The sequence below is a fragment of the Cucumis melo genome, chromosome 1, assembly GCF_025177605.1.
Source record: "Cucumis melo cultivar AY chromosome 1, USDA_Cmelo_AY_1.0, whole genome shotgun sequence".
Taxonomy (NCBI): domain Eukaryota; kingdom Viridiplantae; phylum Streptophyta; class Magnoliopsida; order Cucurbitales; family Cucurbitaceae; genus Cucumis; species Cucumis melo.
This window is the reverse complement of record NC_066857.1, coordinates 13,331,444-13,403,532: the sequence shown is the minus strand read 5'-3', so window position 1 is coordinate 13,403,532 and position 72,089 is coordinate 13,331,444. Positions and strand designations below refer to the sequence as shown.

The window sequence follows — 72,089 nt, the reverse complement described above, 5'->3', positions numbered from 1 at the left end:
TCTAAACATGAAGCTAGTAGTAGAATCTCTTACCTGGAGATCTACTTGTCGAGTCCTAACCGCGAGGCAGTACGCTTTCCAAGCGACGAAGTCCTAACTGTTTAATAAGTCAAAATTCGTAAATAGGTCGCCAACGACCAACGGTTCAAGACTCAATTGAAATAACTTACCCTAGAAGGAGGTTGCAGTGCTCGAGCCCCTATTGAAGAAATTCCGCGCTGCAGCAATTTCTTGGTCCAAGACGTCCCTTGAGGAAAATAATTTAATTTAGACCCAAATTAATTTAACTAACGTCCGAGCATGGAGTCTTACCGGAAAAACCACAATAATTAATTAGATTACCAAAATTTAGGTGGATGGAGCCAAATTAGTCCTGGCGACTCGGCTGGAAGAAGACAGGACCGGCTCGGCTTGGGCAGACGCGGCTCGGCTCGGTACAGGAAGCTACGCGGGCGGCTCGGCTTGCAACAGGGAGGAGATGCGGCTCGGCTACGCGGAACGCGCGGCGCGGCTTCCCACGCGGACGCGGCTCACACGCGGGGAGGGCTGGACGCGGCGCGGCTTCAGTTTCGGCTTCGGGCGCGCGGACGGTGGAGCGGCTCCGGGTTCGTTCGTCGGCTGGAGTGAAGCGCGGCGGATCGGCTTCGAGCGGCGGCTGCGGGAGACGGCTGGGCGCGGAGCGAAGCGGCTCCCTTCGGCTCGATCGGGTGGCGCGGCTGACGGAACTCCTCGGATCGACGCGGCGCTGCGAGCTTCGGCGGATCGGCTTGATCGAAGCGACGCGGCGCGGCTCAGCTACTCTCTTGATCGGAGCGGCGCGGCGTCGGCGGTCCCCCTTAGGTCGAAGCGGCGCGGCGGGTTCCGGCTCGGCTGGCGGCTGCGGATTCGGCTGCAGACGCGCGGAGGATGGCTCGGCTTCCTCTCGGCTTGCAGACGCGCGGTGGATCGGCTCGGCGCTTGTCGAAGCTGGCGGCGTGCGGCGTGCGGCGGCGACGTGCGGCGGCGCGGAGGGTGGCGGCGGCTAGGGTTTCCCTTTTTTTTTTTCTTTTCTTCTTTGGGGAGATGAGGAGTCTCACGTCTCCCAATGCCTCTTTTTAAAAGAAATCCCAAAATAAAAAAAAGGAATTTATTAGCCCCCTTTTCCTCTCTCTCCACCCTTGACCCTTTCCAAGGCAATTAAATTATTTGTTAAGCCATTAATTTATTTCACCCCCTAACTTCAAAATTAATATATAAAAACTTTAGTTTAATAATAATAATAAACACACTTAGTATTAATATTAATGGTCAAAACAAAAAGGAAACCGAAATTGTTGGGCGTTACACTTTTGTATTTTCTTTCCCTTGTTTTTCTAATTTTTTTCCTTCAACGATTACAATATTTTCCAATTGAATCTAGCTTTGTTTTGTTTTGTCTTCCTGGCTCCTATTTTCAACTTCTTCTTTTTTTTTGTCCATCTTTAAATTAAATTATCTGAATGTAAAAAAAGAATGTGATGTCAAAATGATTGTGCAAGAAAATGTAGACAGTCGTGCAATATAAAGATCGTTTAAATATGTATATACGATTGTGTAAAATACATAAACGATTGTATAATATGTATACACAATCATGAAACCAGTTGAGTAGCAAAGAATTAAAATGTGTGTAAACTAAACGAACATTCGATCGTTTAATATAAATAAACAATTGTGAAACCAGTTGTATATTAAACAAATTAAAACTTGTGTCAATACATGTTGGTGATCCTAAATGAATAAACCAGTTGTTCTTTTCATCTTCTTTATCTATCTGCAAGCACATAAAGTAAGAATGTCCAGAGACATTATGAATAAAACACATCCAGACAGATAAATTATATTTATCTATACGATATAAATTATATTTATTGTTTGGAAAAGAAATAAACCTGTGGCAATATTTGTGTTTTAGGTGTTTCTAAATCTGTAGTTGCTATTGTTTCCAAACTACTTTATGTTTCCAAAACGACAATTTCCTGTAAAGAAAAAGAAACAATATAATCGTGTTTTATTTGGAAATTAAGGAACATTAAACAAAACAAAGGAGTACATAATGAATAAGGCACTAACCGTAGGGCAATTTGTTGTTGCATACTTCACCATTGTATTAACATTTTCATCTTCATCAAGAAGATCAAGGCTACAAGTAGGTGGTCTATTTTTCTCCACGACTTTTGTATATGCAATTTCTTTCTCATTCTGTTGTTGTTGAAGTTTATCTGACGGTGGTGGAACATTCAAGCTTGTCATAACCATTGCCAACATGCTTTTTATTTCTTTTATCCCCTGTCTTAATAATATTTGTTATGTTTCTATTTTTCTTGATTTTTTTTTTCTTATTTCATTTAAGATTTTATTTGTTTCATTGTTTTTTTCCATTCCTTTCTCTCTTTTTTTTTTTCTGTTGCTGTGCTTTTTTTTTCCTGCTTCTCAATATTTTTAAAATATCTCAAAATTGTTTGAGACTCTTCTTCTGATGAGTCTAGAGGTGTCATGGAGAACTACAAATAAAATGATATTAGATTATAAGTGAAAAAGTAGCAAAGATATTGATAAATAGTGATAGATTTATATCATCATGTATTCAAGATAGACATGGATAGAAAATCTTTCATTGTCTATCTAGATAGACATATATAAAGCATGCTCTAAATTTACTTACATTCTCAGATTAAAAAATGTCGATGTTTAGAGTTCTCCAGTCACTTGTTTCTAAACATTCCCATGTTACAATTGGTGGCCCTTCAATTGCAAGCTTTATTCCAAATTCAACATATAAATTGGAAAGTCTTGGTATTTTCTCAAAAGCCCAATAGATTAAAGCTAGGGAAAACCCTTGAAGGTATACAACATCCTTGTCACTGTAGGATGCTTTTTTCAAGACTGATATGTTAGGATGTATGATAACCTTCCCCATGGATAGTCTTTGAAGATTTCTTCATTATCCAATATGTCTAGATGTAGGAGATTTATGTGGTTATGTTGCTGCTTGGGAATTAAAAGTGCTTCTAAGATATAGAGGTTAACTAGTTTTTCTTTCAATTAGTCTTCCTCGTTGCACAATCCTTTGAAAATTCTTTCTATATTTCTTCTTGTTATAAAGTCATCATGACGGAAAAGGGTATTTTTCAGCCTATTTTCTTTTCTTTCTCTTAGATTTAACTCGGAAAATTTGTGACTTTTAGTTTAGTCACAAAAAAAAATTCTTTTAGCCCAAATTCTGCTATATGTCCATTGAAGTTGAAAGCAAGGATATTAGTTTTTTTTTTATGGTATTGTTTTCTTAACAGAAAATTCAGGAATTATGTTGGTAGTTTAGTCATTTTAATGTTAAGGAACTGGCCAAAAGGACTGTTTGTCAAAACTTGAGAAAGAATTCTTTGGTCTATTTTTGACTTGATTTGATTCAATGTTTCTAAACTGTAGTATACAGTAATTTTAAGGTTTTTTTTGTTCATCTTCCATGATAATGTCATTTGGATAGTGTTTCACCTGTTGAATGACATAATAAACAGTATGTTTCAAACAAGGGTAAGTTTTAACAAATTTACAAATACAGAGCCTTATAAAGAAAAAGATACACTAGTATACAACGGTATACAGATAGATATTCACATTCTAGTTTGTTACCTTTATTCCTTTTTCTTTCTTTCTTCTTTCTTTCTTTTGTCTTTGCTTTACACTTTATTGATTTGTTACATGATGCTTGTTGATTCTTGTCTCACCATCTATTTATAAAAAAGAAGACTAATATAAATTATTCAATGAAATATATACAATCAGTATAGAAACAAACATCTTTGTATACAGGATAGACATAGATTGATCGAAATGAATATAGATTCAGACCTCTTTGTATACAATATAGATCGTGGTAGATATATATAGATGATGAAGATAGATCGAAATGAATATAGATCGAAATGAATATAGATTCATACCTCTTTGTATGCAAGTTATCGTCGATCGCGACAGTTCTGTTGAAGTAGTTACTAGGATATAAACGATTGACGAGGAAGACGATGAATGAAAAAGTCTGAGTAAGTTCCTTCACCTTTTTATAGCCCCTTCATTTTGATGGCATTTTTGTAATTTCGAGTTATTGAAGTTTCTGAATATGTTCGTTTATACTTATATAAACAATCGTTGAAACTTCTCTACAGATCGTGTATACTTAAACTTTTTCGTCATCTTTTACTATTTATAACCTTATCATTTATATATATGATTATCGTAATGTACAGAAATGTGTATGATTATAGTTTATATTTTCAAACATGATTAGACACACGTATGAGATAATCGTTAAAGATAATTTACACGATCGTTAAAGATAATCGTTAAAGTATTTTGTTATCGTTTAGCATTTATTTTTTTTACCATTTATGTATTTGGTAATTTACAAGATCGTGTATCAATTGTATATTATTTTATATGATGCCGTCTAATAATCGTTTATTAACATTAGTTGAGCGTGCGCAGATGATTAATCACGCGTTTATTGGGGTATTTTTGGTATTTCATATTGTGGGCCTATGGGCTTTTTTCGTTTCTCAAATTGTTTTATAGAGTGTAAATAATTTGCCGCTTTGTTATATTTTTTAAAAGATTTTTGAAAAGACCCCTAAATTTAGAAATTAATTAATTAGAGAATTAATTAATAGTTTAATTTAATCTGATTTAATTAAATTAAAACTATAGGTTATGTGAGATGTATTCATTTAAATATGATTTAAATGAAATATTAATTAAATATGATTTAATTAATTATTAATTCAATTATTTAATTAATTAACTATTTTAATTTTAATTTAATTAGTTAATTAATAGGGAACGTGGGTGGTTTTCCGACGTTCCCCATTTTTCTCTCCAACTTTCCTCTTCTTGGGAGATACCGGTACGGTATGTCAGAATAGATGAGTTTTGTGATTTACGTATTCTAAATTCTCTCGAAAAAATCTCTCCAAACAAAATTTCCCTTTCTCCAATTTTAGTTCCCACAAACCAAATCTCAACCCAAAGAATAGGAAGGTTTCCGAGTGGTAGTGCCCCAAGTTGGAGTTTTAGTAGATGGCCCAAGTTGGAGTTTTAGTAGATCTAGAGTCGTCCACAATCGTAATTTTTTTACATGCTTAGGCATAAATAAATTAGTTTTTGTCAATGTACTGATATTTTTAGGTTTCTAAATTAATTTAAGTTATGGTCTCTATTATTTATTCTGTTGTGCAAGGGCTCTCATCCCTTCATGAGGTTCTTTTAATCTATTCACTATGAATCAAGAAGTGGAAAACGGCAGGGATATTAGGGAAGCTAGGAGGAAAGAAGCACAAGGAGGAGCAATTTTTGTGTTTGACTCAAGTAATTAATAGCTTGACAAATCGATTAGATAGGATAGAGGTAGCTTTAAGGAATCATCACCAAGGGGAAGTCTTGAATGAAGGAGTTGAAAATGAAGAAGATGAGGATGACGAGAACAAAATTGAAGGAGAAAGAGAGTGTTAGGCCAAGGTAGAAGAAGAGGAAGAAGAGAGGAAAGGGGCATGTTACCACAAAGAAGGGTTGAAAGAGAGTACCAAAACGAAAGAGAAGAAGAAAGAGGGATAGGAGTGAAGCTCATAATTCCTACATCCCATGGGACAATGAATTTAGAGGAATATTTGCAATATGAGAGTAAAATACAACATGTTTTTCATTGGCATGATTTTAGTGAAGAAAGGAAAATGAAGTTTGTTGTAGCTGAATTTGTGGATTTATAGGGCGCGTTTGGTAACATTTATGTTCCCTGTTTCCTGTTTCTTGTTCTCTGTTTCCTGTTTTTTGTTTTTCTTTTTTCAGAACAAGAAACAGGAACGTGTTTGATAATTGTTTCTGTTTCTTGTTTCTTTAAAAAAAAAATAAAAATAGAAAATATGTTTGGTAACTGTTTCTTGTTTCCTATTTTTATTATTTCTTGTATGTGCTATCGACTCACATCTAATTTTTATTTTATTTTATTTGGTAACTCTGTTTGGTAACTGCTCCTCTTAAAAATTTATTTTTATTTTATTAATTTTATATTATGCACATGTAATTCAATTAAACATTAAATAAAAATTTATGTCCTACATTAAACATAAAAATGAAAATTATCAAAAGTACTTTATATCATTTAATACAAAGAAGTCCCACTGTACAAATAAAAAGAATAACATAAACATAAAATTGTATCTATCCTTCAAATGTTGCCCAAATTTGATTCGCAACATCATCTCTCACTCAGACCATTTCTCGTAGATGTTGTCGACTCACATCTAATTCAATTATATCATTCTGCAAATTGGCCGACAAATTATGTGTATCTTCAACGATCATTAATTCATTGCTAAAGTCATTGAAAAGATCATCTTGACGATCATTCAATCTAATATAATTGTGAACTGTGCAACATGCTATCGGTATATATTTTTGTGTCTTGATCGGGTATGGAGGCATTTGCTTAAGAATAGAAAATCGAGCCTTTAGCACACCAAAACAACATTCAATGACATTTCGCAGTAAAGAATGTCGATAATTAAACACTTCTTCTCTATCTTGAAGGCGATGTCTCCTTTCTCTAAAATCTCGTAAATGATATCTTTGACCTCGAAATGGTGTTAAAAATCCTAGCATATTTGAATATCCTGAATCGACAAGATAGTATTGATCTGCATATAATAAAGCAAATAAAAAATTATCATAAAGTCAAATATGGAATTGAAGTTCTGAAAAACACATAATTATTTACCTCTCTTAGGCATAAGAAATTTATTCTCGGGATTCTTGATACATTCTAGAAGTATGCGAGAATCATTGGCTGATCCTTTCCAACCAGACATGACATACGTGAATAACATATCAAATGAACAAACACACATTATATTCCATGTCGTGTTAGTTTTTCTTCCACGAAACAATATTTGTTCATTTTGGGGAATACTTGCAACAACATGAGTGTCATCAATAACACCAATACAATTCTAAAGGATAATAAAAAACACAAGTATATTTCAAGACATTATATTTCTGAAAATAAATCTAAACATTAACGCATTATCTTAAAGAAAGGGTAATACTTTGAATTTGATACGATCTCCATTGGTACAGTGTCCATATTGGATGGGCGAATAATTTCTCTACCAAGCTTGCAAATTTTCCTCAAAACAAGGTTAAAAACTAGAGAAATAGTATGACCCGAATGTTGAAATCTTTCAGCTACTATACAATTATGTGATATGATTAATAAGAATATAGCAACTTTTTCTTGAACGGTAAGATATGTAGATAATTTTAGATTCTTCTTTGATTTTAAATCTTCACAAAACCTTATGAATGTAATTCTTTTCATTCTAAAACAATCAAAACATCTACTATCGTTTCCATTTAACAACTCAATCACATAATCATGTCCTCTCAGTGCAGAGGTTCTACATGGTTGTTTTGAAGATTGTATCCTGTGCAAGCTCATGTAGAATAAAGTAAAAAGGATGAAGATACCATCGTCATCGTCATCAAAATCAAAATCGTCATCAGAATGATTATCTTGAATCAAGTCCATATCAATTCACTAGTATATCCCTAAATCAAACACAAAAAATGTACAAATTCATCTCAATACATAAAACGTAGTCATGTTAAATATATTTGGTACACGATCATTTAGATTTGGTTATTTTTTCAATTCTATTGTTTACTTTTGTTACACGATTATTTAATTTGGTTACATTTAAATTTGGTTACACGATCGTTTAGATTTGGACACAAATCTAAACGATTCTTTTTCAAAATATGGTATACGATCATTTAGATTTGGCTCAAAATTGGTACACGATCATTTAGATTTGGTCAAATAATTTTTTTCAAAATTTAGTACACGATCGTTTAGATTTGGCTCAAAATTTGGTACACGATTGTTTAGATTTGTCTATATGATAATTTAGTTTTTTACACAATCGTTTACTTTTTTTACACGATTGTTTACATTTTGCTACTCTAGTCTAAATAATACACGATGAACCAAATAACAGTTTGAAAAAAATAATAAACGAAGATGGAAGAAAAGAAAATTTATGTAACTTTCCCAAACCATAATGTCAAACATACAAAATCCATGTTCGAGTCTAATATTAAAAAGTAGATGACATAATCCTAAAACAATCCCTAAGTGACATCTAAAGACTATTTATGAAATCTCTCTTCCTTGAATTAGGCATGCGCAAAAATAGCTTTCTCCAAGTAAGATCTTCGTACAAGAGTTTCTGTACTTTGGAATAAGCCTCTCCATCAACATCCTCCATTGTATTTAAAATGTCTAAACATTCCATTAACTTCTTATGGAGATCATCTTTTTTGCTTGATGTTTGGCTCTCATCAACTTCACTAGATGTACAACCAAAAGATCTTTTCTCAAGGATGTCATTCTTTCTCTTTGCATTCTCTGCATATACATCTAAGAATGATGAGAAGAAACTGCCAAATTCGTCTCTATTTCTTCGAACTCGTTTTTTTGCTTTTTCCTTTATCATTCTCTTCAACACCAAAGTTTGTGTTGCTTACAACATCATTTTCGTTTTCATCTTCAGAATCTGAAATAAGTCTTGTTGATGGGCAAGCATTTACACCTGTTGCAGTAGTATCTCCAAAAGTCCTTACGAGCTTTTCGTAACGTGGGCAACCACTTTTTCTAAACTTTTTAGCTCTCTTATTCACCTATAGAAAATGAAAACTTTTTAGCTCTCTTATTCGCCTATAGATGATTAGAAATGGAAAAAAAATGCAACTACTATACCTTAAAAAGCTCATTCCATTGCTCTTCTTCAAGATTGATGGTACCTAATAATGGATCCCAACTATTTCCTGTGATATCACTCAATATCTTTTTGAAGTCTTTGTAAATTTGTCTTAATTTGTTGAACTTATTTTTCAATTGATCATGAGAATAATTATATCATGTACTAGCATTTAGTTGGTTTCTCATATAATTCCCAACTAGTCTTTGCAAATGTCGTAGTTGGTTGATTGCCTTTTGCAACCTCTTCATCCATTAAGTCTACAAACAAAGCTTTTCTCTTATTTGACCATGGTCCCTCACCTTTTAATCCATCAATCTCAACAATGTCATCGACACAAAGTTGTTCAGTTGATTTTTGTGACATCTAGAATGTAATAGTAATTATGGATTGAGAGCCATAAAAAAAACATAGAATCACAACACCAGCAAAAAAAAAAAAAAAAAAAAAAAGAACAGGTCTGAAAAAAAAAACCATCAGGAGAAAGAGGGTTGAGAGCCTTTTAAAACCATGGATTTCTATCATTCCCTTTTAAAACCATGAATTTCTCAATTTTCCTTAACATAGAACACAAAAAGGGGAAACAATCTTGCAGGAGAAAGAGGGATATGAGAGCCATAAAAAAAATACATAGAAACAGAACAAATGCCTCTAGTCATTCTCAGCCAAAAAAGAATAGATCTGAAAGAAAAATCCATCAGTAAAATCGGCAAGAGAAAGAGGGATTGAGAGCGATACCTTTAGTCAGAGAACAAAGAAGAAACAAAGCATGAAGAGAGCTGGAGAATAAACGGAGAATAAAGAGAGAAGAAGAATCACCGGAGAAGAAAGCCCGAGAATGAAGAGGAGAAACAAAAGGAGAGAATAGGAACGGAATGAGAAGAAACTCTTTTTTATCGTTCCCACAAATTTTCTATTAAACCAGAAACATTTCCTAATTATTTTGGGAACAAGAAACAATAACGTTACCAAACACTACTGTTTCTTAAAAAATTAGAAACAAAAACGGGAAACGAGAACGTTATCAAATGGGCCCATAAGTGCATAAGGGGCATCCTTGAAACTTGAATGGAGAAAGAATTATGAAGAGTCAATTGTAACTTGGGAGGAATTAAAAGCCCTAATGTGGAGGAGGTACATTCCTAAGCACTACATTCGAGAACTCAAGCAAAAACTTTACTCTTAACAAGCATCCAAAAGTGTGGATGATTATTATTATAAGGAAATGCGAACCCTTATGAATAGAGTCAATATTGAAGAAGTTGAGGAGGATACAATGGCAGGATTCCTTGGAGGAAGGAACTGAGTATTGGACAATCAAGTGGATAGGCAAACTTACTTTGATATGAAAGAGTTGTTACAGCTTGCTATCAAAATTGAAGAGCAATTAGCTTGGGAGAAGATGCACTTCAAGAGGTATGCTTCTTCTAAATCTACTTTTTTCCTACTTGGCAAAAGAAGTCAAATAGTGGAAAGGTAAATTTCAAACCTAAAGGAAAGGTCGAGTTTGACAAGAAGGATAAGGTCTAGAACCCTTTTTTGGGATTGGAACAAAATGAAGGATTATTTTAAACTAAAATAATATATTTCTATTTCATTAAAAAAATAATTAGATTGGGGTTTTTCAAAAATAGAAAAAATTTACAAACTATTTACATTTATAGAACAAAATCAATAAAAAAAAAATAAATTTCATTATACTTTATTTTTCTACGAAGTGTAAATATTTTGTCAAATGTTCTATTTTTTAAAATTTTCCTTTATCTAATAACAATTAATAAGTTTCATAAATATGTGACATAAAAAAATTGTTATGAAAAACGTAATATTCGGAAACAACATTTTTTTCTCATTAAAGATAGTTTTGTTTTCTCCCCTCCCAATTCGGCCTTCATCCCTGTGTCGTGAAAATCCATTTTTGTGATAGTGTGAATTTCTTGTAGTGACATCTTTTAAACCTTAAATCACAGTATAAACAATGATAAAAGTTTATCATTGTGCCTATCAACCTTAAGTCGTATGATATCAATCACAACAAACACAGAGGAAAAAAAAAGGCAAACACAAAAGTGAAACATAGACATTTACCAATAAATCCAAAATAGAGAAAACAAGACCAACTAATTTTGCAAGTGAAGCAAAGATAAAAGCAATGGTAGATAATCATGATATTAAACTGTTGCTAATGGAGAAAATTTGTATTTGCAACTAATAGTGCAAATATCTGTCATCGATAAATCACTTCATTCATTATCTATCTGTAATAGACAACTATATATCATTGTATACTATCCTATCAATCTCAATTTATGTCATTTTTTGTATATCTTTCTACGTTTCAATTCAAAATAAAAAATAAGAGAAGAAGATAAACTTACTTCAAAAAACATAAAACGGAGAAAAAAGAATTATCAAATTATAAAACACGAAAACAAAGGAATTACTAGGAACCATACTTGTTTTTGTCCTTCAATCTCAACATACGTTTGATTCTCTTGTTTCTATCCAAATATATGATTTTGTAGATTCATATGGGATTGAAAATCACTAAATGATGGAAAGTGATGGATCTAGTTTCAAAATTGTGAAGATGCTACACCACATCTAATGGATTAATTTTTCAAAATTATAAAGATAATTAGAGATATGAATTATAAGAAAATCATGAAGATGATTAAGCCGCTATTTGATCATGATTGTCCCAAATTCAAAACATGTTTACCAAATTTGAAATCCATTTCTTATTTATACTATTTTGTAGCTATTTTCGTAAATATTTCGATCAAATTTATCCTATAACGCAACAAATCCCCTTTAAAGTTTGAAGAATATGATGATGAATGGCATTATGTTTATATATCTTCTCTTTGTTTTTATTGAAATAAATATGTGTATATATATATATATATATATATAGGGATAGTTGCAAATGTAGCAATTATATTCTAAATAATTAAGTACATAACAACATTTTAAAAAAATTGCAAATATAGCAAAAACTGTCAAAATCTATCAATGATAGGAGTCTATCACTGATAGAACATGTAGCAAATGTTGGTCTATCACTGATAAACCATAAGAATCTATCAACGATAGAAGCCTATCATTGATAGATTTTGCTATATTTGCAAATTTTTTAAAATATTGCTACATACTTAATAATTATTCTAAAAATTGCTATCCATTATAATTACCCATATATATATATATAATAAGGAGAGAAAAAAAAAACAAAATTCATTTTACAAAATAATGAGGTATGGTTTAAATACAAAATTTCCTACAAATTGGGCAAGATCCATGCAAGTGTAGCCATTGGTCTATGCAACCCACATGAAAGAAATGATCACAATTTGGAAGTATCCTACCAATTTCTCCATCTTCAAATTCCTGAAAAAGTGACCAAAAAATATTAGTTATGAAAGAAGTCATTGGCTTTGAAAGGCATTAATTAAGTCACATTTTTTTAATTAGGTTCCTTGTTTTGAATATAATTAAACTTTTGAAAATATTTATATATATAAAAAAGTTACAATCATTTACCAATAAAGTTTTATTATTATATAAATAATTTTACTTATTTTATTACATTAGAGAACATTCCTTATTCCAAAAAAGTAAAAAGATAAAATAAAAATATAAATGAAGAAAAATAAAGATTTTAATTAATTCTATTTTAAACTTTACTTTTTAGAAAATCGTTGGTTTTGACTCTCGACTTTAATTTTTATTTATGTTACTATTTTCAAAATTTTCTTTTTTTCTTTAACCATTTGTATTAGATTCTTTCTTAACTAAACCATTTGTATTAGATTCTAAAGTTTAGGAAAAAAAAAAACAATTACTTTGAAGTATTTTCCATTAATCAACAGCAATTACGATGCTCTGCACCTCACTCTTTCTATATTATTACCTCTAAATTTCATAAATTTTTTAAACTATTTTTAAGAGAAACCTTTTTTTAATTTAAAATGAAATAACGATAATTTAAAATAGCACGGGTGATTCTTTTTTTTTTTTTTTTTTTCTTTTTGTCAAAAGTCGAACAAAACTGTTTATGAAAATTTACGAATAATATTAATACTTTTGAAAGTTAGGGATAGTTTTTTAACAAATAATAGAAGTTTAGGGAATTTTCTTAAGATTTAACCCAAAAAAAAAAGAAAAAAAGAAAAAAACACAGTTAACAACAAAAAAATTTAAAAATTGAGATGATAATAATATCCCAAATTTCTATACGGTTTATGTTTATGTAGGTGAAGAATACTAATAAATCATAATTTTACCCATATATCACGCAAGCATAAGCTCCTATTTCCCATTTGGTAGGCGTTTTTCTTTCTAACTCAATATTTATTTTGAAACTTTTAATAACCCATTATTTAAAGAGTTAACTTACTTTTTTTTTTTTTTTGTATTTAATAAGCTTCAAAAACTATATAATAACTTTAAATATTGTAATCAATATCTATCCAAATTTTAAGAATAAATATGTTTAAATATATAATTATATCTAATAAGTTTTTAAATTTAATTTTTTTTCATAAATTAAAGGATTAGTATCTAAATTAAAGTTGAAAAGAGTATTTTTAAATATAGCAAGCTTATCAATATTTATTATAGAATATAATATTTTTTAATATTTTGTAAATATTTTTACTAGTTTTATTATTTATAAGAATTTCTCTTAGAAAGGAGTTGAAAGGCTCTATTAAGTATAATGTTAGAAAATTTATAATTAGTTGATTTTTTTTATTTAAAAACGTTGGGTTTGATAAATATAACAAAAAGTATTTCAAATCTATTTGATATTTAATTTTTTTTATTTTTTAAATTTTTTTCTCCCCGCTTATTTACAAAAATCTTTTATATTTTCTAATGAATTCTAGGCAATATTCATAATAATAAAAAAGGAAAAACAATTTTTTCCCAAAATGGATTGAATTTTTTGAAAAATATATATATGTGTGTATATAGGCAAGGATTAATTTGAAAACGTGGATTATAAAAGATCCAAAAGAAAATCTTAAAGACTTATTTGGTAAATGGATGGAATTCCATTTTAGTTCTTTTTTTTTTCAAAAATTGTGCATCGTTTCCAACAATATTTTAAAGAAATGTTTAATTTTTAAGTCAAGTTTTTTTTTACCAGAAAAAATCAGTTTTCAAAAGTTTATATGTATTTTTTTTAATAAAAATCTTTAAAATATTTAGAAAAGACCAAAAACAAAATCGTTATCAATTATATTGGAATAGTCGTTTGGATGAGGCCTTATACTGTTATACATGAAACTTGTGATATAACCTATAGAAAAACAAAATCAAAATTAAAAATAAGAATAATTTAATACTAATTTGGATTAACTTTTGCAGAGTTTATAACTAAATATATATATATATATGTATCTATATATAGAAATATTACCTCTAAGCAAATGGAACAAGAAATGGAGTTGATGGTGCTGTGATCATATTCACAAACAGGCAACATTTGAACACTCTCCATTGACAACCCTTCAGCACAACTTTCTCCAGCCACATCGACAAACTCTGATATCTCTCGATGCATATACTCGGAGAAGTTGCTTGCCTAAAATATTGTCTTTTAGAAAAATATTGAATCTTAAATAATCCGCCATTAAAGGTAGCATTCAAGCTTTTTCACTTACCCAGTTCATCAACCCCTTCCCATCCATCAGGCTCTCCATTATTGCTTCCTGCCACTATCAAATGCAGTCTTAGAAAGACGCAAACAAAAATAAAATTAAACATTGATATTAAAAGTTAATCGTTTGATATATATATATATATATATATATATATATATATATATTAAAATATATATATATATATATATTAGCAAACATAGCTGTAAATAGCAAATAAATTTAGTCTTTAAAATATTTGTTTTTTCATTTCAATATAATTAAAAATATATTACTTCCTTTTTGAAAAAATTGAATCCAAAATATAATATATTTAAATATAAAATTGAATATTTTGTAGAAAGGTTGTTAGACATTTTTAGAGTTTTAGTTATGTGTTAAACACACAATTAAAGAAATAAACCTATAACTTGAAGTTTTTTAAATCTGTATCATTCTTTCAAATGACATTTCCTTCTAACCTTTGATATAATGAAAAGCCTACCCTTGATAAACAATAATATCTTTGCCCAGATGCAGTGCAGCTCACTATCTGAAGGGCTACGGCCGCACCGGCAATAGCGCCTATCGCCGCGCCATGGCCTTTGAAAGCTCCGATCACAGTCCCCACACACGCACCAACTGTGTACAAATTCATTCAAGGCCGAAAAACAAAAACAATTATACTGATTCTTTAACTATTTTTGCAACCATATTGATTAATTAAACCCCAATCCATGATGTTATATATAGTGTATCAAATAACTTATTGAGATGAGAGACAGCATACCCAGAGCGAGAAGAGATAGGAGCAAAGCCAAGGCGATAGTCTTCAAAGCTTCGGCGAGGAACCGAAGAGCTTTATCAAAAAAAAGCTGCTCCTTAAACTCAACAACCAACATGGTAAACTCAGAATTAACAAGAAATCACGCAGAGATCGATGTCAAAGAGTTTGAAGAATTGCATTGAAGTTTATTGAGTTGGATATTTAAAGGGTATTATCGAAGAAAGAAGAAGGTGGTAGGGCCAAGTTTGTGGATATTATATACAATGCATATGCTTACATTTTGGATAATAAATGGGATGAAAGCTTTCTGTTTTTAGAGGATAAAATGTACACATGTTGGAAGAGAGAGAGAGAGAGAGAGAGAGAGAGAGAGAGAGAGAGAGAGAGAGAGAGAGAGAGAGAGAGAGAGAGAGAGAGAGAGAGAGAGAGAGAGATGCTCTTTTTTCAATTGGGGGATGTTGATTTTTAATGTCAAGTTTAATTAAGTTAATTAAGTTATGTAACCATTTCATTCATTTGATTTTTAGTTTTTGTAAAATACTAACTCATTTGATTTTTGGTTTTTGGATATTGAAATTAGTATTTGTTGTATCTCACAAAATTGTAGTTTTTGTATTTGACCAATTAAAACTTGAATTCTTAGTCAATTAAGTTCAACTCAATTGATACTTATATGTTCTCAAGGACAACAGGTTTCGGATTCAAATGTCCTATTCTATGTAATCCTACTATACATTTAAAAAAACAAATTCTCAAAAAATTATAAATAACAAAATAATAAAATTAATAAATAGAAGTGATGTTATTTTTAAAAGTAAAAAACAAAACGATTAGTAAACAAAATTTTACATAATTTTGTGATCATGGTTTCTTATTTTTTACATGTAATCATTTGAATTGTACATCAAATTTCAAAAATAATTTAAAACGGTTAAATTAATTTAAATTTAAAAATGTAATCTTTCTTTTGTTATATAAAGGGTTAGAAAATTATTTGAAAGTAGTCAAATAAGCTTTAGTGTAGTACCAATTGGGGGCAGGCGGGAAAAGTGGGATAATATTTTTGGGGTTTTTGTTCTTTTTTTTTTTTTTTTTTTTTCCTTTTTGTCATATTTTTTACTATGAATGTCAATAATTATATATGGGATGGTCCATATTTCTCCTTTGCCTTTAATTTTGAGGGTTTGTGGTTGGTCAAATTATATAGAGCTAACTAAGCAAATAAAACTAACTATAAAGTAGTCTTTTTGAAAAATAACCAACCATCTTCTTTTTCCAAAAATAGCAATTTGGTATTTGGTGCACCCATCTTTTCTTTTTCCAATCAGTCATTCAAATAAAATCACTCAAAACAAAATTCAAAATTTTCAAAATCACTTAACAAAAGGAGCTTGTATGTTGAGCCACTAAATTGAACTTTTTGTTAAAATTACATTTTTTATCCTCATATATAATTTAGGGTACTTCCTACTTTTAATTATCTAATTTTAGACTTTTTAATTATCTAATTTTAGACTTTATATTTGCGATAAATATTATTGTTCATCTACGTTAATTTTTTTTTTTTTTTGTAAAATTTAGAGTAAAACAAAATTCATATTCATCTCCGATCATATTGAATATGACAAGTTAAATACTACTACAATTATGACATGACAATTGGCTATCATATCAATTAATTATCATAAAAGACAAAAGCGAGGACATTGTTACATTTTGTTGACTTTAATTTAATTAAAAGTAAGAAACAAAAAAATTATACCATATACTACTTCATTGACTCAGGGTAATGTTACTATATCATATCTTCTAATGTCTTTTCTTTTTTTTTTTTTTTTTTTTTGTAAGAAAATAATACCTTCTATAGTTGAGGTTGTTATTTTAGCTATATTTTTTCTCAGTGTCATTTCTTTCAACAATTTTTTTGTAGATATTTTTTTTTATTGAAATTATCATAATTTATGCTACTAAATTATGCTTGAATCGGCTAATTGATCATGCCGCAATTGCCATTCTTCACAAACAAAATTTGCTATCTTGTTCATGTATTTGGGGGAATTTCACAAAATTACCCCATTATATAAATTTCAAACAGTATTAATTGAAATTGATTCCAACAATCATGCTTGAATGAATACCAATGAAGTATAAATTAATTGGCTAAAATATATACACATATATAGTCATATTTAGAGGCTCAATTCTGAGAACCTAGAGCAATTTGTAGTGACATTAACATATATAATGTGATTTTGTACCATTAACGTGCTAATTGAATTATATTTTTAACTAGTTGACTTAATTGCTACAATGTTTTCAATCACTCTGTAAATTAAAGTTAATGTTAGTTTATCAAACACAAATCTCAATAAACATAATTAAAGTTATATTTTAATGTTTTCACATTCACAAAATCAAATGAATTTGGAGATTGAATATTTGTTTGACAAGTTTGTTTAACTGTGATATAACTACTAGAAATTTTAAAATAATGAATAATATAATATTAAAAAGATAACAGCTTTGTTAAATACAAAATTTCATGTTCTAAACTCATTTCCATTTTTGTTAAACTAAAATATTTTTAATACAATATACTATAGTTTTCACCTCTGCAAAAAAAAAAAAAAAAAAAAACTATAATTTATATGAAAAATAGAATAAAATAACACAATTAGAGGGTTGTGTCAATAGCTAAGCTTGCTTTAGATTCAACCTAATAGCTAAGTTCAACTATCTAGGTGGTTTATATACATCTTATCAAACATATTTTTTTCAATGTTCAAATTCAAATATATCCTGTTCTTACATTTAATTTACCACCATACACATACTTGAAGATTTCACATTTTTTACTAACCCAAAATCACAATAATAAAACCTAAAAATTGGAAACATTTAAGAGAATTATGGACAGTGTTGCAAATAACATCTAGACTAAAAATATTTGCAGATAAATTTAAATTCACTTATAGAGTGAAGATAAATTTTACCGATGGATGTTGACATTTTTTTTATAGAGAGAGAGAGAAAAAAAAAAGAAAGGGAAAACTAATATATGAAGAGAATGTGAAAGGTTTAGGGTTAGGCGAATTGGAAGAGAGAGTATTAAATTGAAGTTTTTTCTGAATGGTTGAAGGGGTTGTACAAATCATTAATGGAAGTCCCCAGAAAAAGCAGATAAGAACATTTTGAGTCAATCGTTTTTCTTAAAAGGAAAGCAAAAATGAAAAAACCATTTCTCCCAAGTTCTGGATTTTTCTTAAAGAGGAAGAATTTTCTTTTTTCTTTTTTCTTTTTTTTTTAAATAAAGAATAACATAAAAGATATTAAATTTTGAGGAAGAAAACAAAAAGGGTGTTTTCAAAGTGAGAGCTAATTGGAAAATTAAACTGTGTGCAGATGAATGAAGAAACAACAGTGGTTTTTGGTTCTGAGCTGTGGGCTAACTATAGGGTTTTTAAATTTGTGCATTTATTGACAACCAAAAAAAAAAAAAAAAAAACTTCAACTTGCCAATGCTATACCCTACTGGTTTTAAACATGCCATTTATTTTCTTTATATATATACATATGGAAAGAGTATATAAGCTGTAAGGATCTTTTGGAGATCTCAATTTTCATTCTTTTTTTGTCCTCCATACATCTTTTCATTGATATTTACTAGAAGTTAAATGACCAAAGGTGAAATTAAGTATCTATCAACTTGTTGAATATACATAAATCAAAGATGGGTTTGACATTGATATTATATTGATAATATCTCTAATAATTTTTTTAGAAATGTTTTTGGAAGATAAATTTTTTCTATCTATTTAGTTAAATATATGAATACAAATGCGTATAATAACAATATTGATCTATAATTATTGTGAGTAAAAATAACTTAATTATTGATCTATAATTCCTTATAGATTTTGTGACTTATAAAATATTTGTCCACGTCGATATATTTGTAAAATTGAAATATCAATACTGATATCTTCCTAATTCTTACACACACATATAGAATTAGTTAGGCCGTAGTTTAAATTTATACAAGATGTCTATCAATATTCAAGGGTTAAATTAAACTTCATGTTTGTTTGTTTTTTCTTTTTTTGGATTACATATACTACTGTTTTGTGTTTTTGGATTGACTTATAATTTTAATTAATAGATATAAGATATTTTCAACCATATATGTATATAAGGTTTGAAATGTATTTTTCTGAAGGCATACTAGAGAACAAGATGTTAGTAAATGCACTAAAACATTTCAATTAGGTTAATCTCTTCTTAGTGCCCTCGTATCACGTTGGTCTAAAAAGATTTCATTGAATGCTAATATAGGGTTTGGAATACTAATTTAATAGTGTTTAAATTACACGTATTAAATATGATCTAACCTAATAATAATAATAAGTAGAATAATGATTAGCCAGGGAACCGAAACTTTTATAACTCAAATTATTTCAATCCTGAAAAGATCAATTTCAACTCCTCCAAGGGAGTTATGTTGTTGAATTAGGAAAGAATAAAAGGAATAATTAGGAGGATTACAAACTTGTATAAGAGCCTTTTATAATAACGTGAATAAATTGCTAATTGTTGCAAGAAGTTGATATTTTATTTCCAAAGAAACAAGAAATAAAGAAATAAAAAAAATGAAAAAAAAGGGTTGATCAACCAAAAGAGAACATAAGCATTGAAACATTTTTCTTTTATCTAATGACAAAGATGCTAAAGAGTTTAATAATTTTCTTTACTTAGAAATCTCTAATTGTAAAGTTCCATAAATATATATTCAATGTGTATATAGTTATTTATGGAAGTTTTGGCTGACTAAACCAAAGCATGATTTTCTATACTTGAAATCTAATTGTAAAGTTTTCCTGAATTAATATATGTGGTTATATTGATGTGCTTTTGGATGTCTATTTGAACAAAATAAACAAAGAGTAAATCAATTTATAAAGTTTTGAATTAAACCAAAATTTTTGTTATCGATTTTTTTAGGAAAAAATTGTTTTCAATAAAATGAAAAAGAAATATTTACAAATACAACAAAAAATCAAGAATAAACGTTGATAGGCACTAATATGCATTTATCAGTGCATATTTAACATCCATCACTAATAGATTATGGCAGTTTATTAGTGATTGTTGTAATAGACACTGATAGATGTCGTTTATCATTGACTATAAAATTTTGCTATATTTTAAAATACTCGTAACAATTTTGCCATTTAAAATAATTTTCAAAAAAAGAATCCCACACATAAAAGATAAATTTCAATGTTTAAAACATAACAAAAATAATGAGTTCTCAGTTTTACTTAAATGTCAATTAGCGCAATGATAAATACTTAGGTTTTTAAAGGTTAATTTTCATAAATATAACAAAATTTCAAAATATTTACCGTTCGAGTAACAAAATTGAAAAGCCCATGAAATCGGCCTTTTTTCTTTAATATTCAAGGTTTGCCCTTGTCGCTTTTGAATTTCGTGTGACACAAATTTCTTTCTTTTTCCTTTCCATCTTCTTACTTCTTTTCTTCTTCTACAATTTTCTTTTATAATTTTTTGAAATCATCATCATCGTTCTACAATTATTATCAATTGTAAGATAATCAAAATATTCTCTAGCTAATTCTAAAGTAAATAACTGACAGAATAGCAAGATGATCAGCAAAAATAGATAACACAAGAAGCTTTGGTAACCCAGCTCGTAGATGTCACCTACGTCTGGGGAGCTTTCTTAGCCTGAATAAGTAATATTATTAAGATTCAAAGATGTCAACATGAACCAATACAATAAGAAACTTTCTTATTAAGTAAATGATAATCTTTAAGTACAATATAACTTAAAGGATTCAGGCTCCCCCTAAATACACAGGTGAATCTTCTCAAAGATAAACTCAAACTCCCACTAAGTTTAGTGTCAATTCTCAATAATCAAATCTTCATTCATATACTTATCATCAGCTTTATTAGTGATCAACATATCGAAACCATAGTTAAATGATCACACTACCTTCTTCTGCACATCATTCAACAGCTTTTCTCAACTGATGAGAATCAACCAGTTTCGTTAAAAAGAAACGAACCCCAGCTCTGAAAATATATATAATCTTCTTCACAAAATCTCAAAAGAATATTAATAAAAGATTTCTAAAAATATGGAAGATCTTTTATCTTTTTGAAATTAAAAAACAATAAATAATAAAAGAATCTCAATAATTCTTTTTGACAAAAATACCAACAAACTTCCCCTTTTTGTCAAAAAGAGGAGAATTCTTTTTATATTCAAGTTAATGCTTCACAGATGCTTCTCATAACTCAGATATCAGAAGACAACCTCATATCAGTCAAATATTAACACACCAAGACATAATAGATCATAAAACACATCATAACATGATTAAGCAGAGTCTTTAGAAGATCAACATTCATTTAGTGTAACAAAAACAACAACAATAATTATCATATAAACTCCACAAAAAACAAAAACAAAAACAAAAATTTTCAACTTCTCCTTCAAATGGCCCCATAAAAAAAACTTATGAATAAAACTCTTCACCCCTTTTGTACATAAAAGAAATGTCTACTCTTGAGACTAATCAGCTACACTCGAAGAAGGAATAAGCGTTTTGAGATGACGAACAAGAGAATTCACCTCCAATCTTCTATCAGGTAACAAATTGACAAATGTAGAGAGAGCTCGAGATTCAACCGTGAGACTGTTGATAAATCTTGAGGCTAAATCACGAGGAAATCCTTCAGCAGAACCATCAATATCATCAGTATCGATATCGAACGCAAGAGGGTTTCCGGAGGGTCGCATGTCATGTTCTAAATTAGGAACATGACTACCTTGAAATAGCCTATAACTTAAAGACAAGGTCTTCGAATTAGGACCAGAGGCATCATTAGCAGTCATGTTATCAGAGTTCAGATGAATCAATAAGCTTGAGAAAAACCGAGGTAGAGGAATTGGAATCTTCACACCAAGCCTCCCAACATGCCTCAACAACTGATTATATATAAAAAGACCAATATCAACAGATTCATCATTAGAAATTTGATACATAAATAATGTTCCTAGAGGCACAGAAACAGTAGATGCATGCAAGGAAGGAAGCCATTTTGTAATGTCAATCATATAGAGTATGACATATTTAACACTAAGAGATAAAGCTGGAATCTCATTCACCTGCCAAATTGACAATATACCTCCAGATGAGACAGGAGCCAATTCATCATTAGATGGATGCAAAGACTGAGAGCCAGACACCATAGTGTTTCCCAAAAAACCATGAGAAATCTTAAACATAGAGCCTCGAATATGAACAGTCTGATAGTCAAGACTGCTTGGATCATTGAACTTTGAAGGCAAATTCACAATGAACTCCTTGATTAGTTGTGGATAAAAAGGTCCCACATTGGCAATTGTCTTAGACAAGCCTACCTTAACAATCAAATCCATTATAATCAAACATGAGTGAGGCTTATCTGACACATTTACTTCATCAGCAATTTGTTTCTGTACAACATACTTTCATCTCTGAACACTCTCTTTCTAAATGAAACGAGATTCCATCAATGATCATAGATGGAATATTCAAGGGTACTTTTTTTGGCCAATTTTGGTGGTCACCAAGATTGTTTAGATTATGTACACGATCGTTTAACTTTTGGTATGTGATCGTGTACCAATATGTAAACGATATTGGTTCATGACCATTTAGAAGAAGAATTATACGCACGAGTATGACCGATTAATCACGCGTTGACTTGAGCATTTTTGGTATTTCCTATTGTGGGCCTATGAGCTTTTTCCATTTTCGAAATTATTCTATACAGTGCAAATATTTTGTCGGTTTGTTATATTTTTTAAAAAATCCCCTTTTAAATAAGTTTAAATGATTATTATTTACATCATATTTGTATTGGCTACATGATTGCTTATGTTTTATTGACTTTTTTATGCAATATAGTAAAATATTTATGAAAATATCTAGTCAGTTAAGAGGAGAAATGTAATGTCATACTTTTCACTAACCCCTTACGATTTTAATCAAACAATAAACATGTTTTTAATTTTCTTAAACGATTTTTTTAATTTGTGATAATTTATATAAAACACAAAATATGAAGTTGATGTTTATATTTTTAAATGTAGGATAGGGACCCAACGTATAGAGTGATAAAAGAGAGAATAAATAATTGTAGTACTATGACAACGCTTGCTTGAAGCAATAGCACTAATAATGAGTGTTCAAAGGAACGGAAAAAAAAAAAAAAAAAAAAAAGAAGAAAGAAAGAAAGAAAGAAAGAAAGAAAGAAAAACAACTTAATTAATATGTGTGTTTGGCAAATTTTTTATTTACTTTTTAGGATTGAAAAATGTTTTCTTTTTGTCATTTCAAATTTTTTCGTAGGATGAACACCAAAAATACTAAAAATAAAGGTTTCTTGGATCCTTGCAAACACTCACATACTTCACAATGGATTCTAACCAAAAGGTGTTCTTGTGTTTAGGAATGTGTTTAATTTTTTGTGTTGAACATGTACGAATCACATGCATTTTAATTGAGGTGTTATTTTGTTTTTATGTCATTTGAAGGAAGAAAAATCACCAGAGATGCGGTTACAAGTCTTCAGATGACATAATGCATATATACTAGCTGTTGAGAGGTTAGAAATGTCATCCAGGTTGCATCTGGGATGTGGTCGAAACTAACTTATGGAAAGTTCTAGATTTTTTTAGGATTAGTAAATTCATCAAAAAATTCCATTGTAATCAGATAAAATCTTCATTATTTTCGTCTATACCCATCAGTAAAAAACACCAAGAAGTTTTCGTAGAAACCCTAGTCATTGCAAATCTATATAGAAGGCTTCAATTCATTGAAAATCTATATAGAAGGCTCCAATTCATTGAAAATCAAAAGCTCAAGCCTCCTAAAATGTCTATTGTAGTAAGGCTCTTAGGGGTTGTTTTTTTCCTCGTCCAGCTTTTTCTTGCCTAACTTAAAATGCTTACTATACATCCCTTCTCACGTTATCGCAACTCAGCACGACGCCTAGCTTTACTTCGCAATACTTTCCTTCCTCGTGTTGCCTTGCTAGAACGCACACTCTTTCCTCAAGACACATCATTCTTATAGTTAGTCATTTTTACTCTTAGAACGTGTAGTACTTATACTTGGTTTCCTTCTCACAACGTCTCCGCTACAGAACGCATGCTTCATAGTCTAGGTTTAATATATAATCTTGAGTCTAAGGGGGGTATTTGGTCCACCAACTCTAAATGTTGATGGAGTTGAGTTGGTATATTTTACCAACTCACCCTAACTCTCCCTTCTTTTAATGTTTTCAATACTTCATTCATTAGTCACCGCCGGCAAGTATCGTTGCCACACTCTGAGAACCAATTTCGACAACCACGTTCACACATCCAACTTTGAACTCTGATGATAAATTTGATGATCGACTCCAACAACCGGCAACGACCAATTTTGGGCTCCTACAATCACTTCAATGACAACTCCAGCAATCAACTCCACAACCAATTTTGAGCTCTAACAATCACTCAAATGAAAACTTTGACAACCATCTTCACGTATAGGCACCTCTAACAACCAATTACTGACCTTGAATCCATCTTCAACGACAACTTCAATGACCAACTGCGATAACCAATTTCGAGCTTCAATAACCACTTTTATGAGACCAACTTTTTTTATGACTAATTTTAGTCTATATTTTATGTGCACATTCAACTCATACGTTCTGTGACTGTTAAAAGTGTGTTGTAGGGTTGTTGATTATATAAAGAATCACATTCTTTTCAATAGGGACTAAATTCTAACATCATCCAAATATAGGGACTAAATTTATAATTTAATATATATATCACTAAATTTATAATTTAATATATATATATATATATATATATAAAAAATTTTTTTAATTTCAATCTAACATTTTGTTTTTGTTTTTGACTTTTGAAAATTACAAATCGTATATATCTTTTTTTTTTCAGTTTATTAACTTTTTATTTAATGTTTTAAAAATCAAGCCAAAATTTGAAACGATACAAATTAATCAACTTTTAGAATATGTTTTTGTTTTTTAAATTTGGGTGAGAATTCAAACTTTCTTTTTCTAACTGAAAACTACGAAAATTATGAGGAAATATGCACAATTTTTAAAACATAAAACTAAAAATATAACCACTAACCTTAATCTTTTAATATTGAAAAAAGTTCCATATTTTATCATCACAATGTTCTTTTCTATAATGTTTTCAACCATTTAAATTCACTTCAAAGAAAAAGAAAAACATGACTTCATTCTAAATCATTCCAAAATATAGATAGCATGCAATTAATAACAATATATTATAAAAACTTAACTTTCAAACTTTTCTATTTTTTATTTATTATAGTTTCTAAAAAAAATCTAGTGTTTTCTAGGGAAATCGATTTGGTTTTTCTCCTCAAAGGTTGGTGACCTAATTAAAGTAAAAGTTATTAGAGCTCGAATAAAAAGGAGATATTGACTTGTGAGTGACAATAGACATTTGCATGTCCTTTTAATGGTGCATGTAATATTGTTTACCATTTGATGGGTGTAATAGTAAATGTGACTACCTAATTTTTATGATCTCAACAAAGAATAGGCCAAGGAACAATATATCTTTCAAATTAATTAGCTGCACACTATTTTAGTTATGCTAACTCAAGCTCTAACTACACATTACTATACATCTCTTAGAATCTAATTAGAATTTAAAAGTTCAAATTTCGTACCCCATTTATTGAATGGAAAAAAATTCTCGAAATACAATTCATTTTTCTTCTCTAAATAGATGTTACTAGGTTTTAATGAATATTCGAAATGATATTATTATTATTATTATTTTAAAAGAAAATGTATTAGTGTTGGCCAAACCACAAAGGAAACTAGAGCTGTATGTCATTAGTCCAAAACCAGCTCTCCTCAACAAAAAGAAAAGAGAAACAATTCATATAAAAATCAGAGAAGAGAGATGTACAACAAATAAGGCTCTAGACAATGAAATTACAACATTTAGTACACTTAGAAAAGTTGACATCATCCAACTTAAAAGCCATTTCCTCCACATCCTCCAACTCATTTTAAAATAAAGGGAAGACAATATAATTTCTTCTTAGGAAACAAAATCCAAAACCCAAAACCATGTGCTTGTGAAATTGGTGGTTTGTGTAAACATCAATTGGACATATAAAATGGGCAGTTCAATATATATATATAGAGAAGAATTTTGTAGTAATTAATGAAAACTTTACTATGAATTTTGCATTAAATTTCTTTAGGTCATACCAAACCCTAAGAACTCTTTAACTTTTTATGTGAATAAAATACTAAGAAAAATACTAAACTTTAGTACGTTATATAATATAATTTTTTATGAATTGAATTGGGATGTGATAGTTTAAAAAAATTTGTTTAGTATTGTAAATATTATAATAAATATTAAATGTGTCTGCATAGTATAATAATATACTTGAGAAACAAGTAGCCTCTTCAACCACACTGACCCATGTGTATATGTTGTTCATATGATTTACTAGATTATTAGATGTCGATAAATTTATATAGGGATTATTAGTGGGGATACGTGTTTCTCCTACATTATCAGTTTTTGTATTTTAATATTAATTTTGAAGTGTCATATTACAATATATCAAATAATGTTTTATTTTAAACAAAATATGGTTGTCGTGTAGTGGTTGAAAAATTTATCCAGTTTTGAATGTATTAAAAATAATAACTTTAAAACTTAAATAATATATAAACATGCATTTTAAATGGGTTTTAAAAAAAATTAGAAAAGATTTGACAAACTATTTATACTTCATGGACAACACCACTAAAATATAAATTTTATTACACTTGATTTTTCTATGAAGTGTAAATATTTTGTGAAATGTACAATTTTTTTTTTTGACAATTTTTCTTTTCAAAATTTTTAAATTAAAAATTTCAAAAAATATTTAAACATAAATATGAAAAATTGAAAAGAATAAAATTCAAATCGAAGATAACGTATATAAAAAAAATTAAACTAACAATATAAAAAAAAATAAAAGAGAGGAAGAAAAAAATGTACATAGTATTGTAAATATAATTATATATTATAAAGGGGCGTTTCCAAAAATAGCAAAAAAAATTTAAAATTAAAGTAAAGTATATAATTTCCCTACTATAAATGTAGATATTCAAAATTAAAGTAACATAAATAAAAAAAAATGAGAGGAAGAAAAAAATGTATATAGTATTGTAAATATAATTATATATTATAAATGGGCATTTGCAAAAATAGCAAAAAATTTTAAAATAATAGAATTCATGTCAGTATATTTTCTAAATTGTGAAAGTAGCAACTTAAAGTAGTGACATACACAAAAAAGAAACTAATGAAATAAGTAAGCATCACATACATTTCAACTACTTAAGATATATCTTGATTGATACGATTTTTCAAAGGGTCGATCCAAAAGACAATATCCTTCATGTGATTTATGACCACCAAACTCCAATGACTGCTAAATATATGTGTGAAAAAATAGAACTGCATATAAGACTAGTGTGATCAAAATTTGAATCCTCTATTTTACGTCATCCACATAGCCAAAATTTGGAAGGAAACAGTACAAGTTGATTATAATCTACTCCAAGTAATCTATCATTTAATAGTTGTGCACGTGATTCTTTATAACTTGAAAATGAGATGGATCCAACATCTAAGAACTTGTATAGACTCAGAGTTTTGTCTTTATCAATAAATTTGTATAGATACATACAATTGCAATGAAAAGACAATGAAAATAACGAAAATTTAAATGTAATTACTTAACAATATTTTTGTAATAACATTTCTTACATCATGTATGCATTGAGACAAGTAGTAGATATTGGGCGCATAGAACAAAAATCCCGCAGCACCTCAATCATTATGCAACATTTTCTTTGCACACCAAATACATCAACTGGTGTAGTGAATCGGATTGGTGACTCCGTAAGTTCAAGTTATCATAGTAAACATCGTAGGGCTACTAGAGCACTTTGAATAAGTGTCATTGAGATTGTGGTCATAACTTTAGTCAATTTCCCAAACTTCTTCTACCACAAAGATTAAAATTAGGGTTAGTATAAAATGTGACATGGAAATCATTCACAAGAAAATGCATTACCTTCTCATTGTCAATAATTACAAGACGTGACCATAATATGTGTGAACCTATTTTTTGGGACAAGTTGTTAATCCCTTTCTTCGTTGGTGTGTGAATTGCGCAATCACCAACCACGACGACGTCTACTGACACCTTAATATTGTCACCATCTAATTTCGATTCAAATATAGCCTTGACTCTAACAACATTATCTTTCATTTCGAATGCCAACAAACAAGGGGTTCTAACCTATTTAGATGTTTTTGTTAAATATGTATACATCTACGTAGATTAATTATCGAATCATGTTAAACCTTGGATTCATGAACTGTGGTCAAGACTAACCTTTATTTTCTTTAACCACACACCTGCTAGTTGCTCATCTTCCTTGCATATGTTCACCTTTAGGAAAAAAAGTTAATGGTAAGGACAGTAGACAAACAGAACATGTAACTTTAAAGATTAAGGGTTCATAAAAAATAAACCTTCTTTTCTTTATTCACTTCAGCCACATCATTTATGACTTTTTTTTTTATTTCGAATGAGTGGATAGATCTTCAAATTCATCCCTTTCATCCCTTCAACCAATGACGTTTCTTTTGAACCCATACCTTGTTTTTCTTTTAATTCTCCTAAATAATCATCACACTTTTTGTGTTTAATAGTTCTGCCTCTAACTTTTTAATTCTTTGGGTCATTCGGTCGCGTTCTTAAAAAAGTGTCTTGTACTTGTACTTGTCCTTGTCCTTCTCATTTGTTTTTGTTTGTCTTGGGGTATGGAAGTACTTTTTCTTTGTCACATACTTTCCCACTTCTCGAATTATTCCAAGTCGATCTTTACTACCCAAAGCTTTTGTTAGTATCCTGACCACCTGATAAATTTCTTTGCCTTTTGGGTTCTTAAGAGTTCAACCCAAAAAAGTGGAAAAAAAATATTACTTATTAGTTGTTTAATCATGCAACATTGAATGCATTATATGAAATTAGTACTATAAGATCGACAACTTCCTTTGTCTTTTTGTCAGAATCTGTCCCTTACGTTATGTACGAGCTTGTTTCAATTCTATGGACCGATCAATTGGATCCAACAAAGATGCTTTCTATTTAAAGTTCATACATGAAAAAATATTAAAAGTAAAAATGTATAAACTCGTATAATAAAATATAATAAGTCGTGACTTACCAACTCCTGTACAAGATTTTCGTACCCCTTTTTAGATGTTCGGTGATTGTACCTTTTTTTTTTTTTTGCTTCTCCTATTTTTGTTGACTATATTTCTTTACAAAAATTATATAAACTCCAATCAATTAGCATATCCAGCTAATAAAAAATAAATAAAGTTTAAAAAAGGATCTCGGTTGTCATATTTACTTTGAAATCTTCCTTTAATCGAGAAGCAACATATTCATTCCAGTATTCTTGTTCAATGAATGAGTAATCACTTGGCAAAGATTTTAATTTCTCTGGACCATCCTTAAATGACAATACATATGTTATTGTTATGAGATTCTTGACCGTAGAGATACTGATCTCAATGCATATGTTATAAAGACCATGTGACAAGGATACTGAACAAAGAGATTCTTGACTATAGACTAAATTCCGCAAAAGGAATATGCATAAGGCCGTGACCCGAAGAAATAAAGTTTAGATGGAGAAGATCCTTACTGGAAAGTCGTTTCGGAGAGGAGTATAAGACATCTCACGAGGAAATATGCAAAGGGGGAAAATGCGACACAAAAGGAAATGCTTAAGTTTGAGTTCCATCGCGAGAAGACAATCGACGTGACAAGAATAAACTGGAGAGAAAGGGGCATGTGTGAGATGTCGAGAGTTAGCCATTTAGCATAGTAATGCAAGAAGAAATGCCTATGCCTAAGGAAGGAGGTGAGAAAGTGTCTTGTTAAGATGACTTGACCACTCACTAAGAGAAAATAAATGTATGTTGCTTCCTAAGAAGATAAGAGGGTTAAACGATTAATGAGTTTGACTTTCCAAAGAGATAAGGTGTGCGTCTCGAGGGAATGTTCAATCACCACTGATGGTGAGCCTACGTGTTGAGTTTGGGTTGGCTACAAGGCGTGGCAAGTCGATAAGGAGACACGTGTAAAGCATTAAAGTGACCTTTAGATGTGGGAGGTCACTATAAAAAGAGCCAAAGGCAAAAAAGGAGAAGGGAGTTTTATTCAAAAGACTTAGACTTTCTTATGAAAGTGACAAGGAAAAGTTTGGAGTGCTGAACGATAGATGAGAAACCACTACGCGAGCAAAGGAATCCAACGGTAAAAAATTAAAGGAAAAGCTTGAGGCTAAGTATATTGTGAGTGATAAACCAATATTCAACGTGATTGCTAAACTTTTATTTATTGTCGATTCTTTTTTATGTTTGTTATGAGTTATGAATGAATGTGTGAATAGTTCATCCTAAACAAATGAGTATCTTTGTAACAATGTTTGTTTTTTTTCTAGTATCTCTCATAAGTAGAATATCCGTGAATCTTCCATCAATGGAAGAAATACTTTATGAATGACTTCCGTAACTAGTTAATGATGCGTTCATAAACTTGATACGTGGAAAGGTATTCAATTGATGAAAGTGTTCTTTCATTAATTGTTACTGCATAATATTTTTACCACTAAAATATTATGTAAGTAAAGTAGATTGTGAAGCTAACCATTCTGTTTACTTTTTGTATTAATTGTCTGATGAGAGAAGAAGCGATCTATCGGTAGACGCTGATTGGTGGAAAGTGAGTCCCAAAGGGAGAAAGATGGAATATAACAAGGCATTGGTGTAAATCTTAGGCAACTTTCGTGATACTGGTTAAGTGAGAACCCCAGGCCAGCAATGGGGGATTCCAAGGTCTTCGAATGGGCTTGTCGCAAAATGATTCCAACATATGGTATTATAGTGGTCGTTGTGGAAACGATATTGATGAGATGACGTTGATGGAGTGTAACTCCTAGGTCTAAGAATGTGAATGTGACGAGACGTTGTTAGATATTCCAAGTAACTCATTGTGATACTGGCAAGAGCGAATCTCAGGTTAGGTAAGGGAGATTCTTAGGTCTCCAAATAACCCTACGTTAATAATTATGGCACAATTGGTAGCTTGTTGAATAGTTATTTGAGTTGTGATGGTTACATAATTTGTATTAACAGTTCGTTGCATCGAACTTTATGTGTTATGACTTACTGTTTATTTTTTCGTGGATTTCTTGTGACTATTTCCCAAAAGGTTTTCTCAAATCCATTACTCACTAAATCTGTTTGACTTACATTTAAATTTCCCTTTCTAGGCTGCCAAGCATTGAAGCCAAGTGAAGAATGGATCTCAGGCATTATAGCCTAGTTAAGGAGAGAAGGCAGAGTTACTCTGTAGTCTTATACAACATGGCAGTCGTGTCACCTTATCTCATATCTAAGGAGTTGTTTGGTAAGTGCATGGCTTCTTTGCACAAATGACTTAACTCAGCAGTAAGGTGAGAGCAATAGTACCCAGGTAGGTAAGGCCAAGCCAAGGAAGCCAGAGAGCCAGCAAGCTGAGACAAGGAAGGAATAACCCTAAATGTGGTCCGCTAAGAGAGGCAGTTAGGTGATCGAGGTGAAGGACTAAGTTGTGCCTTTACACCTCGAGGTACCTACTACAACGAGTAGTGTTTAATGGTGCAGAGAGAAAAAGGTTATTGGGGACTGCCCTCGAGTTAGGATGTTGATGACTCGAGGGGAAAGGGATCTTGGATTCCTAAAGACCTTGACGCAAAGATCTGCACCTTGGAAGTGAGAGAGAATTAGGCACATTGCTACACAATGAGGTGAGCAACTCAGAAGTAATGTTGAAGAAGCTGAGCTAGGCAAAGGGGAGCCTGAAGATTATGTTTAAATCTTATTGCAAGGAAAAGTCTAAGTTTTGTTTGATCCTTGTAAAAGTGTTAAGTTAATAAAGAAAAGTTATGTACTTATTCTGCTGCATTATCTCGTGTCTGTCGTGTAAGTAGTTGAAAGGTATTGTTAAGCTAAGTATTAATGTCCTGACGATAAGGCTAAGTTAATGAAATTTACATTGAAGTTTTTCACTGTTTTGTTAAGGAAGCTTGGAGTTTTGATTGAAAAAGAGAAGTTATACCTCTTACTAGGCATTCAACATTTACTATGTGTTATGGTAAGCGTTGAGGGTCTAGGTGATACCTCCACTGGGTTGCGGTAAGCGACTTTTGGGTGGGACGTGACAATCGTCAATCTGGACTTGAATTGACAAAGGCATATTCCAGCATTCTGAATGGGACTCTTCTATCTCGGGTCAACTAAAAATCTACCCTACATATTCATATTGCATCTTAAATATTAATAGAAATGGAAATTTTAGAAAACTTGAAATGTCGATTTGGATTGTTACCTCAATCACTTCATAAATTTTGTCTTTTATCTCTTTCAGCACAGTAGGTCAATTGGAGTGTGTAATGGGAACGTGAAACCCATTTTTCACCTATTGGTAGACCCAATTCGTTACACAACCACCATTCTTCAACCTTCACTGCTGACAAGAGTTATTTGCTTCATTTATGTAGGACCACATTTTCTCTTTTGTTTACTGTTTTCCCCTCCTTCATCAGGTGACACAATTGTTGTACACTGGGGAAGACATATGTTCTCGATAACAACGATCTATCACTTTGTCTGTCTTCCCTTGAATTGAGTGACCCAAGTCCAATTGGATCTAATCTAGAAAAAAACTCCGAATAGAATTCAACAGTCTTCTCACATATTTGTGCTTTTGCAATACATTCTTCAGGTCGAGTTTTATTACGAACATAACTTTTCAACACTTTCATATATCGATCAAATAGGTACATCCACCACAAATATACAAATCGAAAAAGCTCTACTTCTCTCACAAGGTGAACGCCAAGATTAATCATAATTGTGAAAAACGAGGATGGAAAATACTTCTCAAAATTACATAAAGTCATAACTATATCTTCTTACAATGTATCAAGCTCTGATACCGATAAAATTTTAGCACAAATCACATTGAAGAAAAAATACAGTCTACTGATAGTGTATCTCACATTCTTTAGTAAGATTGAGCGGAGCGCAATTAAAAGCAGTTGCTACATTAAAATGTTACAGTCATGCGATTTAAGGCTAGTAAGTTTTAGGTCATCCAAAGAGAAAAAACTTCTAATATTTGATGAATATCCTTTTGAAACTTTTATTTCAAACAAAGTCTTATAAAATCAATACTTCTCTTATCTTGACAATGTATAGCATGTTGTAGGTATGTAAGTTCTATTACAAGTAAACATTGGTGTCAATTCTGGTATAATATTCATTTTAACTAGATCAAGCCTAGTATTCATCCCATCTTTACTTTTTCGTGGTATATCAAGCAATGTTCCTACTATATTCATGCACATACTCTTTTCAATATACATTACATCTAGACAATGTTGTACATGCAAAATTTTCCAATATGATAGTTCAAAAAAGTTCGATATTCTTTTCCAATGGTCATTGCCACACTTCTTCCTACATGAAAATATCATGTCTTTAAGTTTTAAGTAGATGGCCTCTCCCGATAAGGATTATGGAGGATTTTCATGCTTTTGATTACCATCAAATCTTTTTTTTTTTTTTTTTTTTGTATTTTGTATGGATGATGTCTTGGCATATATTTCCTGTGTCACATGTATAAATTTTTTTCCATGTTGTAGTTTTATTAAAGTAGTCTCCTCTCCACATGTTGGACAAGTCTTATATCCTTTGACACTACAATTGCATAAATTATCGTATGTAGAAAAATCATTGATAGCCCATAATAAGATAGCCCACAAAGTGAAATATTCTTCTTTGCATGCATAAAAACACTGAACCCCATCTTCCCACAAAATTTTTAGGCTGTTAATTAAAGGTGCTAAGTGGGTATTGATATCGTATCCTGGTTGCTTTGGACCTGATATTAACATTGTCAACACCAAGTACTTCCTTCTCATGCACAACCATGGTAGATGAGTGGGACTTAAGAGATAAGATGTAGTGAGAGGAGTGCAACCAGCCAAGGTTATGAAAAAACTTACTGATCATGGTTATATTAGATGGACAGAAATATATCTATAGTGAGAGGAGTGCAACTACGTGACTTTAGTGGAATGACTCGTTAGTTAACAAATGTTGATTAGCTCAGTTTAAAAGGATTTAGTCAGTTAATCTCAAATCATTGGAGCCCATGATCTATAGGTCCATTAGGTTCCCCTACTAGCTCATATGGAATTAACTTAGAACAATATGTTGGAATAACTCGAATTGTTCGACTTAGGTAAAGAGAGAGAAACCGACAAGTATATGTGATATAATCGTCGATTATAGCTTTGAAAAAGAGATTTATATTTAAACATGATTTAAATATTAAAAATATGAATACCTATTCATATTTGGAAGCTCGAAATTGATGGAAATGGTCAAAGTTATAAAAAGTCAAAATGTTGACTTTTGACATTGAAAAGTCCAATTTTGATAGGTTTTATATTCAAATATGATTTGAATTTCAGAAAAAGGAATGTGAATTCATGCTCAGGAGATCGAAATTAGTCAAGATGAAAAAATTTATAAAAAGTAAAAATGTTGACTTTTAACTTGAAAAAAGCAAACTTTGACTTTGATTTTAAAGTTGAAATGACCATATTGCCCTTGGACTAAGTTAGTGAAAAATCCAACATTTTATTGGATAATCTCACTAAAACTTAGTGGGATAGGTAGCTACATGAGATGTAAACACCTTGCCCACTAAGTTCCACTAATAGTTTGTGGAATAATAGGTGTTGAGATTTAATAAAATAATTACATGCAATTTTGCATGTAATTAGTTGAGTATTATCAAACACCGATAATACAAATGGGTACGAATCATTTAAAGGGTATTTTTCAAAAAATTCTCAACCTTATTTTTCCACCTCAAAATTTCATTTCTCTCTCACATTCCTTCACCTAATCGGGTCTTACAACCCAGTTATAAGTTCATAGAATTTTTTTATCAACACTAGTGGTCGTCTCTGGTTTGAGTTCGTGAGGAGATATCGAGGATTTTGGAAAGTTTCAAAGATACATTTTCGATTAACCCTATTTCTGTTTAATTATGGTAGTTTATGCATGTTAATCTTTAAATTAGTTTAAATGCAATTAGGGTAGTTTTGTTGCACATATTTCATATTCCATCATTAGTGTCTTAACGCTTGAATAAAAAAAAAAGAGATTAGTGAATTTCAGAGGATATCACGCAAGAGCTACGCAAGAAAAGCCCGTCTGGCAAAAACAAATGCTAGACGAGAAGCTTCATCATTATGCAAGGATGGTTCACTAAAAGACAAAAATGGTAGTTGAAGATGATGTGACTTGACAATAGCGACTTGCAATGCTGAATGATAAAAAAGTATAGAAGTTTCCTGCCGAAAGTTGCTGATATATATTACATGTTGTTCATATTGTACAATGGTCAAAGCCCTACATTCTTTAATATATATTACATATTCATATCTCTTCAATCCATTCATATCTTTACTGTTCATCTATCAATGTATTATTTGTAGTTTAGTCTTGTGATAAGTTCTTGATAACGTGCTTTACTTATAACTCTTATCGCGTTAGTTGAGCTATTTTTATCACCTGTCCAATGTTTATCACCAACTACCCGAGAGGGCAAGTAGCAAGGATATGACTAACGCGCGTCAAGAGGAGCTTGGAGAAAAACTCCACCTTTGGCGAGATAACTTTCATCATTTGTATCCTGAAAGGAGGACAAGTGTGGGCAATAGGTGCCGAGAGGTTATTACCCTTAATTACGAAGCTCTATACGTTGTATAAGTGAATCTTTCTAGATATATCTCACCTAACTAGGTTGAGTCATTTGTACCTCGAAAGAAGGACAAGTGTGGCATATAAAGACTCTAAGAGGAGCTCGCCTTAATCATAGACTAGTTATGAGAGCCATATAACATCAAGACTTTCATGGTTTAATCGCCTAATCATGCATAGATATTCTTTCACCCATTCTTCATATAAGTTAGTTCGCATCTCCATTTTGCATCCATCTAATTCTCCTTTACAAAATCTCTAGGGTACATAATTAGTTTAGTTTCGCTTACATTCATTTATTCATTAATCGTTATTCTTTTATACCACCTAATTGATGAGTAAATCCTAAAACTAACTTTTGATATCAATTCCCTGTGTTCGACTCTGGATCATCCAGATAGACCTATTGTTTCGCTTATACTTGAACAAGCAATAGGAAAACTTGTACACGACAAGGACTTAGCTTTAATATGATGAATAGAGACATTGAGAGCATGTTGCATGCAATGATCATGTCTAAACACATAATGAAGGGATTCATAAGGAGCATTTTGATGCAATGATCTTGAATCATGACACATTATGAAGAATAAGAAATAGTTTACCACACAAGTCAAGTCTCAATAAACACATCGGGTCCAGCTAAAAATGGTTACACTTGCATATTACAGATTTTAGAAAACCTCATCCTCCTGCAAGAATTTGTTACTCTATTCTAACATTCGTATTGATCATCGCACTTAATTTTTTATCAAATGATTTAAAAAATAAAAATCCCAAGACCTATGTTAAAAAAGAGCAAAAGAACTACTTGTTACCAACTAGCATGATCCAGCTTGCTCTTATTAAATCAATCTCAAAATTTTACCTTCTTAGTTATCGATTTTATTTCTTTTTCAAATTTCTAGATCTAATCAAATCACATCATTATAAATGTGGAAGCTTGTAAGTCTAAATGTATTGTGTATTAACGATAAATGTTGTTAATGAATTGATATGATTGCCACTAGATAGGTAGCACTATTGGTTTCTATTTGGTTTTTTATGTAGATGTTATATTTCTTTAGTAACCATAGAATCTGTTTTCTCTATGTTGTTTTTTTTTCAGATTGTGTGAAACATGACTTCGGCATGAATGAGAAAATAGAGAAGAATTTTACAGAGTTATTGTCTGGGGAACTGAAAGTGAGAGAAACTGAAGTTTTGGAGAATCATCGGCGTGCCAAAATATCTCTACTAGAAGCAAAGAAGATGACATCTCAATATCACAAAGAAGCAACAAGTGCAACATGGAAAACATGTGAAGCAGCAAGGGAAAGAGCTGAAGCTACATTAGCTTCACAAAAGAGGCTAAAAGCATTATGAAAAACTAGGGCTTGCCAAAGAGGATATAGAGACAACATTGTTACATCAAGCATTTGTGAATATTGACACCGAGTCTAAAACTCCGTTGTCAAGTTCTTCAACTGAAAATAAAAAAGATGAAACAAAAGTAGAAGCATATAAATACATTTTGGTCAACCTTCTTCTTCCTCTTGAGCCCTTTAATGGGTCCCATTCGAAACTCAAAAAAGAAGCAAACGGATGGCAAAAAAAACTAACTTCAGGAAAAGATGCCAGTGAGCGACGAACGAAAAAAAACATAACCTGAGGACTGATTGACGACAGGTGAGGAGTGTCGATGAAGGATGGCGGGCTAGGACTATCGGTGATAGACGAAATTTGGAGATGGTCAACGGCGTTTGGAGAGGTTGAGGGTGGATGTTAGAATCGTGAAGGGTTTGCGTGAAGGGTGGTCGACGGCGTATGATTTGGAATTTTGAAGGGTTTGCATGATTTGTTTTAATAAATTATTTAATGTTTTTACCTTTTATGACAACAAATAACTGTCACAGAAAAGTGGAATCCAAAAACATCGTTCTTTTCCGTCAAAAACACGAATTTTGACATTTTATGACTTTTTTTCTTCTCTTTTTCCAATTTGGGTTGTAGTGAGGTGACATATGTCTTATTAGTATGTTAGCATGAACCAAATTAGTATTCCATGTAATTTATATTTCACAAAGTTTATGCACGATTTATGTCATGAATTGTTATTTTTTGCAATTAATTTTCATGAAATATTATTATCACTTTTTAATGAAGTTTGGCTAGTACAACATTATTTTTTCATATTACTAAGCTTGTTGATAGCATGAAAATATGCAAATTTATTATTTAGAAAGCTTGTATAATTTGCAAGATATTTGAGATATTGTATATGCTACAAAGTATGTGATATTTTATAGGGCATGAGGACTTATACCCCAAGTTGTCCCTAATAAGTGGTATAAGACTTGTGTCCCTAGTTTATCTATGTTGGTATAGTTCTCAGGTGTCGAACAAAGGTGTAGTGGAATGTTGTAAGCAGTCATGGTTTGATCTATGGTTGAACTTTATTGAATAGGCAATATATTATGATGAAATTGTCTTAGGTAAGAGTTCAATGGATAGTTGCAGAAGGGATTCATGAATTTTATATAGGAAACACTATATAAGAAACACATTAAAAAATGTTTTAAAAAATATTCATAGCTTCATAGATTAATTAATTTAATACGTATTGCAATTGTCCACTACAAGTTTTCATGTTTTGAAATTGATCCATAATAAGTTAACTTATCCAATAAATCTTTCTCAATATAAGCTATAAGACAATCAGTCATCCATTAATCTTCCATTCGATTATGCAGTTGAGCCTTCACAATATTCATAGCATAAAATGTTCTCTCTACAGTAGTTGTTGCAACAAGACGTAAAATCAAAATGCCAAGGTAAGTAACCGATAAACTAATAGTAAACCTTATCTTCTTTCGCAATGACCATTTTTACTGTAATATCACCTATTTTTTTTTCGTTCAACAAACACTAAACATATATTAATAATGTAATTTTGAAGTTAATCGACCTCAAGGATAAAGAGTCCAATAGTTACGTTGAAGAGTCCACTACAAGAAATCTGGCCTTTAATGTCGGTTTAAAACCGACATTAAAGGCCTTTAATGTCACTTGACGACCGACATCTTTGCGAGCGTTATTAAAGGGCTTTAATGTCGGTTGGGCTTTAATGTCGGTTTATAATCGACATTAAAGATGTCTTTAATGTCGGTTATAAACCGACATTAAAGGCCTTCAATGTCGGTTATAAACCGACATCTTTGAAGGTATTATTGAAGGCCTTTAATGTCGGTTCATCTTTAATGTCGGTGGATAACCGACATTAAATATGTCTTTAATGTCGCTTATGATACATCTTTAATGTCGTTTTTCCACCGACATTAAAGATGTCTTTAATTTTTTTTAACCGACATTAAAGCTGCCTTTAATGTCATTTTGAAACCAACATTAACGATGTCTTTAATGTCGTTTTTTCAAATTTATTTTTATTAAATCCTTTCATTATTGTCCATTTTGTATGACACCAAATAGTTAAAAATGAAATCTTTTACTTGTACATATACATAATGAAATCTTAATAATGTGTACATTTATATACAATTTGGCTCCAAACACAAAGAAATTATGAAGCTTAATTATTACACTGCAACTAATAGTAAACTAGAACGCTTCACAAATGACCAACTTCAAGATCTTGTCACAAAGATGAGGGTCTAGCTAATTGTACTCACTTGCAACCATTTCTTCTATTGCAGTCATTTGTTTAGTGATAGCTCCCTGTAAAAGACATCAAGATGGTTCAATTAAATAACAATGTTATGACCTAGTTGCTAGTAGAAGTATTCACATTTGATTACTAATTAATAAAGTAAAGGGTTGGTTACCAAACATAACTTTTATTGCGCAATGCGGAAGGGTCTTTAAACAACAAAGAGCAAATTTTATGGGGAAAAGGAAAGAAACCAACAAAGAGCAAATTTTATGACCTTCAAACAAAACCAAAAATTATTAGAACATAGGAAAATCAATTAGATAACCTTGAGAGTAGTTTCTTCTTTCCACATCTCAATTCCCTTAAAGAAAGACATGGAGGAAGTCGTTGTGAATCAAACAACCAAAAAAAGACCCCATATAACTATGCATAAGTCTGGAGCTAGGAAAAGAAAAAAGAAAGAAAAACACCAATAGTGATTCCAAGCATGAACATGGGTTGAAACAACAATGCTATATCATGATCTATAATTTGCACATCCTTCGTCGGATGAGCCACCCTTAAATTGTACCAAACCGATGATGTAGAAGCTCCCATTATCATACGTACAACAAAACAAACACATCCCATTAATTATAAAATTTTTCTTCAATTCAAAGAAAAATTATTTGAGGGATTTTAGATTTTAAAGAGCAAGCAATACATTTCAAAAATACAATCCATTAGACAAAAGTCTTTCAAGAGAATACAAATTGCATTGTTGAACCAAGAGAAACAAAGTTCGAAAAGAGTATAAAGATCTATATACACCAAAAACTATTTCCTTGAGTTTTAAAGAGTGGTTGCATGCATTAATCTCTATTAGCTTGAATTAATCAGCTTGTGTATGAGACAAGAAATGGCATGTATATGGTGATGGAAAGGACAAGCCCAATAAAGTAGAGAAACATACAACATAAAGTGAGGTGTAGTAAAGCACAGTAAACCACAAACAAAGATTCAAGAGAGGCACATATGATTGCATGGAATAACAAGGAACAAGGAAGAAGCTATTTTTTCATTTATGATGTTACCTGAAGGACGTATCTGTTCCATGTACAATTGGGTCCAGTCTTTCCATAAGGGCATTGAAGCACATATGATTCCATGGAATAACAAACTCTTGTATTGTTAACCAGAATGCTTCCAAGTTCTTTAGAAAGATTAAGAAACTCTTCCAACAATGCATAAGTCTGGAATTTCTGGATGAATCTTTCGAGTCCTTGATATCATAACTCTGATTTTGATCCTTGTTGTCGAATTCCATTCCCTGAAATATCATCCTTGAGGACCGATACTTACTCCCGAAAGTTGTGCCAAATCCCCATCTAAGTCCTAATCCAACGCCACACCCACCACCTACAGAAAAGGATTACAAAATAAATAAGCAAAGCTCAATGAGATGAATGTCTTTAAGGAAAATAGTTGGTATGAGTGTTCTAGTTGGTTACCCACGCCAAGGCCCAAGAAGTTCAAAGGCATTCCTGTAAAAGAAACATCTTTATTCAGGTGAGGCATGTAATGGCAGATAAAACTATATCTTCCATGTTAAAGAATAATGTGTCTGGAAAATTTAAAGGGAGACAATGGAATGCACAACTGGATCTAAGAAGTCAAATGCAGAACCATAACTTCCATGGCTACTCTACAGAAATTAAAACCCAGTTCTAATGCAGAAGAAATCTTAACCGATCATTGGAAACGTAGTCTTCTATATAGCAATGTGGGAACTAGATAGTATTATGTAAATTTTCTTTTATATCCATGAGTGTCTAAACCAGCTTAAACAAAATATTGAAACAAGAGTTGCAACAGAAGCACAGAACTTGTTTCTATCCCGTCAAGATTCTTGCCTAGGTATCCAAGGCAGCTTACACGCTTTCAATTAATCTGCGGAAGTGTTCGAATCCTTCCAACTTCTGATGTTAAAAAAACTCATAGGTCATCATGGGGTTGGCTTAGTTGTCAATAAGAACCCTGCGTTAAACTCAAAAACTATTAATCCTTCAATAGCCAAGACAAGATACTCTACAACTACTGATGTACAAGCTCTCATTGAACAAGACAAAAACCCAACAGGTATATATACTTCTTTTAGTGCAAATTTAACGATAGATTTCACACACATTGATACAAACATAAATCAATGGTGTCGATATATCAGCAGTAACAAATTCATAAGCATGAGTTTACAAGTACAGTATAGTTATAACTTGTAGCCTTACATTTCATTGTTCTGCCCCTACCAATCACAAAGCAACTCCACCATCTTCACCACTTTTACCAAAATAAAAGGCTCAATTTTAATCCAAGTAAATAACTTGTTAACTTGGTATATCTCGGACCAGCCAGTCATTACATTGCCAAGCACCAACTATAGCTTAACAAGAACATGACAAATCATTTTCAAAAGACAAACTAATCATCAAACCCAAACCCCCTTTCTGATATGTGTTGCTTACATAAATCTTTCCCAATTCACAGCCTATATTTCTTCTAGTGTTCACAGCCTAAATAGATGAATAGAAAGTATACTGAAATAGAACGAACCTCCTATGTATCTCTTTGATACTTCCATGATCTCTTTAAGCAATTAAACCATAGTGAGCTCAAAGTCAAGTAACAAAAACAATGAGTGTCATTAGATTCACGTTGTAGATACCTTTTTCTCTCGAAGACATCCCCAAGCCCCAGCAATCAAGCCATTGAGTTTGCTTCCAGCTATTTTATAAAGCCCCTGGACCACTCACTTACTATAAAACCAAAATCGAAAAAGGAAAAGTCATTTTTATGAGTTCCACCACAACAAAAGGAAGAGAGGGAGAATCTCTTTTTTTTTTTCAGTAGAATGACTTTTCTCTAATGAAAAAGATGAGTACGAAATTGTATTAGCTTAAGTCTGTGACAAGTCTTCAAACTCTCCATGAAGATTTCTACTCATGAAACATGACAAGAAAACATATTTTATAGCTCACAGTTTCGTAAATACATCTCAAAATAAAGTTAAACTTTAATGACAACCATGGAGACCCAATAGCTGCCACATTAGTAAATATGAAAATCTAGTGAAGATCTCTCAGATATTTTTTCAAACACCTTAACTACAACAAAAAGATTATACTAAGTTATGAAAAGTACTTTAAAATAAACAATCGTCAAAATAAAACTAGCTCATGAAAATTTCTCATCAAAACTTTAAGATAAGAGAGTTTTTTGCTATAGTAAGAACTAACAAAAATAGCTACAAAACTAAGTTTAAGGTCAAGTCTTTAAACATTACAACAATTAACTCCATCAAATTAACAAAATAAATTAAAGTCACCAAGTAAACCAAACAAATTAAAGACTTCACTTACATAACAACCAACATAGTTATTACTTCATTTACACGGAGAAGTAAAAAGCCTTTAGAAACCTGAAACTTGTTTACATTAGAGAGTTCATCAAGATATGCTAGAAAGGAATCAACCAAAGTAGCCTACAAACCCAAGAAAAGAATCTGAAAATTAACAAACAAGATAAATGACAATATCTAAGAAGCATTCAAAACAAGAAGCACCATACCAAGTCGAAAAGCCTAATGAAAGTATAAGAAATAAGTCATCATCATCCATACCAGATTTATATGCAAACAAAATAACTTTTTGTTTTACGATATTGTATCATTATTAAACCACCTTCTTCTTAGTATTATTATTATGTGAGCTAGAGTTAATAACCTAAAATTAAAGACATGACTTAAACGTCTATATTGTGTTGAAATCTATAAGTTTATGGGGCAAATATACATACATTATATAATAATAATAATCATTTAATTAATCTAGAGAAGAACATGACCAAATCTGATAATCCATTTACCAAAACCCAAATGATTAAGATTCATATTAGCTAAGCTAAAGCCCAAAAGAGAATAATATATACATATATACAACAAAACTGAGAAGTTTCCAAGGTACCAAAAAGAACATTTTTTAATAAAATATATAAAAGCACAGAAAAAGATAGTGAGAATTATTATATGAAATCAAGATCTAAGATATTAGCTGTAATTTGTTTGTTCTCTCTCTACTGGGAACAAGAAACAACAAACCACATTTCGCAAACACACTCATTATTTAACTCTACAATTTTGTGTGTTCTAAAATGGGAATCTACAAAAAGCTTCCACTTGTACTTTAATAATTATTATACATTTTGTACTTTGTGAAATTAGCTCCCCACTCTTAAATCTCACTCCCACTACCTTTTCTCTTGATGTGTGTGTGTGTATATATATAAAAATATAGTGAAGTTGAAAGGCACAGTCAAAAAATTGTCTCCAAATACGAAATTGAATGGCTATCATCAGAATCTTAAAATATGGATCTCCATGAAATTAGCCCAACAGTGAGCCTACAGTCCAATCCACACACACACATATGTGTGTCAAAATTTTACTTTTAGTCCTTTTTCAATTAATGTAAATCATCTTCTTCATGGAAAATTGTTTCTGGCTAATTTGAAATGATTAAAGAGAATCAAGAGTTATACACACTAGAAACACACCTCCTAAACAAAAGGATAACAACCCAGTACTCTTAAACAACCACTTGACAACTTCTCGACTCCATGAAATAAAGCAAAAGAAGAACTTACTACTATATGATCAAAATACACTATGCTACCCCTGTCGTTGATTAAGCCTTGCTGCGGCTGCCACCGACGCTGGAGTTCCATCAGGAAGCATCACAGACTGAAAAGAAAATATATATATATATATATTAATGAACATTTTATCAAAAAAAAAACAACAATTCATCATCCAAAAGAATGTAACTGATACTAGAAATAAATTCGAAAATACTTTAAAGATCTATTACAGATACCTATTGAACCTTTCGGATGACAGCTAATCGGCGCTCTTGCAACATATCTAGCCACAAGCAGACTAGATTTGAGCCTGTGAGACAGATGCGAACGTGCAACGATGGTGGTGAGGGCTGGACACGAACGTGGTCGAAGAAAAGGACTACAGATCGTGGTGGCAAGCACAAAAACGATCGAAGAAAGGGAAGAGTGACAATAGTGGAGGCGGACACGGGATGGGCACGAGGGACGACTGTGGTGGTGGCGGTGGCGACTGTTCGGAGAAGAAAGGGAACACTATGAGATGAGAATGAGAAGAGAAGAAGAAATTGGAAGGAAGAAATTGTGTGGGTGATTTAGAAAGAGTAAAGTAAGAGAGAGAAATAGTTAATTTTTATTACAAATAAAAAAAATAAAAATAAAATTAAAAAGGATTTTTAATGTTGCTTTTCAAAAGGAGGATAAAGCTCCCTCTTTAATGTCGGTTTAAAACCGACATTAAAGCTGCCTCTTTAATGTCGATTTAAAACCGACATTAAACATCCGCTTTTTAAAAAGCGACATTAAAGCTCATTTTTCATTTTTTCCAACCGACATTAAAGGCTAGATTTCTTCTAGTGGTCTCTTGGATAAAACTGAGCAAGTCGACTAAATTTTCATCTATAAATAGCAGCAAATGAATTAATCAAATTCAAACAGATCACACAAAGAAGTAATTCAGTACTTGTTTCAGTAAAATGGTTACCCAACTCATGAAGTTGCATGTCAATGATAACATAGAAGACTTTAACACGATAATGATGCAAATTTTTAATTGGTTGAGATTTTTGGCTTTGTCCTCCTCAAACTAAAAACATCACATCTATTTTAAGAACTTCAATGTCATGACTATTGTAGAAACTATAAATCCTTTCCAATAATGAATCCTAATCGGACTCCCTTGTTGATTGCAACCTTCCTTTGCAAAAGTTGACAAATAATTGAATTCACAATATCTTGATCTTTTCTTTTCAATGCTTGAGACAAGTCATTTGTGATTTTCAAGATATTTTTCATGAGATGTATATTTAAAACAAAGTCAAATGACAAGATTAAATTGATCATTAGAATCTTTCTTCATATTTTTGTTGTGAATTCGATTGATTCACTGTGAACAATTGTCTCAAGCACATCTTCAACATTGTAAGTAAATACATTTAAAGTGTTGTAATGAGATCCTCATCGGGTATCTCCTGTTTTTTTAATCATTGTCTCTTGATTTTATCGACTATTTGACATTTCACCATTATTTAAAGATTCGAAAATTTTCATGTTATGTTTCTCTCGTATAATATCTCGATGTTTCATTGATGCTCCAATAACATTTACTATATTTGTAGCAAAAGAGAAGGCAAGAAATTTTCACATGATTTTTTTTTTTTTTGCAGCATTTAATGGGAAGCTAATTAAAGTTGGTAAGAAAATAATGAATATAAAAAGCATATTCATTTTCTTTCAAAAGAAGTGCTTTCAAGTCATTGAACTCATTTTGCATATTACTTGCTCCATCATATCATTGTCCTCGAAAATTAGCAATACTTGACCCATGTTAAGGAAAAAAAACCATCAATAGCTTCCTTAAGTCATTAGACACTCGTATTATTGACATGGAAGATTCCAACAAATCGTTCAATCACATAACATTTATCCACATTTCGTAATACAACTAATAGTTGCTCCTATGAAGATATATCTTTTGATTCGTCTATTAAGATAGATAAAATTATTTGTCACTCATATCTCTTATAACTATATAAAATATTTCTATTGCAAAAGCAATTCACTATATCTTTTTTAATATCAGGTGCAATTAATTTCAAATTATTTTGAGCATCTTTCAAAGTGACAACTTTAATATATTTGTTATGGTTGCATAATCATTGAAATAGTTCAAGAAAGCTACCTTGATTCTTTCAAATCATTAATCTCATCATGTCCACAGAATGCAAGACCTTGTCGTAATAAAAATTGAGTTCAATCAATTGATGCGCCAAATCGAGTTTGATACTTCAGCTCATAGTTGGCCAGACATCCTATTTAAAAAAGTTTCAATATGTTGCATTTGTTTTAAGAGAGCCTTAATACATTTACCTCAAGCTTTATTATTAGGCATTATTATAACCACCAACATGAGTTTCCAATCTCCCTTTTTTCTTCCAATCAGAAAATTGTTCACTAACAAAACATTTCGCTTCTAATTCTTCACTTACTTCTAGTTTGAACTGAAGAGATAAAAAGCCATTTACATCGGAAGAAATATAGAGACCTAATTTTAATTGGAACCTTAAAAATACCAATACATTGGCAAAATTACAAAACTAATTTCTCTGGCTAAATATGCTTTGAAAAAAAATACAGAGAAGAAGAACTTACTCTTGTTGACGATTCTGAATCTACCAAACACTAACTTGGGACACCACCACTTGGAAACCTTCCTATTCTCTTATTGAGATGGTTTGTGGAAACCAAATTGAGTTAAGGGAATTTCTTTACAGAAAAAAAATTTCAGAGAGAACGGGAGAAAGTCGCAGAATCACCTTCTGTTTTGTTATGCAAAAATTCCCTCTTCTTCAGACGAAAGAAGTGGGAAGTTGAGAGAATAAATGGGAACGTGGGAAAACCACTCACGTTCCCTATTAATTTAATAAATAATAATTAAATTAATATATATTAAAATAATTAATTAATTAAATTAAATAATTGATTAATTTAATAATTGATTAATTTAATAATTGATTAAATCATATTTAATTAATATTTCATTTAAATCATATTTAAATGAATATCTCTCGCATAACCTATAGTTTTAATTTAATTAATTTAATTTAATTTAATCAAATTAAACTAAACTATTAATTAATTCTCCAATTAATTAATTTTTAAATTAAATATCTTATATTTAATTTAATCTAAAATTTGAATCATATTCAGATATAAATTTCTCTCATAACCTATAGTTTGAATATGTATCACATATACATTAAATTTTAACCTATAGTTTTAATATGAATCTAATTCACATTAAACTAATATTTGAACTTATTCAAATATTTTATTATCTCGTAATTTAATTTTGAATCATATTTAAAATTAAATTAATGTAATGTATCAATATACATTATATTAATTTCCAAAGTAAATTTGAACATTTCAAATTACAACCAATATAAATAAATCTCATTACTCTTTATGAGTTAAGAAGGGAACCTAATGAACCTACAGATCAGTAGCTACAACGATATGAGATTAATTAACTAAACTCATTAACCACATTAATCAATATTCATTAACTGTGTGTACACTCCACTAAAGACTCACAGCTGAACTCTTCTCACTGTAAATATATTTTTGTATCCACGGATATAGACTAATACCAGTAAGTTAGTCCTTCACAAGTGTTCGTAACACCAACTGGGTCAAATTACCCCTTTACCCCTAGGTTACTTCTAGTCCTTAAATATCAGTGTTCCTCTAATGAACAACCTGTTTATGGTCCAACCATTAAACAGAAACCCCTCTCGTGCCATTGAGAGGGTAGGGCCCTTTGTTCAAGTCCCAGAGACATCATTTAAGGGAACACTTATCTACTTATCCTAAAGGTGGGAAGGAATGAATTCCATCTTGTGTGATTATGTTTCCAACTCCCCACTCAGTCTTGTTCCCAAAATGATAAGCATATTGAGTCGGCAATTTGGTCACTCTCACCCGTACAAATCAAAGGACAATCCCTTGCAAACAGGAGTTCATAATACACTCAGGATTAAGACTAAGTCACCTAGGTCATCCTAATGAAATAAAAATCCAACTAGTTAACGGAGTTACATCTAGTGATTACTATTTCATGGTCCAGTCTTATGCAAACTCATTGCATAGGATACCCTCACTCGCATGTCGCATACATGAACGCATTGGATCGATGTGTTTGTATCAAATACAAACTGAGTCGTATTCATAGTGTTAACAGGATAAGGTTGTAACGCTCCAAAAATTAAGATAATTTTGGAGTTAATTATCTTAATTATGTTTAATTAAGATAACTTATTGGGCGTTATTTTGAATTCATTTAATGAGAATTATTTGATTTATGTGGGAATTGAAATTAATTAAATATTTCTTGGATGAATATTTAATTAATTAAAGGTTTTGGCATGTGGTGTTTGTTGAGTTTTTGATTAAATGGTAAGTTAAGAGAATTAAGTAAAGTTGTGGATTTTTAGTGTTGTTGAAGTTGAATTTAATTAAATAATTATGGATGTTATTTAATTAAATTGTGGGGTGGAAAGTTTGTTGGAGATTTAATAATTATATGTATATGTGGAAATATATATATAATTATTATGTTAAAGGAAAAGATAATTATATTTGTTGAAATATAATTATTTAAGGAAAAGATAATTGTATTTTGGAGAAAGGATATTTAGTAAGGGAGAAAAAGTAAAATAATTATATTTTGGGAAAATATAATTATTTGTAAGAAGATAATTAATTATTTTGGAGAAAGATAAATAATAATTAATTATTGTGGAAGATAATTAATTATTTTTGGAGAAAGATAAATAATAATTAATTATTGTGGAAGATAATTAATTATTTTGGAGAAAGATAAATAATAATTAATTATTGTGGAAGATAATTAATTATTTTGGGGAAAGATAAATAATAATTAATTATTATAGAAGACAATTAATTATTTTGGAGAAAGATAAATAATAATTAATTATTGTGGAAGATAATTAATTATTCTGCAAAAAGATAAATATTGATTCTTGAGTGAAGTTGTTATGGTTGGGTTAAGATAATTCATGTTGGAAGTTATAAGTAATTTATTGAAAAAGATTTGATTTATTAAAATAATTGAGGATTTAAGTTAATTTGAGATTTTGGAGGGAAAAGTTGGTTTTGGTAGAATTGGATTTAATTGAGTATATATATATATAGATATATATATTTAATTAATAATTTGGAAAAGTGAAGTTAATTATATGATGGAATATATTTAATATATATTTGGAAAAGAAGATAATCCATGAGGAGAGAGATGGTTGATTTGATTGGACGAAAAATATATATATTTATTTAAAAGAGAAAATGATGGTTTAAATAAATATATATGTTTATTGTAGATTTTGGTGAGAGAAAAATAATAATAATATAAAGAAGTATTATTATTATTATTAATGGTTATAAATGCATGAGATTTTGTGCATTTAAGGCATTTATTGAGGAAAGATAATGGGAGTAAAGATATATGTATATTTTTTGGTATTATATATATATATATATATCCTAAAAGGAAAAGGAAAAGGAAATAATAATAATAAATATTATTGTTATTATTTGGGTCTATAAATAACATTGGAATGCTTAAGTTGGAAATAAAGGAAAAAGAAAAAGGTTTTTTATCTTCTTCTCTAAGATAACCCTCTGCTGTCGTCGCCTCATCAGTTGAAGTTAAGATTGGTCTCTTTGGAAGCTTGAGGATTTAAAGTGATGAATTTTTCCATCAAGGATAAGAGGATTTTTCAACCTCCATCTGAGTAACCTTGGTAAGCTAATGAAATTAAATTAATATTTTATTAATTTAATTTTGGATTTATTTAGGGTTTCTTTAAAGTTTCAATTGGCTAAGTTTTTAATATTTAAATCTTGGATTTTTCCCAATCAAGGTTGAATTGGTTTCAACCCAAATTTTTAGAAAGTTAATTAATTTGGGAGAATTTATGGATGTTAGCCAATTGCTAATTTCATTAATTAAGATACTGAGATTTCATTTTATGATTAGGATCAAGTTAATTGGAGATTTTTTTTACTGTCAGCTAAGGAGTACTCTGTTTGGCTAAAATCTCAAGGTAAGAGATTCTCCTACTAGACTTTCGAACTGAATTTAAGAGACCGCATGTAATTATGTTTATGCATTGATGGTAGCTAAAATGCATAACTTGATGCTATTGATAATGACTGTCATTTTATGGATGATTGATGACGATGACTGATGTTATGTTAATGACCGATAGTATTATGTTGACGACTGTTGATGTTGATGATGATGACTGAGATTATTATGATAATGACTGTTGATGCTTATATTGATGCATGATATATTAATCACATGATTAAGGACGTTAAGATTAATATTCATGCCATGTTATGATGTTATGTTATGTTACATGCTATGGATAGGGTGTTCTGTTAACTTTGTCTATTAGAGTCGTACCTGCATGGGTGTCCTTCGGGATCACCACCTTTTTAGGACTGCGTAGTCCGACGGGACTGCTAGTCTGGCATTGACATAGACATGATTCGAGTGATTCGACGGGATCACTCGCAGCCCGATTGTCTTAGTGTTTCCTTCGGGTACACTAAAGACCAGATTGTCCTAGGTGTTCCTTTGGGTTCACCGAAGACCAGATATGTTCCTACCGGATCACATGTTGCACGTGTTCGGGAATGTGCCAGTTATTGGGTACCACTTTTCAGGACTCTAACGGGAAGTTAACAGAAACCTAGCGGGACTAGTAGTAGGTCACTTACTGAGTATTTGTTTATACTCACTCTTTCTATGTTTAATATTTCAGGCGAAGGTAAAGGTAGAGGAAAGTTGGCGAGCGACAGAGAAGGATCCGTGACATGCCATATGGAGACTCGATTTTGCTTCCGCGTTTATGTATCAGTGTTTTAGTATTCTATTTTTAATGAAAATTTAGTTTCCCTCCGTCTCAAAAAGTGTCTCTTGTTATTGTTTCTTTTTAGTAATGACCTCAGCTTATTATAAAAAGTTGGGTCGTTACAAAGGTACCCAACCTTAACCCTATACTATAGACCATTTAAGCTGATCTTGAACATTGATCCTCGTATGTCTCTACATACTGTTCAAGACTCATCAAAACAGCTTAAGATGTTAGTTTATTGGATTTAGGTTATTAAGACAAAACTAATAATATAATCAATAACACTTATTGAAATTATAACAATAAAACACTTTATTAATAATGGTCAATTGATTATATTTACTATCTACGAGTTTTAGGACATAAAACCTAACATGAACAAGTAGCCACATAAACAAAATGTAGCATCCTTTGAAATGGTATATTCTAACCAATTAAGATATTCTTTGAACCAAGTTGGATTAAATCGTCTTGACTAATTTGCTCTAAATTTCTTGAATGGAAAATATAATTTTGAGGATTACAAGGACCTTTTCATAGATATGATTAACGAACTTGATCTAGAATATTACAATTATATTTAGAAATTTTAGTTCTTAGATTAGGATCTACAAGTAGTTCTCTTAAATGTGAACTTAAAAATTACATTAAAAAAAGAAAAAAAAAAGATTAATTCTTTTTTCATAGAATACCGTTGAGAGAGTGAAAGTTTAGATTGAAACTTTGGTGTATTTTTTTTTTCTTGTTAAGTTACATATAACGGCTAGAAAATAACTTAGGTGTTTTATTTTAGTATTAATCAATATAAGTATCATAATTTATCGCAATCGAAAAGTATGAAAACTAAAAAGATTAAAAAGAATTTGAACTTATTGATGAATGATATGATAGGTATATTCTAACGATGTACGGAAAAAAATTACCTTGTAGCCATTAATTTTGAAGTTAAATAAAATAAATATATACATAAGTAATGTAAATGTGAATTTAAAAATTACATCATAAAAAGAAAAGAAAAAAAAAAGAAAAATACATTTTCATAGAATATTGTTGAGATCGAGAGTGAAACTTTAGATTGAAAATTTGTTGTATTTTTTTTTCTAAATATTTGTTAAATAACAAATAATGACTAGAAAATAAGTTATAGTTTTATTTTGGTATTAAACAATATAAGTATTATGACTTATTGCATAGATCGAAAAGTATGAAAACTAAAAAGATTAAGAATAATTTGAAATTGCTAGTAAACGATAAGGTTTATATACTCTAATGATGTCCGAAAAAAGAATTAACTTGTAGTTTTTAATTCTGAAATAAAATAAAATAAATATATACATAAGTAAAGTAAATGTGATTTTAAAAATAACAATAAAAACAAACAAAAATGACACTTTTTTTATAGAATATTATTGAGAGAGTGAAAGTTTAAAATGAAACTTTACTACCTTTTTTTCAAATATTTTTTTAAGTAACAAATGATGGCTAGAAAATAATTTAGGGTTTTGTTTTAATTAGGTTTTTCTCACTCTTAAAAAGAGTATTTTCCTTTTATGAAATTATATATATATATATATATATGGATTAATAACCAAAATAATGTTGTTTTTAAAACTTATTACCAAAATAGGGTTCTTTTCAAACTTATTACCAAAATAATGTTGTTTAGGTTTTTTTATTTATTTTTTTAATTTTTTTAATAGGGCGAGTTTAACTCGCCCTCATGATTTAAAAAAAAAAAAATTGGACCAAGGGCGAGTAGACTCGCCCTTGTATATTTAAAAAAAAAAATTTTGAGCACTAGGGCGAGTCTTGTCTATTTAAAAAAATGGAAGACTCGCCATTGTATAGTTAAAAAAAAAAGTAGAAAATACGTGATTTGAAAAAGTGGAGATATATAAAAAGAATAATACGTGAGAATGTGAGAATTGATGTATGTTGGAATTAATATTTGGAACATTGTAATGAATAGTTAGATAGCACTTTTATTTTGTCATTCAGCAAGTGGGTTGTGTCTATTATTTAGCTCATCCAATTAAGTCAAAAGTATAAATCATTATTAATTGAATCCTACATTTGTATAGATTCAATAGAAAAATATATATTTGTCGTTCAACATATGAATGAAAACCTTGAAGAATTAGAAATTAATCAAAACTTTGGAAATTTCTAATTTTTTTTGGCTCGTTTTGGATTTCGTATTATAAACTTAGATGATCTGGTATACTCTGCATGCATCTCTTCACCATACAAAAAATCAAAATATATTTTTCTATTAATTGGAGGTCGTAAATTTATAGTAAGTGCTTTTGATTGTAAAATAATTAAATATGAATCAAAATGTTTAATACAATAATTTAACAATTTTCATTCAAAGAAAAAAAAATCAATGTGTTCCACAACCTGGACGTCGACGATTTTTAGTTGGTTGTCGGCGTCGACTCTGAACTCTTTGTTGTTGTATTTCCTCCTGATTCTCTTGTTGTTGTTGCTCATTTGATTGCTCGGGTACCGCTGCATTCTCTTGTTGTTGTTGCTTATCTGATTGCTCGGGTACTGCTGCAGGCACTTCGTAGTACAAATATTCATTATATTCTCCACGACCACGCCCATGACCATGCATGTATGAAGACGATGGATAGCTCCCTAAATCATAGTATTGTTGCCCAAAGTCCATTGATGATTGACCTGCCTTTGAATTGTAATATCCTCTTCCAAAGTCTGATGATTGACCGACTCCTGAATCATAATATGTCGTTCCAAATGTTGACATCATCATTACTGGACTAACATAACTATGCTCGCTTTGTTTCTGTGTCTGTGTCATGGGAGGCGCTTCTTCCTCGTGTTGGTCAACTTCTTCCAATTGATCGGGCTCTTGCACCAGAGGACGTCTCCTCTGAACTAAGAATGGTAGGAACATTAGGTGCACATAACGAGTTGATTTATCTGCGAAAATACTCCCATCCATCAACTGTAAAATATATGTCCGTGCATAACGTGTGATAGTTTCCTCATCGGCATGCACGAATCTTCATGCACGAAGTCTCCATTTGCAAACCTTCGTTCGACTTCTTACATTGGATGACCCACTTTGTCAGTGTAGACTCTACTACTTCATATGGTGCGTGACTCTTAATAGCAAAGCACTTAACCATATGTTGCAACATTTCCTTATTTTCACAAATCATTCCCGTGTACAATTTGGTGTTGTCGGTCACCATTGGAACTATAATTGGATCTTGTTCTTGAATGTCATCTACTGCATTCATGTCTAAATCAGTGAATGTATTGGATGGAACTTCATATTCACAACCATCGAAATCCATCTCTTCAAATTCATCATCAGTTTCTGTTCTAAACTCTGTGTATTCGTTGGTAGCTACCATTTCTTCTTCATGGCACACTGGTGGTGCATCTAACTCCTGGTCAACATAAACATATTCTTCAACATACTTCGGTTCTACATTTAAGTTTATGGCCAAATCTACCATACTCACAGTCACATATAGATGCACCATGTTTGGAAACGGCAGTGCAATTGAAAACATGGTGTTCATTTCTTGTTCGTTTGAAATAGAGAAAGACATAAACCTTACTGTTCCAGATGCAGTTAAATTATGGTGTCTATATATTATCTTTATCTGGCTTGAACTCATATCTACATCAAGTGATAATCCTACCATTTGGAGGAATTGTTCGAACACAATTCTATTATTCGAATTTATGCTAAAATTTCCACATGGAGGTTGATCGTAATCAACCTCATCAACACCGTCAATCATATGGCCATTTGTAAACAACAGAAATGACACATATTTGTTTGTCATTTTCTATATAGAAATAAAGACAAACGATAAAAATAATTAATTATTATAAAAAAAATATATAATATCATAATATAAATTAAATCTAAACATAATATACATATGATAATTAGAAAAAAAAAATAGTTATATACAATATCATAATACAAAGAGAGAAAATTTTGTTTAAGTACTCTTGATTATGGAGATAGATAAGATAGGGAAAGCTTAACTAAGAGCTCCATTGATCATTTCATGGAAGATAGGACAATGCAGATGGTGAAAACCTATCATTACCAAAATGCCCTCAAAGTGCTTTAATCTTTAGAAAAATAAATAGTGATTTTGTGGCTCAAGCTGGAAATGTTCTTCCTTTTTATTGAGTGAGTCATTTAATAATTTTAATTTCAACGAAGGGTTGAATTTAACTGTGTGGTGAAATTAATCTCTTCAATTGGTATTGGCTAACTTTTTTGGTGATTGAAATAATAATTTAGCCTAAATAAAAGTTTTATAATATTTTTCTTTTGACAACACATGAGATAAGATATGGAAGTCAAGCTTTTGACTCCGAACTTAATAAAACTAACACTAATTTGAACTATGTTCTTTTTTACGATTCTATAATATTTAGATGATTATGTTTTTGTCTTTTTAAGCTTTTAAGTTCAAACTAAATCAATGACGGGTGATTTAAACCTTATCCAAAAAAACTTGGGACAAATTTTACTTAAATAGTTAGATCTTGGTTGATATGTATGTCTTTGACCAAATCTTGGTCCATCCCTTCTTTTTAGTACAAGATCTAATCTTGATACATATTTTTGAAATGAAAGGATCTTGTCTCATAATACAAATTAAACTTAAACATAATATACATATGATAATTAAAAAAAACAGTTATATACAATATCTTAATATAAATTAAACCTAAACATAATATACATATGATAATTAGAAAAAAAAACAGTTATATATAACATCATAATAAAAATTAAACCTAAACATAATATACATATGATAATTAGAAAAAAAAACAGTTATATACAATATCATAATATAAATTAAACCTAAACATACATATTAAATAAATTCGACAATAACACAAAATCTAATAATATAATACAATACTATATTCAAATAAAAGTTACATTTACAAATAAATTTCATACCTAGATTTGTGGAAGAGAAAGATAATGAAAGATATGATGGAGAATGAAATATATTGGATAAAATGAATTTTTTTTAGAACACCCGAGAAGAGGTTGAGAGGAGAAGAAGAGGAGAAATTTTATGTGGAAGAAGAATGGAGGATATGTGAAGGAGAAGAAGAAAAATCACATATTTAAATTGTCATGTGAATGATCTCCACCGTCAATTTTTCTGTGCACTATCCATCTCAACCACTCCTTTTTATGGCACGCGGTGTCACAATCGTAACTTCTCAACACGATTGTGCGGCACTTGCTTAGCTCGATCAGCAAGTCAGCCGTTCGAAAATCAGAATCCGCGGCCAAACTCGCGATATGACGTAGCCTCCCTCCCCGTTCTTAGGAAAATGTTTTTATAAAACGGGAGAGAGAAAGTAAATAGTTGAAAACGTCATAAAGAAAGCATTGAAGACTGTCAATTGCAAGGAAAATAGCTTAACATGCAAAGAGTGCGACAAGGCTTGGGCGGGGGTCGGACTAGTCATGTCCCCCCTATAATACATATTGAGAATTTTGGTATTGGCAGGTTTGCATATGAAAAAGCCGAAATGTCACACTGTGGCTCGGCGACACCTAAACGAAAGAATTAACCTAAACTACTTTCAATACATAAAGATAAAGTGATTTGGGGGTATTCGGGCATACGACCATTGGTAAATAATACATTGGACAATTATGCCCTTGACATTCTCCCCCACTTAAACGGTTGATGTCCTCGTCAACTGGCGAAGCTGGAGCTCTTCGGTCTTCTACGTCCACGCTTCAAGGTCTTCGACAGGTCCTCCACTGGTTACCTCCACGAGGGGCTTCTTCCACTTCACCAGGAATTTATGGGTCTCCCTCGTGGGCCTTCTACCAGTCCTTACTCTGTCAACAAGGACTTCCTCGACTTCTCTATCTTCCTCCAGGTCCAGGTTGACAGATAATCATACGACGTTGTAGCACCGTCAATTTGAAGCTTGGTCATCCACTCGAACTTGAGAGGGCATCGCTTTTGATCTCTCCTCTCCTCCATCGGCCTTGAAGCTTCTTCTAGGCACACTCGAGCGATGTCGGCCATCTGTTCACATCCCTCTCCAACTCGGTGGGCTTGAGGGCGGTCCTCTACATAAGGACCATCAGCGAGGGGTGGCAATACAGAATGCCTCTTACCTTTAATCTCAAACGAACTTCTCTTGATCAGCGAGTCTGTCTGAGCACTATTACCGAATTGGGCTACCTTCAGCAGTTGAACCCAATTCTTTTGTCTGCCATCAACACCATGATGCAGGTATTCTCCGAGCACACAGCTGAATTGCTCGGCTTCAACTTCAGGAGTCTTGGTCGCATCGACGAACCCATGACTTGGCCCCTCGATCATGGCTTGCTTTGAACCATTGAAGGTGACCTGACACTCGAGGTTCTCGCTCCACTGAGTGTCTTCTTCTCTCAACGACCCACCTTGGTGGCACTTTCCCACATGACTCAGTGCGCTCATCTGGCTTTGCACAGAACAACGCTTTCCTCCCTTGGCATCAGTAAGACTTAACGCCATCACGGGGAACTCGTATGCTTCATGCCTAGTGACACAATTTTTCTCGAGTCCCTTTGCCTTTGTTGTTCTTACTCGACATTGCCTCGGTCGATCGTCTGACTTTGGGAGATGCTTCACTCCACGTGAGCGGTCCACCCGCCTCGTGTGCATGGGGAGTGGACATTTACGTCGAACTGTGAGCTTACTCTGGGTACGGCGGTCAACACACTGTTGTGGGCTTATGTCCTTCTTCTTCAGGGAAAGGACGTGGGCTCCATGCGAGGCTTGTACAGGTCTACTAAATCCTGTATTCAGCAACATCTTTGATGGTTTCCGAAGTCTGGCTAACTCCGGCGGCGCCATGCGATAAGCCTTCTTCACATGCGCTTTTGCCTCTGATGGCGACTCTACCCCATGGTTGGTTCCCCTTCGCATCGACGAGGACCTGGGCCAACTACTTGGCATCACACCATGGCACTTCTCTGGGACACACAGAGTGTCTTTGCGGACTGTCTCCCCCGGTTTTTCCAACGCCCCAAGCAGGATTTCCACAGATGGTGGTTCCTCTTGGGCGCGACTCTTGTCTAGTTGCATGGCCGATATCATTTTAAACCTGTTGGGCTGACGAATCTCTGCTTGCACTATCGTGGGAAAGGATCCAGTAATCACTAGACATCTGGCTGAGGGCATTGGTATAACTTGATGTTCAAGGAGAAACTCCATTCCTAGCACTACATCAAAGTCATCCATCTTCACCACCACAAAGTCTACGTGGCTCTTCCATCCTCCCAACTTTATCGTCGTTTGTTTCACTAACCCGACGACGGGTAGGGCAATGGAATTCACGGCCTTCATTCTTCCTGAGTCATTCTTCCAACGAAGTCTTAGTCGCCTGGCCTCTGCCTCTGTTATGAAGTTATGGGTTGCACCGGAATCAATCATAGTGCTTTTCGTCTGCTTTTGATTTATCCAGGAGTTAACATATAATAAGCCCCTTTTCGTGGGTACGTTTCTCTCCCTTGACTTTTTCTGGAGAGACGACAGATATTTTATGGCCCCTATTCGAGTCCTTTCGCCTCCATCTATCAGGCCCGCTTCATCCTCATCTTGATTTGGCTTATCGTCCGAATCTGCGATTAATGAGGCCTGAAACGCATGGAAGTCGACTTTATTCGGGCATTCTCTTGCCAGATGTGGCTTCCCACATATGAAACAACTGAGGGGACGCTTGGGTGGGCTTCGATTATTCGGCCTTCGCCATGTGTTCTCTGTGTTTGACTGGTGAGGTATGCGGTCTTTACCAGGACAATAGTCTCCCCCGACAGATTTGGGAGAACTCGGACGACTATTCCTGTTCCTTCCAGGTGAGGAACTTTAGTGACGTCTCACATCTTGAGAGTCACTTGTCAGATCGAACAACCGTTCGGCTGCTGCATAAGCTGACGCGAGGTCTTGAACCCTTTGTTCATACAACTTGGCCCTTGCCCACGGTTTCAACCCTTAGACAAAACAGAATACTTTGTCTTTCTCTGACATGTCGCGAATTTCTAACATCAACCCCGTGAACTGTTTCACATACTCTCGAATCTTGCTAGTGTGTCTTAGATCGCGCAACTTTCACCGAGCCAAGATTTCCACATTCTCGGGGAAGAATTGCGAGCGGAGTTCTCTCTTCAGGGCGTCCCAAGTTTCTATTGTGCAACGCCCTTCCTGTATGTCCACGTACCGGGACCTCCACCACAACTTAGCATCTTCAGACAGATGCATCGTTGTCAATGTCACTTTGGCTTCCTCGGTGACGGTGTTTGTAGCCTTGAAGTACTCTTCAAGGTCGAAAATATAATTCTCTAAAGCCTTTGCATCTCTTGCCCCACAGAAGGGCTTTAGTTCCGGGATCTTTACTTTGCTAACCGAAATTGCTCCTCCAGCTAGAGCTTGGTTTGCCATTGCTCGCATCGTGAGATTCAGCCTTGCGTTCACGTCTGCGATTTCATTCCTAACGACATCGAGGGTGACTCTAAAATCCTCTGACATGTCGTTTATCATCTTTAAGAGTGTCTTCTGAGAGCTATCTAGCTCAGTGACACATTCTTCCATGTGGGCAGCAAAGCCCGATAAACTGTCCCCACGCTCGTAGTTAACAGTTATTCCGACGTTTGTGTTTGCTTCCAAGGTGTTGACTCTTGCCAACAACTCTTGTATTGGTAACCCTTCGACACGGCCAGCTACCGCATCGATCATATCAGTTTTCTCGAAAATTTCATCGAGACGAGACTCCAAGTAGCGGATGGAGTCGGGAAGTTCGACTAGGTAAAGCATCTGCTCTTCTAGCTCTACTAGTCGGTCTTTCTAGGCCTTGCCCGATGGATTCGACGACGACATGTTTCGGTCTTATCGTCAATTAGCCAACCTGGCTCTGATACCACTTGTCACAATCATAACTTCTCAACATGATTGTGCGACACTTGCTTAGCTCGATCAGCAAGTCAGCCGTTCGAAAATTGAAATCCGCGGCCAAACTCGCGGTATGACCTAGCCTCCCTCCCCGTTCTTGGGAAAATGTTTTTATAAAACGGGAGAGAGAAAGTAAATAGTTGAAAACGTCATAAAGAAAGCATTGAAGACTGTCAATTGCAAGGAAAATAGCTTAACATGCAAAGAGTGCGACAAGGCTTGGGCGGGGGTCGGACTAGTCATGTACTCCCTATAGTACATATTGAGAATTTTGGCCTTGGCAGACTTGCATATGAAAAAGCCGAAATGTCACACTGTGACTCGGCGACACCTAAACGAAAGAATTAACTTAAGGACCATTAACCAAAATAATGTTATTTTGCAAACTTATTACCAAAATACGGTTGTTTGCAAACTTATTACCAAATTGTTGCCTTTTTTAAAAAAAAATTTTAATAGGGCGAGTCTAAAGACTCGCCCTTGTTGTTTTAGAATCAAGGATTTACATAGGGCGAGTCTTGAAGACTCGCCCTTCTATATTTAAAAAAAAAATTGCACAAGACTCAGCTAAAAAAATGTAGAAAATTTGGTATGTATGTTGGAATTAATATTTGGAAGATTGTAATGAATAAATAGAACTTTTTATTTTGCTATTCAACAAGTGGGTTGTGTCTATTATTTAGCCCATTCAATTAAGTCAAAATTATAAATCATTATTAATTGAATCTTACATATGTATATATTCAATAGAAAAATATATATTTGTCGTTCAACATGTGAATGAAAATTTTGAAGAATTAGGATTTAATCAAAACCTTGAAAATTTATAATTCTTTTTTGGCTCGTTTTGGATTTCGTATTATAAACTTAGATGATCTGGTATACTCTCCATGCATCTCTTCACCATACAAAAAATTAAAATATATTTTTCTATTAATTGGAGGCCGTAAATTTGTAGTAAGTACTTTTGATTGTAAAATAATTAAATATGAATCAAAATGTTTAATACAATAATTTAACAATTTTCATTCAAAGAAAAAAAATCAATGTGTTCAACAACCTGGACGTCGACGATTTCTAGCTGGTTGTCGTCGTCGACTTTGAACTCTCTGTTGTTGTATTTCCTCCTGATTCTCTTGTTGTTGTTGCTCATCCGATTGCCCGGGTACTGCTGCATTCTCTTGTTGCTGTAGCTCATCTGATTGCTCGGGTACCACTACAGGCACTTCGTAGGACAAATATTCATTATGTTCTCCACGACCACGCCCGTGACCATGCATGTATGAAGACGATGGATCGCTCCCTAAATCATAGTATTGTTGCCCAAAGTCCGTTGATGATTGACCTTCCTCTGAATTGTAATATCCTCTTCCAAAGTCTGACGATTGACCGACTCCTGAATCATAATATGTCGTTCCAAATGTTGGCATTATCATTACTGGACTAACGTAATTATGCTCGCTTTGTGTCTGTGTCATTGGAGGCACTTCTTCCCCGTGTTGGTCAACTTCTTCCAATTGATCGGGCTCTTGCACTAGAGGACGTCTCCTCTGAACAGAAACAGGTACAATAGGGACATCGTACATATAGTGGATGTTCTCCATGTACTGCTCGTTATCGTTGCATATATTTAGAACCTGTTGTGGATCATCTGCAACATTCCGAAGTCTAATATTGTTTGATCTCTGTAAAATATTAAAATGAATTAGAAATCATTGAAAATAAATTAACACTAAAAACAACTATACAATTTTTAAATGTATACCAGATGACTCATAGCAGCTCCCGGTTGGGTGATATAGAGTTTGCTAACGTTTTTGTACCAATGGATGTATTCTTGAGTTACATCCATATCAAACTGCTCAATTGGAGGTCCCGTAGCAGTAAACCTTCTGCGATTATGCCATCGCATTACTAAATGAGCAACTCTATCTGACCAATCAGCAGTCCTCAGGTCAATGTTGTGCAACAGTGGTTCAGTATTACAGTCACGTGGAACAGCTTGTTGAATACCGAACTGTCTAAGTACTCTATCAGGATGATGCCACTCACCAATGTAGAAACATATGAGAGGACTAATCGTCCGCCATATGTTGTGTCCGTTTGTACAAAAATGTGGCAAGCTATCTATGACAGTTTTGTATGGCTCCCAGACAATCTGAAACAAATTGTATGAAACAAATAACGTACCTATACTGAGAACTTAAAAAAATATGGAACTTGAAATTGAAGTTCAGCATGACGTACCTGACTAGGTTGAAGAAGATCAAACATGTACCTATACTGAGAGACTACATGTGTAGTCGATCTTGTCACACAAAATTGATCTCTCCATCTGTATTGTTGAAGTAATATTTTAGATTTTAATTGAACTATATATAAAAAGTTACTGTTAATCTAAATTAAATTAAAATAGTATACCTTGAACCATAAGCTCGACCGTGTAATTGATTAGCATTGACATGTAGGAGTTGCGGAGCCACTATTGGGAATCGTTCCCAAGCCCATATTTGTAACAATATTAGTGGCCCAACTATTTCACGAACACCTTGTTTGGATGCCTTGCATAATTGTCTATACAACCATGCCAAACAGGCTCCACCCCAAGAATATCACCCCGTATGGTGCAGATTAGCTAAGAATGGTAGAAACATTAGATGCACATAACGAGTTGATTTATCGACAAAAATACTCCCACCCATCAACTGTAAAATATATGCCCGTGCATAACGTGTGATAGTTTCCTCATCGGCAACGTTAGCCAATTCATGAAACTCTGCCCCCAACCATGTTAAACTCAATCTCTGCCCCCTAATTTGTTCAGGAGGTGGGATCACACCAAGTAACTCTTGGCAAACATGCAACCAATCATCATGCATCTGACCGATAACGGGCTCGCCATCAGTCGGTAATCCCACCAAAACTTCCACATCCTGTAACGTAATTGTGCACTCTCCAACTGGCATGTGAAATGTATGTGTCTCCGGTCTCCATCTCTCCAAAAGTGCAGTGATCAGATGTCAGTCTAACTAGATGAACCCCAATCTGGCAAGCCCATAAAATCCTGAAGCACGTAACAGTGGAAGTATATTGCGGTGTAGTGGGATAGTACGTTGGACAACTGCCTCACGTCATCTACAGTTTATCTCGGGCGTATTACGATCATCCCACACAGTTTCTGATCAGTGAATGTTCTGATCATATAAAACGTCCGAATCAATTGGTCCTCGGTTTAATGTCATTATCTACACAAAAAAAATACAAATCAATGTCATTAAAGAAAGATGTCTAACTATCAGGTGTCTATCTCCTTAACAAAGTACAGCTCCGTCGGTTATGACCAAGTTGGCTACAGAATGAGCATCGTTGTTGAGCACTTTGTTCTGTCCAATCCATCTCGTTGTGATAACGTGAAGTCTTTGGTCTACCTGATTTTCTCAACAACGATGGATCTGGCAGTAAGACAGGCATACTTGTAGGTGTTATACAATAATCTTCATGCGGTACAGGTTGAAACTGAGGCGCATAGCATGCAGCGTAAGTTGATATTTTATAATAGTCCTCAACAAAGTCTTCATAGTTCATGTTAAACCGTGAACAAACCGCCATAAAATGCGAGCATGGAATACCAAAGGCTTGCCACTTGTTACACGAACAGTACCGCTCAGAAGCACTTAGTCTCAATATTTGGATATTTCCTCCTTTAGAATTTAATTCGTGACGTCCAGTTTTTACATGAAATATGCCTTCAGATCGATCATATGATTGTACTTCATGCTTACTGGATCTTACAGACCATTTCAATATTTTCTGAAGTGCGTACCTGAAAATTGATGCAATTAGTATAACATGCACATCATAAAATCTATTACCAACTGTGAAGTTGAAAAATCCATACCCGGTATATTTATCTCCACGTTCCAACGCAACTTTTATTTCCTCTCTCCTTTTATCAAAGTAACTCACACATTTGAAGAATGTAATTTGAGCTATAGCATTTATCGGCAACATTCGAGCTCCTTTGAAAACTTCATTCATGCACTCTGATAGATTTGTTGTCATCCACCCGTATCAAAATCCTCCGTCATGTGCTTGAGTCCACTTCTCTATAGGAATGTCATCAAAAAAACTCATGCATCTACTGTTTATTCTCATTAGATCCTGAATGGCTTTATCAAACTTTCGAATCTGAAATTGACACCCGACACGGTAAGCATAATTCTTTAATGGTGTGAATTTATATCTTTTGTAGAAATTACTGACAACATGGCGTAAACAGAATCTATGATGACAATTCGCTCCTGTCCATCCATTATCCAGATTGTTAACCGTCGATATAATGCTAGCATGTCGATCGAAAAGTAAGTATATCTCGTCATGGGTCACAATTTGTTTTAGATGTCGTAAAAACCATCCCCATGAATCTGCAGACTCTTCTTCAACAACAGCAAAAGCTAATGGTAGAAAATGACCATTTGAATCAATAGATGTAGCAATTAATAACTTTCCTCGATACTTGCCATACAGGTGAGTGTCGTCGATTTGAATAAGTGGCGTAAATCTACTAAAGGCTTCTATACATGGACCAAATGCCCAAAATACTGATGATAAGATGACATGGCCTTCGATAGGTGTGGCCTATACCCTCCATTCAACGAGTGTTCCAGGATTGGTATGCTTCACCATATACAACCACCTAGGTAATAATTTGTACGACTCATCCCAATCGCCAAACACTTTGGCTACTGCTTTTTTTTTACCATCCTAAGCCCTACAGTAAGAAACATGGTAGCCAAACTTTTCCTTGATCATGGATTGAAGTGACGCAACACTTATTGATGGTTTTTCTCTGACAAATTCAAAAAACTCTCGTGCAAGCATTGAAGAATCCAATTGCACATGACTTTGACTAAGTTCTGAGTAAAAGCAAGTATGTTGGTCAGATAACTTTGTGATCTCAAATAAACCATGAGATTTCTTCATTATTGCACGAAGTCTCCATTTGCAACCTTCGTTCGACTTTTTACATCGGATGACCCACTTTGTAGGTGTAGACTCTACTACTTCATATGGTGCGTGACTCTTAATAGCAAAGCACTTAACCATATGTTGCAGCATTTCTTTATTTTCACAAATCATTCTCGTGTACAATTTGGTGTTGTCAGTCACCATTGGAACTATAATTGGATCGTGTTCTTGAATGGCATCTACTGCATTCATGTCTAAATCAGTAAATGTATTAGATGGAACTTCATATTCACAACCATCGAAATTCATCTCTTCAAATTCGTCATCAGTTTCTGTTCTAAACTCTGTGTATACGTTGGTAGCTACCATTTCTTCTTCATGGCACACTGGTGGTGCATCTGACTCCAGCTCAACATCAACATATTCTTCAACATATCTCGGTTCTACATTTAAGTTTATGGCAGTATCTACCATACTCACAGTCACATACAGATGCACCATGTTTGGAAACGGCAGTGCAATTGAAAACATGGTGTTCATTTCTTGTTCGTTTGAAATAGGGAATGGCATAAACCTTACTGTTCCGGATGCGGTTAAATTAGGGTGTCTATATATTATCTCTATCTGGCTTGAACTCATATCTACACCAAGTGATAATCCTACCATTTGGAGGAATTGTTCGAACACAATTGTACTATTCCAATTTATGCTAAAATTTCCACATGGAGGTCGATCGTAATCAACCCCATCAACACCGTCAATCATATGGCCATTTGTAAACAACAAAAATGACACATATTTGTTTGTCATTTTCTATATAGAAATAAAGACAAACAATAAAAATAATTAATTATTATAAAAAAAACACAACATCATAATATAAATTAAACCTAAACATAATATACATATGATACTTAACAAAAAAACCAAATATATATAACATCATAATACAAATATTGTTGTTGTTGTTGTTGTTGTTGTTGTTGTTGTTGTTGTTGTTGTTGTTGTTGTTGTTGCTGTTGTTACTGTTATTACTAATTATTATTCTTACTATTACTATTATTATTATTGTTATTGTTGTTGTTATTGTTATTATTATTATTGTTATTGTTATTATTATTGTTATTACTACTATTACTACTACTACTATTATTGTTATTACTATTCTTATTACTATTATTATTATTATTAGTATTGTTATTATTATTACTATTATTATTGTTATTATCATTACTATTATTATTGTTATTATTACATTTGTTTTTTCTTTTTTGTTTTTTTTTTATCAAGCAAAAGATAATATTTTTTTTGAATAACATAATTTAATTAATTAAGGCACATTAAGAATTTTATTTATTTTGGCATCTTCTCTCTAAGTTATGTTGTCTTTCTTTTTATCAATTAAACAATTAAACTAAAAGAGAACAAATTGTTGTTCAAAATGTCAAAAACACCATTTCTTGGTTCTCCCTTTTTCTCTAACCTTATTTCAATCATTCCTATAATTCTACATGTATCTATACCTATATAATATCATCCCATTCCTTTTATTTACATCGTCAAAATATAATTAAATTCTCACCGTGGTAGATATTAAACTTTAATTAGTGGTAAAAAGTGAGAGCCTTCAATTGTATCATGGAGAAAATAAATATTTTTAATATGGTTTTATTTGATATCCAAGATTTTCTTTTTTGATTATCAATATTATTTAATTTGGAAGATTCATATCATGAAATAAAATCATAGTCATGCATAAGAAATTAAAATATAAAGTGTAAAAATCAATATATTATATGTTTGTTCGTTTTTTTCATGAAAATAAATTTAAATGTGACATGCTTTAAATGATAAATAAATTTCTAAAATATCAATATCTTTATTTTATAGCAAAGATTGTTTCGATTACTCCTCATATTTATAGAATATATTTCATTTTATTTGCCCATAAATAATAACTATCAATCTTTTTAAATAGTTTTTTTTGCTTGTAATTTTTTTTACATTTAACTTTTATACCATGAAAGTTTGATTTCTACATAACTAAATGCATTTTAAAATGAATTAAAAATAATAACATAGAAGGGTTATCCTAATTTATTTAATTTTAGTCTACGTGCCACCGTATTTGATTGATGCTTGCTTTTGTTTTAGGGGATAAAAATATCAAGTTAATGATTTTTGTAAACTAAACATACATATTAAATAAATTCGACAATAACACAAAATCTAATAATATAATACAATAACATATTCAAATAAAAATTACATTTACAAATAAATTTCATACCTAGATTTGTAGAAGATGAAATATATTTGTGATGGAGAAAAAGAATGGAGGATATGTGATAAGATCAAGTCTTTTTTACAACACCCGAGAGGAGGTTAAGAGGAGAAGAAGAAGGGAGAAATTTTTCGTGAAGGAGAAGAAGAAGGGAGGATATGTGAAGAAGAAGAAGAAGAATGGTAGATTTAAATGGTTAGCAAAATCCTCTACACCATACGATTTTCTGCCACCATCCAATCTCAACCCTTCATTTTTCTCCTTCTTTTCCTCCTTTTTCAGGTGACGGGTTGCATGACATGCTTTTCCTGCCACTTTGGTTTTCAACCCTTCATTTTCCTGCATGCTTTTCTCCTTCTTCTCAGTGTTCTCTTACATATGGCGTAGCATGCTTTTCCTGCCACTTTGGTCACGGGTTGCATGCACTCTTTTTTTTTTTTTAAATGAATGAGGGCGAGTCGAGACTCGCCCTCTTTTCTACATTTTTCTTTTTAAATAATGAGGGCGAGTATCGCCCTCTGTCTTTTTTATAAAAGAAAAAAAATATAGAAGGGGCGAGTTAAGACTCACCCTATTAAAAAATTAAAAAAAAACAACATTTTCGTAATAAGTTTTGGAAGAACATTATTTTGGTAATATGTTTGAAAAAAAAAGCATTATTCTGATAATTTATCCTTAACTTAAACTACTTTCATACATAAAGATAAAGTGATTTGGAGGTATTCGGGCATACGACCATTGGTAAATAATACCTTGGACAATTATGCCCTTGACATGCGGTAGCGATCACGGGGCCTAAAAGACTCGTCCTATTTTTTAAAAAAAAATACAAAATGGTGAGTCTCTATTTTCTCAATTATTTTCTTTTATGAGAGCGCCCTCTTTTCTTTTTTTCTTTTTTTTTTTAAAATACATGAGGGCGAGTTTCAAAACTTGCCCTATTAAAAAAATTAAAAATAAAAATAAAAAATCCTATTTTGGTAATAAGTTTGAAAAGAACCCTATTTTGGTAATAAGTTTTCAAAACGACATTATTTTGGTTATTACTCCTATATATATATATATATCTACACATGCATTATATACATAGTATATGTGTAAATATATATATATGTATATACACGTGTGTATTTATTATATACATAGATATATATTAGATGTATGTATGTATATACACATAGATGTATAGCATACATATACATGAATATTATATGTATGTATGTATGTATACATATGTGTATATTTGTATATATGGATAGTTCATGGTTGTTATGGTATGGATGGTTCATAGCTCTTATGGTTGTTACGAGGTTTGGCAATTTATGATAAATCTTGGAAGTTCTCACCACAAGAACTTTGGCGTATGATGTCGTTGAAAAAATTCAACACAGATGTTTTTTGCTTTGAAGTATTGTTGGTGCTACAACTTGTGATTTTTGAAATTTTTGGAGAATGAAACTTAAGAAAATTTAGATATGAATCGTAGTTTTCGGGCTTTGGTATCGCAAATGCAATCACTAGGAGCTTGCATTATTCTTGGAAATTTGACAGTGTAAGAAGAAAAGAAATGATATTTTATATAACAATGTAGAGGAGTTTGACCCCAACCTTTACTCACAAGACTGAAGTTGATGGTTTTCCTAATTCTAACTATAAAAATGATTTAAGAGTACTTAAAATCCCTTTAGAATGTAAAGTGTTGGCAAAATTTGTTAAAGAGTAAAACAAATTGGTCAGGTCAGGCCAGAAAAAATATATTGACATTTATACAAGTTGACCCCAAAATCTAGAAAAAACAAATTAACTATTTGTTAAGTAATTTTGCGATGACTTTCAGACCTTCAATGCAGAAGACGACCCAAAAGACCTAAAAAAATCCTTTTCATATGTAGATACCAACTTATGGCAAGAAACTATAAATCATGAGATAGACTCTTTTAAGCGAATTGAATTACTTGATACCTAATAGACCTAGGGTTTTGTTTTAATTAGGTTTTTTCCACTCTTAAAAAAATATATTTTCCTTTTATGAATTTGTATATATATATGTATGTACGTATATACACACACGAACGTATGTATGAATGTATATATCTACATATGCATTATATACATAGTATATTTGTAATTATAATATGTATATACATGTGTGTATTTATTATATACATAGATATATATTTGATGTATGCATGTATATACACATAGATGTACATTGTATGTATATACATATACATGAATATAATATGTATGTATGTATGTTTATACATATGTGTATATATGTATGTATGGATAGTTCGTGGTTGTTATGGTATGGATGGTTCATAACTCTTATGCTTGCTACGAGGTTTGGCAATTTATGATAAATTTTGGAAGTTCTCACTACAAGAACTTTAGCGTATGATGTCGTTGAAAAAATTCAACACAGATGTATTTTGTTTTAAAGTATTGCTTGTGTCACCACTTGTGATTTTTGAAATTTTTGGAGAATGAAACTTTGGAAAATTTAGATATGAATCGTAGTTTTCGGGCTTTGGTATCACAAATGCAAGCGCCAGGAGCTTGCGTTGTTCTTGGAAATTTGAAAGCGTAAAAAGAAGAGAAATGATCTTTTATCTAACAATGTGGAGGAGTTTAAACTCAGTCTTTACTCACAAGACTGAAGTTGATGGTTTTCCTAATTCTGACCATAAAAATGATTGAAGAGTATTTAAAATCACTTTAGAATGTAAAGTGTTGGTGAAATTTGTTAAAAAGTAAAACAAATTGGTCAGGTCGGGCCAGAAGAAAAAAAGAAAAAAAATATTGACCTTCGTACAAGTTGACCCCAAAACCTAGAAGAAGTAAAATAACTATTTGTTAAGGACTTTGGCGATGACTTTCAGACTTTTAACGTAGAAGAAGACCCAAAAGACCTGAAAAAAGCCTTGTCCTATGTAGATGCTAACTTGTGGCAAAAAGCTATAAATTATGAGATGGACTCTCTTGAGCGAATAGAATTACTTGACACCTAGTAGACCTACCTCTTTGTTGTAAAGCTATAGGTCATAAGTAGATTCTAAAGAAGAAACTCAAACTGATGAAATAATAGAAGTTTAATGTTAGGCCAATAACAAAAGGTATTAGACAAAGAGAAAACATAGACTTCTTTGACTCATTTTTTCCCGTCACTAGGGTAACCTCAATCTGTGTACTGTTTTCTCTTGCTTCCTTAAACAACCTCAATTTGTGTATGAGAATGTTAAGGCTAATTTCTTTAGTGGAGAACTAGAAGAAGAGATTTATATGGAATAACCTAAAGGTTTAAGAAAATAAGTTAGAAAAGTCTCTTTATAGTCTAAAACAAGCTCCCAAGTAATTACAAAATTTTCCTAATTTTGTCTAAGGTTTCGAAGTCGATGAAAGTGACAAATGCATCTACATAAGTTTGAAAACAATCTTTGCACAATATTGCGTTTATATGTAGATGATTGGTTAATTCTTTGGTCGAATTTGCATGTCATAAATGATGTAAAGTCTGTTGAGTACAAACTTCAACATAAAAAAACTTGAAGCTAATGCAATCTTAGGAATAAAAGTAACTAAGTTTGAGAAGAAATATAATTCTAAATAATTGTAAACTAGCTTGTACTCTTTATGATCCTAGTATAAAGTTGTTCAAGAACATTGGTGACAGTGTTAACCAATTATGTATACGAGCATCCTTGGCAGTCTCAGATATATGTTGCTGATTACACTAGGCTTAACATAGCTTATGTTGGAGGACTACTCTATAGGTTTACAAGCAAGCCTAGTATAGAGCATGAGAATGTTATAGAGAGGGTTATAAGGTACTTTTAAAGAAAACCTAGAACTTAGGATTACACTATCAAAGGTTTTTTGTTGTTCTCGAAGACTACAACGATGCTAAATAGAACTCCCTCTCGGATGAATCAAAGGCTACCAATTGCTATATCTTCAATATACCAGAAGTTGTTTCCTAGAAATTCAAGAAACATATTATTTTGGTTCAGTCAACAATGAAGTCAGAGATGATAGCACCAGCAACTGCTAGTTAAGGAGCAAGTTGGCTTAGAAGTCTGCCGTCAAAGATTCCTTTATGGGAAAAATCGATACCAACCATCTTGATTCATTGATATTCCTGGGTGCAAAAGTTATGACGGAAGAGACGAAAAATTCGTCGTAAGCACAGTATCACTAGAGAGTTCCTCACTATTGGTGGTGTCATAGTGGATCATATACGAACTGATGAAAACCTGAAAAATTCTTTGATGAAAGGAATGGCTAGAGAAAAGGTTTTAAAA

At 32.0% G+C, this 72,089-nt stretch overlaps 4 protein-coding genes across 8 annotated transcripts; all 4 read right to left on the bottom strand.

Moving 5' to 3' along the window:
* Positions 1 to 11,645: 11,645 nt before the first annotated feature.
* LOC103490143 (NEP1-interacting protein-like 2) lies at positions 11,646 to 15,538 on the bottom strand. Of its 2 annotated transcripts, none has more exons than XM_008449518.2 (5): positions 15,261 to 15,538; positions 14,976 to 15,112; positions 14,495 to 14,542; positions 14,251 to 14,415; positions 11,646 to 12,215 (listed from the first exon to the last, which is right to left on the bottom strand). In XM_008449518.2, the coding sequence occupies exons 1-5, from the start codon at positions 15,370 to 15,372 to the stop codon at positions 12,090 to 12,092; spliced, it is 588 nt and encodes a 195-aa protein (XP_008447740.1). In that variant the 5' UTR covers positions 15,373 to 15,538; the 3' UTR covers positions 11,646 to 12,089. The 2 variants fall into 2 exon arrangements, with proteins under 2 accessions (XP_008447740.1, XP_008447739.1); XM_008449517.2 differs by having other exon boundaries at positions 14,495 to 14,548; positions 15,261 to 15,530.
* Positions 15,539 to 21,855: 6,317 nt separating this feature from the next.
* LOC103490383 (uncharacterized) lies at positions 21,856 to 22,725 on the bottom strand. The gene has a single exon (XM_008449874.1). The coding sequence runs from the start codon at positions 22,723 to 22,725 to the stop codon at positions 21,856 to 21,858; it is 870 nt and encodes a 289-aa protein (XP_008448096.1).
* A 17,055-nt stretch (positions 22,726 to 39,780) lies between these two features.
* LOC127150830 (uncharacterized) lies at positions 39,781 to 43,479 on the bottom strand. 4 transcript variants are annotated; one of them, XR_007823432.1, is made up of 6 exons: positions 43,357 to 43,479; positions 42,663 to 42,753; positions 41,827 to 41,977; positions 41,452 to 41,484; positions 41,035 to 41,359; positions 39,781 to 40,026 (listed from the first exon to the last, which is right to left on the bottom strand). XR_007823432.1 is itself a non-coding variant. In XM_051089521.1 (6 exons), exons 4-6 carry the CDS (start codon positions 41,480 to 41,482, stop codon positions 40,005 to 40,007), a joined length of 378 nt encoding a protein of 125 aa, XP_050945478.1. In that variant the 5' UTR covers positions 41,483 to 41,484; positions 41,876 to 41,977; positions 42,663 to 42,753; positions 43,357 to 43,479; the 3' UTR covers positions 39,781 to 40,004. The 4 variants fall into 4 exon arrangements, 2 of the variants coding, with proteins under 2 accessions (XP_050945478.1, XP_050945475.1); XR_007823433.1 differs by having other exon boundaries at positions 41,456 to 41,484; XM_051089521.1 differs by having other exon boundaries at positions 41,876 to 41,977.
* An 18,014-nt stretch (positions 43,480 to 61,493) lies between these two features.
* Positions 61,494 to 67,933, bottom strand: LOC127150827 (uncharacterized). Its single transcript, XM_051089517.1, has 6 exons — positions 67,795 to 67,933; positions 64,435 to 66,317; positions 62,958 to 64,359; positions 62,784 to 62,871; positions 62,302 to 62,694; positions 61,494 to 62,221 (listed from the first exon to the last, which is right to left on the bottom strand). Exons 4-6 carry the CDS (start codon positions 62,808 to 62,810, stop codon positions 61,589 to 61,591), a joined length of 1,053 nt encoding a protein of 350 aa, XP_050945474.1. The 5' UTR covers positions 62,811 to 62,871; positions 62,958 to 64,359; positions 64,435 to 66,317; positions 67,795 to 67,933; the 3' UTR covers positions 61,494 to 61,588.
* Between the last annotated feature and the right edge of the window lie 4,156 nt (positions 67,934 to 72,089).

Coding starts and splice junctions, on each gene's coding strand:
- LOC103490383 (XM_008449874.1), bottom strand. CDS start 22,725: ATGGATTTGATTGTTAAGGTAGGCTTGTCTAAGACAATTGCCAATGTG.
- LOC127150830 (XM_051089518.1), bottom strand. Junction 41,360..41,451: donor CTTCTTGGGCCTTGGCGTGG/GTAACCAACTAG, acceptor CCTTTTCTGTAG/GTGGTGGGTGTGGCGTTGGA. Junction 40,027..41,034: donor GGAACAGATACGTCCTTCAG/GTAACATCATAA, acceptor TGTCTTTTACAG/GGAGCTATCACTAAACAAAT.
- LOC127150827 (XM_051089517.1), bottom strand. CDS start 62,810: ATGTTTGATCTTCTTCAACCTAGTCAG. Junction 62,695..62,783: donor ATCTTCTTCAACCTAGTCAG/GTACGTCATGCT, acceptor AATTTGTTTCAG/ATTGTCTGGGAGCCATACAA. Junction 62,222..62,301: donor GAGCTGCTATGAGTCATCTG/GTATACATTTAA, acceptor AATATTTTACAG/AGATCAAACAATATTAGACT.
- LOC103490143 (XM_008449517.2), bottom strand. CDS start 15,372: ATGTTGGTTGTTGAGTTTAAGGAGCAGCTTTTTTTTGATAAAGCTCTT. Junction 15,113..15,260: donor CCTATCTCTTCTCGCTCTGG/GTATGCTGTCTC, acceptor ATTTGTACACAG/TTGGTGCGTGTGTGGGGACT. Junction 14,416..14,494: donor GGAAGGGGTTGATGAACTGG/GTAAGTGAAAAA, acceptor ACAATATTTTAG/GCAAGCAACTTCTCCGAGTA.